The sequence below is a fragment of the Sarcophilus harrisii genome, chromosome 5 (genome assembly GCF_902635505.1).
Source record: "Sarcophilus harrisii chromosome 5, mSarHar1.11, whole genome shotgun sequence".
NCBI lineage: Eukaryota > Metazoa > Chordata > Mammalia > Dasyuromorphia > Dasyuridae > Sarcophilus > Sarcophilus harrisii.
The window spans coordinates 14705646-14771016 of record NC_045430.1 but is presented as its reverse complement, the minus strand read 5'-3'; the positions used below and the strand labels follow the sequence as shown (position 1 = coordinate 14771016).

At 41.1% G+C, this 65371-nt stretch overlaps 1 protein-coding gene across 1 annotated transcript; it reads left to right on the top strand.

Moving 5' to 3' along the window:
• The first annotated feature begins 36011 nt into the window (after nt 1-36011).
• Nucleotides 36012-63327, top strand: NCF4 (neutrophil cytosolic factor 4). The gene is made up of 10 exons (XM_031937959.1): nt 36012-36349; nt 42656-42740; nt 43871-44024; nt 44830-44900; nt 52816-52943; nt 56535-56592; nt 58013-58111; nt 59671-59804; nt 61430-61495; nt 62951-63327. Exons 1-10 carry the CDS (start codon nt 36318-36320, stop codon nt 63144-63146), a joined length of 1023 nt encoding a protein of 340 aa, XP_031793819.1. The 5' UTR covers nt 36012-36317; the 3' UTR covers nt 63147-63327.
• Nucleotides 63328-65371: the final 2044 nt, after the last annotated feature.

Here is a 65371-nt window from a genome sequence, read left to right as displayed (position 1 = left end):
TGATAGATCATTCTGGTATCTTTGCCCAGAAAACCCCAAATGGGATCACCAAAAGTCACAACAACAAAAACAGTATGAAACCTGAAAGTCTGTGAGCAGTCTGGGGATGAGGAGTGGTAGGGGATTTGTCTGAGTACAAATTCTCAAGCCTTTTGAGGAGTCACACATAGATTACCCAATGGTTTTCTGGGGTTGTCTGGGTGTGGATCCCTGGAAGTTGAACTAAAAGTGTAAATTTGTAACTGAGTATGACTTAAGCTAGGATACTAGGGTAGATATGCATAGTTGATCATCCACATGCTGAGATGGAGCATGCCTAAGTTGTAGTCCTTCCTCAGTCTGAGATGGTTCTATTTTTTTTTTTTTTGGTTTCCTTTTTTTTTTTTATTTAATAGACTTTTATTTACAGGATATATACATGGGTAACTTTACAGCATTAACAATTGCCAAACCTCTTGTTCAATTTTTCCCTCTTACCCCCCACCCCTCCCTAGATGGCAGGATGACCAGTAGATGTTAAATATATTAAATATAACTAGATACACAATAAGTATACATTAAAACATTATTTTGCTTACAAAAGAATCAGACTCTGAATTATTGTACAATTAGCTTGTGAAGGAAATCAAAATGCATGTTGCATAAATATAGGGATTGGAATTTAATGTAATGGTTTTAATTCATCTCCAGAGTTCTTTTTCTGGCACAGCTAGTTCAGTTCATTACTGCTCCATTAGAAATGATTTGGTTGATCTCGTTGCTGAGGATGGCCTGGTCCATCAGAACTGGTCATCATCTAGTATTGTTGAAGTATATAATTGATCTCCTGGTCCTGCTCATTTCATAGCATCAATTCATGTAAGTCTCTCAGGCCTTTCTGAAATATCCTTTGGTCATTTCTTACAGAACAATAATATTCCATAATATTCATATACCACAATTTATTCAGCCATTCTCCAACTGATGGGCATCCTTCGTTTCAGTTTCTAGTCCTACAAAGGGGCTACACAACAATCGTGCACATACAGGTCCCTTTCCTTCTTTATGATCTCTTTGGGATATAATCCAGTAGTAACACTGCTGGATCAAAGGTACACAGTTTGATAACTTTTGACATAGTTCCAAACTCTCTCAAAATGGTTGGATTCGTTCCAACTCCACCAACAATGCATCAATGTCCAGTTTTTCCCGCATCCCCTCCAACAATTCATTATTTTTCCTGTCTCTTAGCCAATCGACAGGTGTGTGAGTATCTTAGAGTTGTCTTAATTTGCATTTCTCTGATTAATAATGACTTGGGCATCTTTTCATATGACTAGAAATAGTTTCAATTTCTTCATCTGAATTGTCTATTCATATCCTTTGACCATTTTAATTGGAGAATGGCGATTTTTTATAAATTAGGTTAATTCTCTATATATTTTGAAATGAGGCCTTTATCAGAACCTTTGACTGTAAAATATTTTCCCATTTATTGCTTCCCTTCTAATCTTGTCTCATTAGTTTTGTTTGTACAAAACTTTTAGTTTGTATAATCGAAATTTTCTATTTTGTGATCAGTAATGATCTCTAGTTCTCTTGGTCATAAAGACCTTCCTTCCACAGGTCGGAGGTAAACTATCCTATGTTCCTCTAATTTATTTTTCATTCTTTATGCCTAGGTCATGAACCCATTTTGACCTTATCTTGGTGTACGGCGTTAAGTATGGATCAATGCCTAGTTTCTGCCACATTAGTTTCCAATTTTCCCAGCAATTTTTATCAAACAGTAAGTTCTTATCCCAAAAGCTGGGATCTTTGGGTTTGTCAAAGACTAGGTTGCTATATTTGTTGACTGTTTTATCCCTTGAACCTAATCTATTCCACTGATCAACTAATCTATTCCTTAGCCAATACCAAATAGTTTTGGTAACTGCTGCTCTATAATATAATTTTAGATCTGGTACAGCTAAGCCACCTGAGATGGTTCTATTATCTGGCAACCAAGATGGCACAATCTCTGGCAGATATTCTGACAATCCCAGTCCTAAACCTTTTAAAATCTCTGCATGAGAAAGAACTATTTGGTGTGCCAATGGACCCAAAGCCAGAATCTGAAGCTGGGTTGCACTAACTGTGCATGATTCCTGTTATTATTTATTTGTCATAGTTCCCCACTAGATTATAAACCCAGTTAGGGCAAGGGCTATGTCTTATCCAATCATACAGTTAATAAATATCTGAGGTGGACTTTGAACTCAGGTCTTCTTAATTCTTGGCCTGATGCACTATTATTCACTGTGCCACCTAGCTGCTTACCTTCATTCTAATCCCTTGCCATCTTGTGTGATTTGATTACTTTTTTTTGGTCTATACTCTACTCTTTTGATCTAGTACCTTTTGGCTCTCTTTCCTCTCTATGTAGTAGCATTCTTGCCCCTGAAGTTATTGATCTTATTTAAAAGGCAGTCCACTCCATCAATTGTGATGGATGTGGCTCTTTTCAACAATGAGATGATTCAAGACAATTCCAACAGACATGTGATGGAGTCATCTGCACCCCAGAGAAAGGACTGTGGGGGCTAAATTTGGATCACAACATAGTATTTTCACCTTTTTATTATTGTTTGCTTGCCTTTTGTTTTCTTTCTCATTTTTTTTTCCTTTTTGATCTGGTTTTTCTTGTGCAGTATGATAATTGTGGAAATAAATATAGAAGAATAGCATGTTTAACACATTTTGTATTACTTGCTATCTAGGGAATGGGATGGAGGGAAGGGAGGGGAAAAAAATTTGGAAGAAAAGGTTTTGCAAGGATGAAAGTTAAAAATTACCTTTGCATATATTTTGAAAATTAAAAGTTATTTTAAAAAACTGTAAACAACAAAAAATAAAATCAAAAATAAAGAAAAAATAAAATAGGGGCAACTAGATGAATACTTCCTAGTTGTGTGACTCCAGGCAAGTCACTTAACCCCATTTACCTCAGCAAAAAAATAAATAAATAAATAAAAGGCAGTTCATGGCTTGCCATTCTCTGAGGAGACTTTAATTTTAAACCTGGGTTCTTAATGCGTGGCTCAAGGGGGAATCAGGAGCTCTGACTCCAGGGAAAGGGATTTCAGATCTTGGTTAGCTGAGCTGGGGGCTGGAAAGGAGGATGATTTTCCAGGCCCCCTAAATCATGCCTTGCAGTCAGCCAGCCACTCAGCTGGAGCTCTAGGCCAGCCCTGTCTGCACTAAACCCAGACAGATGGCTTTTCTCTTCTAGTGCCTGGGTCCCCCCTCTCCAAGAAAGCCCTTTCTCCAGGTTGGCTCTGAGGGAAGTTCCAGTCAGTATATGAAAATAAATTGCATTATGTAATTCAATCAGAGGTAACCCTCATGGTTTTAGGAGGGGGAGGCTTGGCTGAGCTATTGCTGGACTGAGCTATTGCTGGACTGAGCTATTGCTCTGTGCTTTGCTGTAAGAAACAGGAGAGATGCTGAGGGAAGCCCTTAGCACAGGGCTGCTAGAGCCAGCATGGGCTTCTGTCCTCCCTTGTAGGGGATTTTAGCAGGGAGAGGGATATTAATGTCTCTCTCACGTTGCCACCGTTTAAGTGCTTGGGGGCTGTCTTTTGTCGCTCTGTTCTCAGGGCCAGTCTTCTTTTCTCCTTTAGCTGACTGGGTGATCTCATACACATCATCTCTCATCTCTGGGCCTTTCAATTAGGGAACTTTAAGTGAGGAAGTTGTGTTTAGAAATGATAATGATATTGATTAGAAAATTGTTAGATAATCTCTGTGGTCTTTGACAGTTTCTGTTCCAGGTCCTCTCCCAGCTCTGACATAAAGTCTCTATTCTAATACCCATCCCAGCTGTAACATTCTGTTCTAAGGCCCCTCTGAGCTCTAACATCACCTGTTTTAAGGCCCCCTCCTCATCTCTAACATTCCCTCTTCTAAGTTCCCTCCCAGCTCTGACACCCCTGTTCTTAGGCCCCTCCCAGCCCTGACATCCCCTATTCTAAACTCCCTCCCAGTCCTGACATCCCCTGTTCTAAGATCCCTCCCAGCTCTACATTCTCTGTTCCAAAATCCCTCTCTGTTCTGATATTCCCTGTTCTAAGGTTCCTTCCAGCTTTATTTTATCACAGGATGACAAGGGCAAGTGTTCTTTAATATGACCTCTGTGATGATATAGCTTTTAATATACTTTTAATGTCTAAGATGTATATTATTATAATTATTGATGCTATCAGGAAATGTTTTTTGAGCACTTACTATGTTCAAGGCATTTTAGCAGATTAAAAAAAAGAGGCCTGGTCCCTGTGCTTGAAAGCCTTATGTTCTATATATATGGGACAATGCAACAACAACAATTCAGAGTTTTCTATATAAATGTCAACATTTATATAACATCTACTATATGCCAGGTACTATGCTAAGTTCTTTACAAATATCCCATTTGATCTTCACAACAACTGTCTAAGTTGATGCTACTGTTATCCCCCATTTTACAGATGAGGAAACTAAGGTATACAGAAGTTGCCACTTGTCCATAGTCACACAGGAAGGGAGGTCTAATTAGATCTCAGATCTTTTGATTTCAGGCCAGGTACTCCAACCACAGAGCTATCAAAATACTATGTACTTTTTAAATTTTATTGTATGTATTTAATATTTTCCTCAGTTACACTCAAAACAATTTTTATTACCTTTGTTTTAAAGATTTTTGAGTTCTAGTTTCTCTCCTTCATTCCCACTCACAATTAAGAAACTACCATGTGCTTCTTTTGTTCACTTATTACATTCTAACTTGTACCCCATTGATATATAGTGGCCATAGAATTGACTCTTCCGCCTGAAAGATCTGAGTTCAAATCTTTCCTGACACACAGATTGTATAACATGAACAAGTCACTTAAGTTACTAGTATTCCAGACCACTTTTTATGACTAAGTTTCAGAGACGATGGCCAGCCTGCATTAATAGAGAGTTTTGTCATAGGGGACATCTCTTATCAATGACATCCCAAGTCCAGCCTCCAGCCCCAAAGTTGGGTTTTTCTGTATCCACATCCTGCCTATAGAGTTTTTGAGCCATGAAGCCATTGTCTGTCCCATCCCTCTGTCCCCCGTGTAAGGACTTTCCATAAGAATGAACAATCCGTCAAATTAGATCCCACTTTCAACAGACATGTGGAAAGCTGGAGGTGTGTATGTTTTGTCAGGCAAGGTTGATACAGCATTTGGTTTCACTGAAATGCTCTTTATTTTAAAATTGTTTTGATAAAAGAAGGCTTTCCGAGCATGAGATGTAAAAAAACCCAAGATGTCAATAAAATGACAAAAAAGATAAAAGAAATAGCAACGTAGTACAAATGTTTGCTGAGTGAGATAGTAATAATATTATTTCCTTTCGTGTTGTACTTTGTGAAGAAAAATGTAGTTATTATCATGTAATATTTGTATACTAATCTTTCAACATAAATAGGTCAGATATTATTGTCCCTATTTTATAGATGAGATGACTGAGGTTCAGAGAGAGGGAGTGATTTGCCCGAGGTCACACATTGTCGTGGCTGTTGGCCATTGTCATCCTTCATGTTCAAAGAAGACCAAAATGACCTCACTATGTTGGGGTTAATGTAGAGTGTGTCTATCTGTGGCTGATCAGATCAATAAGAAAGAGCTTAGAAGGCTCCGCCACAGGTCAGGCACAAATAACCTGTAAACACATCTAGTGAATCGATCATGTATAACAGCTATGTCCCCCAGTGTCTTATTCCCCTTCTAAACTTGAAGCTCCACAAGGAGAGAGAGTTATTTTTCCAAATGTCATCTTTCCCTTATTACCCAGCAAAATGCTCTGCCCAAAGTAGGTGCTTAATAAATGCTTGTTGTATTGTATTTAGTGGAGCTTTGATTTTAATGTGAGACTTGAGGTGAAGTGTGAAGGATGGTGATGTAGACAAAGCAGAGAGAACAGGTGGAGTGAGATAATTATTTTGTTCACTCGTTACATTCTAACTTGTACCTCCGTGAGATATAGTGGCCATAGAATTGACTCTTGAGCCTGAAAGACGGAGTGAGATAGTCTAGGCAGAGAGAATATTGGGAATCAAGGCACATGGGAGGAAAGCATGGGGGTTGTTGATTCTGGAGTCAGAGAACCTGGATTCACTCCCCCCTCACTCCTCACTTGACCTTGGGCAAGTGACTTCCCCTGACTGGACTTCAGGTTCCTTATCTGTAAACATCTGAGATGGAATTTGAATCCAGATCTTTCTGACTCGAAGTCAAACACTCGATTCACTATTCTCCACTGCCTCTTATGGTTTGGACGGGCAAGGGCATGGCTACACCCGGCTCCCCACTGAAGTCCATCTGATACACTTTCTCGGAGCCTCCAAAGTTTAATTTAGCTTAACTCTTGGCTGCAATCAACAGCTGATAAATTTAGTTGGGGGAATCAAGGAACCTATAAGATTAATAGTTCCTTAAAAGAAGTTTCAAGATGGGGATGGGGAGGGAGAGCAAAAGACAGAGCAGAGTTTGAAAGCTACCTTGAAAGGAGATGCAAATCTGTCAGAGAGGGGCTTTTTAAAGCATCTCCTGGGAAGGAGAAATGGTGGGATGGTGGGAGAGAATAATGCTGATCCAAAGAAGAAAACGACTATTGACAGTTTCATGCGCTCCAAGCTAATCCCGTTCCCATTCTCAAACATCGCTCTCCCACCCCGACACAGAGACTCCCATTTGGCTATCCTTTTGTCTCAGTAAAATTCGTCCTCCTCACCCTGGGCAAATATCAAAGACTTGGGAACCCCTGCTGCCTGCTCCAAGCCCCTGTCCCCATTTTTCTGTGTCCTCCCTTGCCTTGCCTAGACTGCAGTCAGCTAATATTACTCTGCATTACAGAATCTCAAAGCTGGACGAGATCTCAGAGATCATTGGGTCCAAACTGTATCTTAACAGGAATCTCCTCTGTAGTATCCCCACAGGTGACCATACAACGTCCACTTGGAAGAGCTCCAGTGACAGGAAACACAGTACTTGTTTTGCTGTTGCTCTAAAAGTTCCAAAGCTTTTTTCTTTATCCAGAACCTAAATCTGCCTCTTTACGCCTTTCCACCCAAAGTTCCTAGGTCTGTCCACTGGACCAGGAAGAGCAAGCCCTAATGGTAGCTCTTTAAGACCTCTAGTAAAAAAGAGAGCCATATTTATATGAGGTTTTAAGATTTACAATGTAATCCATGTTCACTATTTCATTTGCTCCTTCCAACAACCCCAAGAGGGAGGAATCTTGGCCTCTCTCCCCTCCATTTTACTGCTCAGGTGAATGATCTCATTTAGGGGCACTGAAAATTAAATAAACTCGGACATCTCCTAACTTCCAGATCTTTTCATTGGTACCCACTGGCTCTTTAATAAAGTGGGTCCGGATAAGGTAGAGACCACAGCCCGGCTACGAAGCAGCCCTGACCGAGGACCTTTTTTGAGAACACCAATAATACATTATAACCAGTCCCCCTCCCCTTGGTAAAGTTGGGAAACTGCTGTAACTCTGTAACTCAGCTGTCAGGATGCCAAGCACCCATTTATAACACTGTTGCTGTGGCACTAACTGCCCTCCGCATCGTCATTTCTCCTAACATCGTGTTTCCATGGAACCAGTTAACATTAGACAGGATGTGCCTATATTAAACGGAGAGATTACATTTATTTTTAAAAAATGAAACTAGGCTGAATTCATGTGACTAAATGAGCGCTCGCCTCACGAGTAGTCCCCGTCTCCACTTGCACGCTTATGCCAATGATGGTACCATTTGCTGGACTTCTCTTTGGGAACTTCCTTCAGAGATCGTGACACAATCTCAGAAATCTTTGTGGAATGATAGAATGTAAAAGTTAGTAGAGATCTTGTTTCCCTCCTTTAAAGATGAGGAAACTGAAACCCAGGGGAGCATTCCTTGGTTCCTCTCCCTGCTTGGTGGCAAGTCCCTCTCCTAACTCTTGAACCTATTTCGCAAATAATTCCTGTACATTTTTATGTGGGCAGATTATTGTTCTCTCCTGGTATAGAGTATAAGCAGCTCGAGGGCTGAGACTCTCATATTTTGTCTTCCAGTCCCCAGTGCCTCTGTTGTTCATTCTGTTTTTGTCCCCTCCCTTTTTAAATTAGATCATTTATTTAGAGTTGGAAGAGATCTAAAAATCCAAACTCCTCTTTTTGCCGAAAAGGAAGCTGAAACACAACAAATGTTGATTTTTTTGCTTGACAACTCAGTCAGAAGTTAGTGAAAGAACAGAATAAGACTATCTGATTAGCTTGCTAGTCACCAAGAGACTGAAGTCAGTGAGTGAATGGGACATAGGACAGGACCCCTTTCTCCTTTTTTTCTTTAAAGTAAGTTTTTATTGATATCTTTTTTTTACATCAATATCTTCTTCCACTATCCTCTTTCTCCCTCCCTGAGAAGTATCTCATATAACAAAGAAGATTTTTTTAAAGAAAAAAAAGCCAGAGAAAAGGGAAAAAAATAAACATCAACTGATCAATACATTAAAAAGCCTGCAAATTTGCCACATTTGTGGGCCTCCCACCTTTGTAAAAAGGGGTAGGGGCAGAGGTGTCATTTCATATCTTCTTTGGAACCAGGCTTGTTCTTTATAATTTTGTAACTCTCTCTCTCTCTCTCTCTCTCTCTCTCTCTCTCTCTCTCTCTCTCTCTCTCTCTGTCTCTCTGCCTTTGTTTCTCTCTGTGTGTTTCTGTTTCTCTCTGTCTGTCTATCTCTGTCTCTGTCTCTCTGTCTCTATCTCTCTTCCATCCCTCTTTTTCTGTGTATGATTGTTTAATACAGGACCATTTTCAAGGGAATGGGGGGAAAGGGGGGCAAAAGTCCAGAGTTGGGGTACTGAGACAAAACCTGTGAAGAGCCCCCAACAAAGGGATCTACCATTGCTTCTGCTATTTCTCAGGAGGTCGGGAAACTTACCTTCTCCCTCTTAGGATCAAATTTTCAGCAGTCAAAATGCTATTTTTCAACTGAACTATCATTAGCAAAAGACTTTTTCTGACTTGTAGATTATGCATACTATATAATCAGATGCTGGGTGGACAGTGGCTATAGAACTCCTCAAATACATTAAATTTGTTTGCCATATTTGATTGCTTTAAAAACATATGGGGAAAAACACACATAGGGAATCATTCATAAATAAACTGAAGAGAGGGGATTGGGTACTAGATGCACAGTTTGGGAGACCTGGATTTGAATCCTACTTCAGATACTGTGTGACCCTCAGAAAGTCATTTAATTTCTCTGTGTTTCAGTTTCCTTTTCCACAAAATGAGGAGTTTGGATTTTTAGATCTCTTCCAACTCTAAATAAATGATCTAATTTAAAAAAAAGGGGGGGGACAAAAAACAGAATGAACACAGCCATAAATATCCATAACTGTATGTGGGACAAATTCAGCTGGGGAAGGGAAAGGAATGGCAAGATCTTGGAGGATTCATTTACACAGGAATTGAGCCCCAGAGAGGTTACATTGCTTCCCCAGGGTTACAAAGCTAGTAATAGTAATAATAAAAACTTACAATAATATTGTCTCTGAGATTTAAAATTCCCTTTTTGAGGCTAGCCTTGTGAGATAAGGAACACAAGAATTATTATCTCCATCTTACAAATTAGAGTTGGAAAGGAATTAGGATTTGTTGTATTGTAGACTTAACTCCATGCAGCTCAGCATCCTCACTATACACCTGGGGAAACTGAGGCACAGAAAGAAGTGACTTTCTCAAGATCAGACAGGATAGTAGAACCAAGATTTGAAGCTAGGAGCTCTTATTCTAGTGGTCTTTCCTTGATATATTGCTGGAAAATTTGCCCAGCCACTTCATTTTTATGTGAAACACACATGGGCCAAGGGACTGAAGAGCCCATCCTCTCCCTCTTCTGTAAGGGTGCCCTCTTAGCTCTGGACCTGAACAAACAGATGATGTTAAATCCTGTCAGAATTTTACCTTTAATGAGAGGGATCCAGAAATTTTCTCTCCTATTCTTAGTTTCTTTACACTCCTACCTAAGAGCTCTAAGAGAAAATTATTGAAAGCTTCCATTTGATTGAAGTCTCAACTCTTCCAGAAAGGACACTTAAAGCTTCCATTTGGCTGAAGTTTAGGCCTTTCCAGAAGGGACACCTAGAAAGATCACCTCTAAACCAAGACAAGAATTTAGTTCCTCAAAACAAAAGAAATGCTCAGCACAAAAGCTCACATTAACCAAAACTTAAAATAGGATATAGTAACATAACTACTGTGAGACTCTTCCAGGACTTAAAATATCAGAATATGAAGCAGTTTGCAGAACTGCTAAATAGCCATTTTATATCCCCATTGGTTTTGTTGTGCCGCCTTCAACTTCAAGACACTTAGCTAACCAGACAGGGTGGGGGAACTCATCTCTTAGAAGTTAGATTTTTCCTTTGAGAAGAGTGTAGTTGTAGAATCTGCTTCCTGTTTTTTCAGCCTAGGAGCATCCAAACTCTTGAATGTCTGAGGCTTTTTCCAAGGCTGCAAAATATCCATCTTGGGATTGCCATTCAGGTGATTTTAATCAGGAAAGAACATAAGGAAGGAAAAACATCTAGGGCGCTGAGGTTCAATCTAAGACTCACCTAAGCCAATGCTTATTTTAGCTGTCATGTATTTTCAGTCGACATGTTATTGGATTGGGGAAAAGGATGGTCTTTCCTCCAATGACTCATGGGAAATCCAGGGGGAGATTCCAGGTTTTCAACACTATCTGTAGATGAGAAGAGAGAGCATAGAACCCATTTTTCCTTTTGAAAACTGAGAGCCTTTTTCCTGCCATCAATAGGGTTTGAATCCCCATCTCTGGGCTAGATCAGAGCTTTACATGGATACAATAAAAATTGAAGAATTTAAGTGCTTAGATCTCTGGTCCTAAGAACAAGGATCCTAGGAGCACACAAATGAGGCTTTGCCCTTCCTCCACTCCTATCCCTAAGTGCTTCCCCTGAAGTCCAGTCTCTGGCTGGATCCCTACTGTCTGCTTTCTTACACCCCCAATGGCAACTGCCTGCCTGCCTGGACTTCTGCCTGTTCTCTGGTGCCAGACTCCCTGACAACACCATGTTCCTCAGGCCTGCCAGAAAGATGTCTGTCTGTTTCCTACTATCAGAACTTTCTGATGCCAACTGTCCACTTGTCTTGACCTCTTCCTGTGGCTAATTGCTTAGACTTTACTTGATGACTTCTCCATCCCCGTGGTGCAGTCGGGTCATCAGATGCCAGTCGTCCCTTGGTCTGATGTACCACACCACTGGCTGAAGCTGACTAAAACATCGCTCCAGGGTGAGAAACCTTGAAAACTGGCAAATTTTTGGTAGCCATCTCAGCCCAGGAGTGCAGCATTGGCCAATTTGCACGAGCAATTGGCCTCTGTAAGGTCTCTCAGGATCAGTCGGTGTCTTCCACAATTCAGGTAGATAATCTCCCTCTGGCCCCCAGTTCAATTCAATTAAGCTCAACTCAAACACCAGGAGCCTCATTTTGGGAAATGGAACCCAAAAGAGATGGAAAAACTTGTACAAGTTCACCTAGAAGATTAGTCTCCTAACTCGGGCCTGTTGACTCCCAACTGAGTGCTGTCTCTGCTATATTATACTACCTGGCTTATTTATTGGAAAGTAAATCTCCCAAGAAAACTACCTTATTTTGGCTAGTTCTAGTTATTATTAGCACTAAGAGGGAGTTTGAAGGCCTGGAATTAGTCTCCACACCTCTATCCAGCTAGAACACAAACCTTCATGTTACACCTTCCAATTCCAGCCCCCTCATCTGTTGTCTTGCCCTGTTGGACATGAGCGGAGAGATTGTCTTCCTTGGTTAGGTTTGAATTTCTGGAGCTGAGCATGGTGTCTGGAAATATAGTAAATGCTGAATAAATGCTTGTTCATTCATTCATTCACCTCCTCTCCCCCACAGATTTACTGGTATTGCCTGGAGTCCCTGTAGCTTGTTATGTTGTTGTTGAGTGTTTCAGTCATTTGGGATTTTCTTGGTGAGGATATTAGAGTGGTTTGCCATTTCTTATCTCCAGCTCATTTTCCAGATGAGGAAACCGAGGCAAACCTCATTAAGTGACTTTCCCAAGTTCACACAGCTAGGAAATGTCTGAGACTGGATTTGAATTCAGGTCTTCTGGGCTCTGGTCCCAGTGTTCTATCCACTGAATCACTTAGCTTGCTAAACTTTCCCCTACTCCTGAATATACTCGATCTCTGGGAAAGGTAAGCAATCATTAAGCCCTTTATGAGTTGGTTTTTCGGGACCTTGTGAACACCACGGGTTAGCTGAGGAGAAACTGAGTGAGGGAGCTGGAGTAGGAAAGAGAGGGAGAAATGCTAGGGTCCTCACTGAGCCGTCTCAGATGCTGGGCCTAGTCAGGGCAGTGGTGAAATAAACAATGGCTCTCCTGACATTCTCTTTCTACCTGCCCACCCTCCATCTCAATATCCTTTGCTACGATCTTTCTCCTACCCCCTAATTGCAGGTATATTCCAAGTCTCTGTCCTGGGCCCTGTTTGCTCCTTTTTTCATGTGGAAACTTCATTAGGTGTCTTGGATTTAATTATCAGCATTATGCAGATGACTCCCCAAAGTACGGAAGTCTCTCTGGAGCTCTAGGCTCACATTATCCCAGCTCATTGGATTTTCATAAACTCTAATGTTCAAAACAGAACTCATTCTCTTTCCCCTCAAACCAACCCCTCTTCCAAATGTTCTTATTTTGGTTGAGAACAATTCTAGCCTCCTACTCTAATCAGTGTCATCCCCAAGTGCTTACTCTCCCTCACCCCTCATGGCCAATCAGTTGTCAAACAGGATCCCTTCTCTGTCCACAAGACCCCCCACCTTCATTCAGGTCCTTATATTATCTCTGATTATTGGACTATTCCAGTTGTCTTCCTGTCTCATTTCTCCACATTACAGATCCATCCTAGGCTCAGCTACCAAAATGATTTTCCTAACAGCACAGGATGACAACTGTTCTTCTCAACTAAAATCCCACTGTCTACAGAAAGCCTTCCCCAGCCCCTCTTAATTCCAGTGCCTTCCCTCTGTTAATTATTTCACTTTTATATTGAGTTTACCTTGCTTTGTATATATCTGTTTGCATGTTGTCTCCTTCATTAGACTGTAAGCTCCTTGAGGGCAGGAACTCTTTGGCATTTTTTTTGGTATCCCCAACACTTAGTACAATGCCTGGCACATAGATTAATGAATTAATAAATAATAAATGTTTATTTAAGCATTAATAAATGTTTATTGAATATAGCTGTATATAGTTGTTTGCTTTTTGTCGTCTCCCCTATTAGATTGTAAGCTCCTGGAGGGAGGGAATATCTTTTGCCTTTTTTTGTATCCCTGGCAGTTAATTCAATGCCTGCACATAGTAGATTAATAGATGTTCATTGAATTTAATTGTATATAGTTGTTTGCTTTTTGGCTCCCCAATTAGATTATAAACTCCTGAAGGGCAGAGAACTGACTGTCTTTGCCTCTTTTTTGTATCCCCAGCACTTAACATGGAGTGGGTACGTAAATAAATTTATTGAATCCTCTTGTTGAATAAGTTTCTCCCTCCTGTTTCTAGGAGCAAATTTAACTCTATTTGAAGGCGTCTACAAGTTATAAGCTGGCTCCAAGTTATCTTTCCGACCTAATTGCATGTTACTTTCCTTCATACAGTTTGCCTTCCAACCAAACTAGCTTTCTTGTTATTATTCACAGTTTTCCCACCTCTCTATTTTTGCCCAGCTCCCCTTGCCTGAGATGTTCTCTCTCTTCACATCTGCCTCATAGACCCCCCCTGTTTTTTCCAAAGCTTTGTTCAAATACCACCTTCTACATGAAACCTTTTCTGATCCTTCCAAATGCTGGTCCCCCTATTCCTGTTCCCATTTCCTCCTCTTCCATCCCATTACAATGGGAATATACATACACACTATGCTATCCTCATAGGATGTAATGTCCTTGAGGGTAGAGGCTATTTCACTTTTGCATTATACCTTGTGTGCCTCTGATCATTATTATCTATGTGCTCTTAGGCAAATCATTTTGAAAATCAAGCCTTTTCCTCAGTAAAATGGGGGGCTTGGACTAGTCTCCGAGACTCCTTCCAGATGTTGATCCTTCTATTGTCCCCATGTGACCTTACTCCAAGATACATAAGTGTATAAAAATGCTTTTGGTTGCTTGATTGATCCCAGGCATCTGGATTTTATGGATTTCTCTTCATCACTAGCAACAGTTTAGCAGTCAAAAAGTGAACAAGAAAACAAAATTATGGGATCATATTAAAATTTTAAAATGTATATATTTAAATGGTATCCTAAGGGACTGGAAAAATCTGAACTACAAATAGATTGAAAAGACAGTGAGAAGATATAAAAAGTAGACAAGTATGGCTTGAAATTAGGATGTGACCTAAGAGACATCAAAGTCAAGGTCACATACGATGTAGAAAGGAGGTTTAAGAGCAAAAGATGGCAGATGGATAGCCCAAATGCTTACAGAGGGTAAAAGACTTAAAGGATGTCTGCCATGTTGGTGAGTGGATTCTTCATGGGGGATTGATGGAAGGATAGGCCCAAGAGTGACATGGGGGGAGGAGAAATCATGAATGAGTTGTGATGTGTAGCAATTTGGGGGGTAGAAATGGGGGACGATGCTCATATTAGTGATATCATAGATCCATTCCTTGGGGATTGAGGGGATGAACAATCCCCCACCAGGGGAAGGTTGCTTATTCTATTTTGATATTTACAATTTGCCAGTTGGAAATATCATTTCTTTCCTCAGTTTTCTGAGTGTACTTTATCATAGAGCTTGAGCTTAGAAGGGTCTTCCACTCTCATCATTTACAGATGAAGAAACTGAGGTTTAGAGTGAGATGCTCAAGGTTATAGAACTAGTAACTGACAACCTATAAATTCTCTCCACTCCCCCATGTGCTTGAGAGTCTTTTTCCCAGAGCCCAATCGTAATAATAGTTCAGGTTTCTGGGACACATTATGGCTTAGAACTCATTTTCAACCTTGGGAGGTTGAGGGACTGACAATTATTATCTCCATTTTACAGATGGGAAAACTAGACAAGGACAAATGAAATAATTCACGGTCAAACGGCTGTTAAATGTAAGACACAGGATTCAAGCCCAGTTTTTTAGACTCTGATTTAAGTGGTCTTTCCAGACCACTGGGCACACTGATGGCCATCCTTCCCTTAACGTCCCTCTTGGCTGATGTCTTCCACCTTGGATCCCTCAAATGTCCTGCTTTTCTGATATGGTAGGAAAAAAAGTGAGATTGATGCCAGAGAATTTGAATCCGGTGTCTGCTACTTACTTAGGCATGTCACTTAGCACTCTCGGCTTCAGCTCTCCTCTAAAAATAAAGAGGTTGGACTAAATGACCTCAAAGGTCCTTTTCAACTTTATCTACGAGCCCATTTTGAGCCCCAGTCTATACCACAGGGAAGGAGGATTAGACTTCATTTCCCAGTAGATTTCCTTCAGTTCTAAATCCTGAAATCCTCTGAGGATGATACCTTTCCTGACGGGGTGACTGCCAAATGAACATCCCTTCCCCCCTAAAAAAAAACCCAATATAGGACCTTTCATTTGGAAACCAGTGGGAAAGCCTGGCTGACCTCTTTTCTCCATCTCTGTCCCATGTGATCTGACCCTCCCATCTGCCTTGGGTCTTTGCCTAATGATCCACATGCCCTCTGGGACTCTCATCTGGGATGGTCACCAATGTGGGAAGCCCAGGAAGCAATGGCAGAGGGGACTGCCCCCAGTGATATTGAAAAGACAGAAGGCAAATTATATTAAAATCAGTGCCACACAATATAGGTTGTTCTCCGGGCCAGCACCATCTTCCCCTCCCCCATCTTACTTTTTTCTTTTTAAAAATAGACCTACTCTCAAGGAAGTATCAGGCCATCTGGGTCCCAGGCATGACGTGTTTGTGTGACATTGGATAAGTTATTCAAAGTTTCTGGACCAGTCAATTGAGGCGAACAGAATCAATATTGTGATCCATCGAGGTCTTTCTAGGATGCTTTATTGCAGTGTGGAGGGATAAACCTTAGTTTTTCAAAGGCTTGGATCCAAGAGTGGGCAGTTCCTTCACAATTGTCAGGGCTTCCCAGGCCATCTTGGATGTGGGGCCAGTCTTGCTGAATTCTTGTGGAGAGCTCCATCACCAGGTCCATCATGGGAAATGGGGGAAGGGAGGAAACTCAGTCACAATAACCCTGGAAGACTCTCTACTAAGTTGGAGAGAGGTTAAGGTCTGTGGTAGTGAAGGAAGCTCTCACAAAAGAGAGAGTATTAAAGTGCTTATTGTAATCACCAACATCTCCATTGGCCCCACTTTCACCAGCTCTCCCTCTGATACCATCACTATCACCTCTGTCATCATCATAGTCATCCTCACTACCATAGTCATCATCACTATTACCACCCTCCCCTTTTATAGAGAAAGAAATTGAGTCTCAGAGAGATTATTATATGCCCTGCCTAGAGTCATAAAACTAGTAATAACAGCCAAAATTTATATGGAATTTTAAAATTTGCAAAAGACTTCACAAATACAGTCACATTTGATTCTCATAACAACCTTGGGAGGTAGATACTATGAGTATTCTCATTTTTACAGATAAGAAAACTGAGGCAGACAGAAGTTAAGGGACTTTCCCAGAATCCCCCAGCTAGTACATGTCCGAAGCAGTTTTCGAATTTAGATGTTCCTAGCCAATCTTTCTAATGTGTCCCCTGGCTGCCTAATAAGTGTGTGAAGGTGTATTTGAATGTATAACTTTTTAACATTAAGAGCAGCCCCTTATTCACTACCCCATTGGTTCTTAGCCTATCTTAGAAGCCTAAATTTTCAGAATCAGAGACATTATAGTCCTATATTAGTATATATTTCCTGTTGAGACCTCAGTTTTCTAATCTTGAGTATTATGTTCAGTTGCAAGCTCCTTCAAAGACCAGCTGACAAGACTATTCTAACAGGAAGTCTTTTCTGGCCCTTCCAGCTGCTAGAGCATTCTTAAAGAAATCTTGAATCTCTTTGCCCCCCTTTTTCTCTCCCTCTCTCTTTTCCCCATAACTCTTTTCCTCTTCCTCCATCCCCCATCTCTTTCTCTCCCTCACTCTCACACATACACAAATCCCTTTTGACAGAATATAAATTCAACTATTTCATTTCTATCTTCAAATCTCCAGTACCTACCTTGGCTCCTGGCACATAGTAGGTACACATAACAGTAGCTGCTTGTTGAGTGGGTAGTTGTGGGCATCATATTCTGGTCAGGGCATTTGCAAATAAGAGGCAGAAGATAGCATCAGGATCGTAGGTAATGGGAGACTAGGCTATAGAAAGGGTCAGTAGAAGAAACTTAGGAAACGAGATTTGGAGATGTGGATCACAGGATCAGAAATTGAAAGGTTGAGGAGACCTCAGCACCACCTAATTCAAGCCTTCATGTTACAGATGAGGAAACTGAGACTCAGAGAGATTGAATGATTTGCCAGAGTCACCTACGGTCACTGTCTTCAAGCATTAGAAGCATTGCTATGTGAAGAGATTTGTTTTTGTTCTACTTAACCCCAGAGGAGAGAATTAGGAAAAATGAGGAGAAATTGCAATCATTCAATGAATAAACATTTATTAATCACCTACTATGTTCCAGGCATTGGTGGAAGAAAGACAAAATCCAAAAATAGTCCCTACCCTCATTCCAGAAGGGAAGACAATATGTATGTATGTAGACATATACAAACTACTACAAAAGGCTTCTTAAAATGAGTGCTGTTGAGAAGTGTGATGAGTATCACTGGAAAGTAGTGAGGTCTTCATCACTGGAGCTCTGCAAGTGGAAGCTAAATAGAGACTTTTGGGGGATGATGCAGAGGGGATTATTTTTGAGTTGGGAGATGGGGTTGAATTGCATAACTTCTAAGGTTCCTTTCTGCTCGGTCGGGCATGTCTGTGGTTCTAGGAAATGGTTGTGTCAGTGCTCAAAGTCTTTCCAAGACTGAAAGAAGCAATTTTCAGACCTTGCTGTGACTCACAAATACTTCATCCTGTATATATCCACCAGCTATCTCATTCTTATTGGATGTACCAGACTTAATGAGTTCTGTTCCTACTGTGGCTTGTCTCTTAGATGAATAACCTGGAGGAATCAAAGGAGGCAGTGAGGAGTCCCCTTGGACTCAGTCTTGAGTGGCTTCATATTGTGTCTCCATGTAAGATCAGTCCAATGTAGAAATGCATTAGAGAAGTAACTGAATGACTTGGGAAGGAGGAGATATCAGGTTCAGGACCACTCCCCCTCCATCACCTTCCACAGATAGCCCTTGAACCACAAAAGCTTAACATCCTTAGGAATCACCTAGCCTATTCTCCTTTATTTTACAGACAAGGAAACAGACTCAGGCATGGAAAGTAACTTGTCCAAAGTCACATAACAAGTGTGATAGAGCTGGATTAGAACTCATCTCTTGAACTGCAATACTCTTTCTACCTTACTACCAAATTATATTTCCTCTAGTCCCTAATACTATTGTTGCACACAGTAGGCTTTCAATAAATGCTAGTTGAATGAATGAATGGACTCACCATGATGGGAGACATCAGAAGAGTATAGACTTTATAACAAGGATTCTTAACTGTGTGTACACAGTAGGCTTTCAATAAATGCTAGTTGAATGAATGAATGGACTCACCATGATGGCAGAAATCAGAAGATTATAGATTTTATAACAGGGATTCTTAACTGTGTGCATACAGTAGGCTTTCAATAAATGCTTGTTGAATGAATGAATGGACTCATTGTGTTGGAAGAGAACAGAAGAATAGGGGTTCTTAAATCGTGTGTGTGTGTGTGTGTGTGTGTGTGTGATGGTCCCCTTTGACAGTCAGTCTGGTGAAGTCTCTGGATCCCTTCTCAGGAAAATATTTGTAAATTAATAATAATGAAATTATTAATAATTAATTAATTAATAATAATAATGAAATAATGAAATACTGGATTGTAAAGGGAAAGAATTATGTTGGAGTATAGTTATCAATGAGAAGGTAGGTGGCGCCATAGATTGCATCAAGCACCAGACTTGAAGTCAAGAAGACTCATCCTTCTGAGTTCAAATCCAACTTCAGACGCTTACTAGCTGTGTGACCCACAGTGAGTTATTTAACCTTGTTTGCCTCAGTTTTCTCACCTGTAAAATGAGCTGGAGAAGGCAGTAACTTTGTCAAGAAAACCCCAAATGAGTTTTAATGGGATCATGAAAACCAGACATGACTGAACAAGTGGTTATCAATATATTAAAAGTTCCAAGATCTTTTCAAACCGATCCACCAATCACCGAGGGATCCATGGACTCCATATGAACAATTCTTATTTTTGATCTTGAAGGGATCTTGAAGCTCATTCAGCGTGAGCCCCTTTATCTAAAGAAGAAGAAACTCAGAAGCTGAGAAATTACTGTGATTTGGAAAAGCTTCAGAAGAAGAAGACCTGGGTTCAAATCCTCCCTCTGAAATTCCCTGTGTGACTTCCTTCTTGGGCCTCAGTTTCCTTGTCTGTTAAAGAAGAGGCTGAGATGGTCCTTTCTAGACTAAATCAACGAGCCTATACTTAAGGTCACATGAGCTAATTAAAGGTAGAGGCTGATACTAGAATCCTGCTTCTCCCACCCTAAAGCCAGTGTTCTTTCCATAGCCCAAGGTTGAGCTTGGAAGAGTGGATTCTGTCGAATGTCTTTTAGTTGTAGGATCTTCACTTACTCCAACAATAATTCTTTAACAAGTATCTGCTGTGTGCTCAGGCCTTTGCTAGGTATTGTGGGAAAGAAGAAAAGGGAAAAAGAGAGTTCTCTGCCCTCAAGGGGCTTTCTTGCAGGCTCAATCTTAGCTCACTTCCTTTCTTTTTCCATCCCTTTTGTCCTCCAAAAGTGCCTGACACTCGGGAGGTTTGGCCAAGGAGAGAGATTTATGACCTAGTTAATTGGCTCAAAGCAGTTCTCCTCGTAAATTAGGATTCAAGATGACACATGTGGGCCACGGTATGGGAATGTGGTGCTAGGGCTTTCCTGGGAACCTTGATTCTGTTCAACCTGGAACACAGCTTTCCAGCCCTGGCTGTAGAGTCCAAAAGAGGGGGCCAACTTTAATGGTGTTTGGGGGCTTAAACCTGGAGTTCTCCCCAACTCGGTGAAGTAGATATTTTAAAAAATACTTATCCGGGTAGCTAGGGGGCTCAGTGGATAGAGCACCAGCCCTGAAGTCAGGAGGATCAGAGTTCAAATCTGACTTCAGACACTTAGCTGTTTGACCCTAGGAAAGTCACTTACCCCCAATTGCCTCAGCCAAAATAGATAAAATACTTCCATATTTCTCAGATGAAAAGCCGAAGGCTCCCATAGGGCAAGGAGGTTTGCTCAAGGACATATAGGTAGGAAGTAGAAAAATTGGAACCCAAATCTAGATTTATGGCTCTAAACCTGGTGCCGTTTCCACAACATAGCATGGCTACTGTGGAGGAGTGTATCTATCCGGTACCAACTTTATTCGGGGCACCGTGGAAGATTCAAGGGCAAAGATGGCCCTCGCTTGTTCCCACATTCTTGGCAACGGCTCTTGCCTACTGGGAGAGAGCTTTCTAAGACTAAGTGTCCCTGGCTTCCTTCAACACTCTTCTGCAGGAGGTCTCTGCCAGCCCCCCATCTTCTGGTGTCCCTTTCTAAGGTTCCCTTGTATCTCCTCTGTATTTCTGGCATATACCAGTTTATGTACAGAATGTCTTCCCCTTTAGAATGTAAGCTCCATGAAGGCAGGGCTGCGGTACCTAGTACAGTACCTGACACATGAGGAATAAGGGATAGAGACTGAAACTGTGATTTTATTGGTATGGGGGACTCCCAGATGAGAAAACATCCTCTCCCAGTGCAGGTTGGCACCTTTCCAGAGCTTTACTTAGGAAATTGAAAGGTTATTATTAAAATAATGCTCAGTGATTGACTCCCATCTTTGCCTTTCCTGGAAGATAAGATGCAATAATAATAGACACAATGCAGTAGATGCCTAACAAATATATTTTTTAATAATACTAACAGTATATATAGAGTTCCTACTATGTGTCAGGCACCAGATAACACAAAGTTCCTACTATGTGCCAGGCACCAGATAAGTGCTTTATAATTATTATTTTATTTGATCCTCACAACAATTCTAATTGACTGTTTATTGACTGATTGGCTTTCAAGTTTGCAAAGTGTTTCCATATATTATCTCATTTGCTCTCACAACAATTTTCAAAGGCAAGTGCTATTATTATTACCATCTTACAGATGGAGAAACTAAGGCAGAAAGAGATGGACATCCTTAAAGGTATTATTATCCACGTTTTATAGATGAAGAAATTGAGGCAAAGAGAGGTTGACATCCTTAGAGATAAGCATTATTTTCCTTATTTTACAGATGAAGAACTTGAGGCAGAGAGAGGTTGACATCCTTAAGAAATAGATAGTCTCCTCATTTTACAGATGAGGAAATTGAGGCAGAGAGTGGTTAAGTGATTTGTTCAGGGTCACATAGCCAGGGAATGCCTAAGGAAATTATCCATTGTGCCACGTGGAATCACAGGATTCCCACAGAGTTAGGGTTGGGAGGGACCCTTAGCAGATATATAATAAAACTCTCATTTTATAGCTGAGGAACCTGAGACACAGAGAACTGGTTTGCCTCTGGTCATACTACCTGGGCATACCCAGGGTGGGACTTGAACCCATGTCTTTCTGCCATCTAACACTCTCTCCACTTTGTATGCCATAAAGGCCACTTACCAATTCCTAACAGACTGCTAAGGAATAACAACAGCTAGTTTTAATATGGGGCTTTTAGGTTTATAAAATATTTAAAATATATTAACTCACTTAATCCTTACAGCAACCCTACAAGGGAGGCTCTATTATTATTGCCATTTTACAGATGAGAAAATTGAGGCAGATAGAAGCAACATGGCCTCCCTAGGATCACACACCCAATATGCATCCCAAAGTGGATCAGAACTCGATGATTCCCAAGCCAAGAGCTCTATCCCCTGCGGTGCCCCGTAGCTGTTAAAATATTCCAGGAGAGGGGAAAGGCAGTGCTATTGGAGCTCAGAGGAATGAGGGAGGGAAGGAAGGGTAAAGGGAGATGTCAAGGTAGGCTCCCTGGAGGAAGAGGCTATCTCGACTTCAGACTGAGAGATTGGAAGGGGAGGCCAGGGTCTGGAGAGGTTTGGGGAAGGGGCAGAGAGGGAGAAGGAGGAAGAAGAAGGAAAGGAGGAGGAATAGGAGGAGGATGTGAGTCCTTAGGCTGGCACAGCAACCACTCAAAGAGCATCTGGCCTCAAATTACACAGGATCAGAGTTCTGGGCATAAAATTAGAAGCAGTGTTTTGTGTACAAGGCACCAGGGGAAAAAATGTCACATTCAGCAGAACTGCAGGAGGAGAGAAGTACAGAGAGAGGGAGAGAAGGAAGGGAAAATGGGCCAGAGTAGGCAGGAGTGGGCAGCCCATCCTCTCACTGGGCCAGGTCCTAAAATGGCTCGAAAGCGAGAGGGGAACATGGACATGAGTCTGGGGACCTGGGCTGAGCAGCTGAGGAGAGGGGTGGGAAATAGGGTACACGTTGCGGGCCAAGACTTGGGCCGGTCCCATGGGGTGGGCCCTGAGGCTGGTTTCTTCTCCTACCTCCCCTCTCTAACAAGAGTCTTCACCTTTTTTGTCATGGCTCTCTCTGGCAGTCCAGCGGAGCCTGTGGACCCCTTCTAAGCATCATGGGTGCAAATTCACATCATCAAATAAGGTTAAAATACAAAGGAAATCAATTATCTTGAAATATAATTATCAAAACATTTAAAAATCAAACTCACAGCCCCCAGATTGACAATCATGAGGAGATGCCTCATTTAAAATGAGCACAGACTCTCCCTTCCACCCTAGTCTATCAATACCAAGTTTAGCGGGGACATGAAAACACTCAGCCATTTACCCACCCACCATCTTGGTCTGGTCCTCTGATTTCAGGGATATAAGAACTAGCTCCTAGTGAGGAAAACATCCCTCTCCCTCTCACAGAAGGCACTTGTCCTTCAATTTATCATCTTAGAGAGCTTCTGGGGTCACCAAGAATTACCTGACCCCTTTGTTAACAGATAAAGAAACTGAGGCTTAGGGAGGTTATCCTAGGTAATGGAATAAGAAATGACTTGTCCAGGGTCACCAGCTGGCACATATCAGAAGCAAGACTTAGACCTATTTTTCCTGATTCTGAGACCAGTTCTCTAACCACTATTTGGCCCTACCTTTCACCATCACCACTATTTCTTGTCACTCATCTGTAATACACCAGTCAGTCCCACGTACAACAATCCCATATATCCACACGTAGTAAGTACAAGCCTCCCATACCCACCCACCTGCCATAACCGCAACATATATGCACACGCTGTTTGGAAAGACAGCTCTTCCATGCACGCACATGCAATCTCATTTACACATATGTCTACGTGCTTATATAAATTCATTTTCTCACATGCAGTTTCATAGAGCAAGATCCCTTTCCCCACCTGCACAATGCTCAAGATAAATCCTCTCTTTCTTGCTCTCTCTCGGCCAATATCGAACCAGAATAGAGATTTGGCCCCAATCAATAAGGTCATTGAAATCCTCATGGTCCCAAAGCCATCTAAGCTGTGTGAGCAGTTTTTGAGCACTAGGGTGGGGAAACTAAATCAATTTTGACCTAATTAAGGGACTATGTGGTTTCTGGTACTTCCTACCTGTAAAAATGAGTGAGTGTGAGTGTGGATTAAATTGCCTGAGTTGACTTATTACTCTAGTTCCAAGTTCCTCCTCTGTAAAGGGAGGAGTTGAAAAAAAACAACTTCTGAAATCCCTTCTTACTCTAAATCTATGGCTCTAAAGGATCATTCCCCTTTGGGTCTCAGTTTCCTCATCTGTAAAATGGAGAGTGTTGGATTAGAGAGATTCTAAGACTCTTTCCTATCTAGACCTAAGATCTTGTGATCCCATGATATCTGGGCCTTAGTTCCTCATCCATAAAATCAGGAGATTGGACTAGATGGCCCCTGGGATCTCTCCAGTTCTAGGGCCATGAATAGTTTAACAAGTTTCTGCCTTTTTTCTCCTTTCCTGTATACAGGACAAACAGTCCTCAACCAAATTGTAAAATAATTTTACAGAGCCCAGCAAAAGTCTTTTGTTTAATATATTGGATTACCTGCCATCTAGGGGAGGGAGGAAGGAGAAAGGGGGGGAAGGGAATTTGGAACACAAGGTTTTGTAAGAGTCAATGTTGAAAAATTATCCATGAATATGTTTTGAAAATAAAAAGCTGTAATAAAAAAAAAAGTCTTTGCTTATTCACACCATGGTCTAAGAAATGTAAATTTTAATCATTGGATCGTAAATTTGAAACCTTAGAAGCCATGTAACTCATTTTACAGGTGGGAAAACTATGGTCCAGGCAGTGCGATCATTTTTTAGTCCTCAGTAACCTCCAATTCCAATTCTCTCACTTTATAGATAAGTAAACTGAGACCCAGGGAGGTCAAGGAACTTAGAATCATCAGTCTAGAGTTGGTATCTCCCACCAATATTTACAGATATGGAAACAGAAGACACACATATAGTAAGTGGTAGCCTGGTAGTCAATAAGTATTTAATCAGTGCTCATTGTGCACCAGGGACTGTGCAAAGTGCTGGGATACAGATTAAAAGCAAAAAGGCAGTCTCTGCCTTCAAGGAGCTTCTACTCTAATAAAGGAACCCAACACTCCCCAAAACCCCTGAAAATCTGAGAGAAAGGTACCCGTATTTGGAGACTCAGAAGCAGAGATGGGAGAAGAATGAAGGCTGGTCAGCCCGGGCCCTTTTAACATAGAGGACCGATGGTCAAAGAAAGTGACAGTGGTGAAGTTCCTTGTTCCAGGGTAAAAAGGACCAGATATGGGAGGGATTTGAATTCAGGTCCTGTGTCTTCAAGACTGCCATTCTGTTCTCTGCACCATGACTCCTGGCTTTGCTCTTTATTGTGGGAATTCAGCTGCTCCTTGTTTTCTAGATGTCAGCTTCCCCCCCCCATCCAGTATAAATGAGGGGGTTGCACGCTCTCTAATTAATTAGTTAAAGTTATTCATCAAATATTTATTGGATGCCAATACCATGAGAATACTTTGTGGAAGAGAATTCTTATGATTAGATCAGAAAGCTGTATCTCTTTGGAGAGAGAGAGAGAGAGAGAGAGAGAGAGAGAGAGAGAGAGAGAGAGAGAAAGGAAAGAGAGAGACAGAGACAGAGACAGAGACAGAGACAGAGAGAGAGAGAGAGAGAGAGAGAGAGAGACAGAGAGAGAGACAGAGAGAGAGACAGAGAGAGAGAGAGAGAGACAGAGAGAGACAGAGAGACTGAGAAAGAGAGAGAGACAGAGAAAGAGAGACAGAGAGACAGAGAGAGAGACAGAGAGAAGAGAGAGAGAGAGAGCGCCTTACTGTTCAGAAGTAATGTTACTTCTTTGAATGGAGGTAGTTAAGTGTGTGTGTGTGGGGGTGGTGGTGGCAAGAACAGAATCATAAATACTATCTCCCTCCTACTCTCCCCCCATATAATGCTTCACATAGGATTGGTACCACCAAGTCCCTATCCAAAAGCAGCGTGGTTACCAGGTTAATCTTAGTCAGAACTACCCCTGGAATGGTCTTGCTCTTTGCTCCTTGAGTTTTGATATTTAGCTGTATGGAAAAACCCAGATCCTGATTTGCTGAGAAACCATGTTATTGAGACCCAGTTCTCCCATCCTTCACCTAAAATGGCACAAACTCTGTTCTCTCACCAGAAGTAATTATGGAATGAATGTAGCTGAAGAGAAAGTGATGCAGTGATTTAATGAGTGTACAAGGATGACTCAGATAATGCAAAACCTCCACATCCAATAAAATAACCTTTCATTCACCAGGAGGTTAGTCTACCAAAATCAGATAGAGAAGGCCCAGATATGCTCCACAGTACTTCCAATGTACCTCCATTACCCACCATCTTGATTCTTTCCAAAGTAGGCTTTGTAGCCTCTCTTTGTGAGGAGATGCTATCAGAAGTGCTTTACTCATGGGGCAGTTCTCAATATACTTGTCTTCCTGATGGCAGATCTCTCTCTCTCTCTCTCTCTCTCTCTCTCTCTCTCTCTCTCTCTCTCTCTGTGTGTGTATATATATATATATATATATATATATATATATATATATATTAAAGATATAAAAGTAGACTATAATAAAATTTAGGAAAGTAGACCAGGAAGTTGAAGGACAATGACCTTGACATATTTTCTTAATTTTTTTTATTATTGTTTAAATTCATGTGTTGACTATTCAAAGTTAATCAAAGTGTTAAATTAAATCTATTTATTGGTCCTAACATATCTGGTGCTAAATGGAAATCTGTCATAGCAGGAAACTATCTGACTTAAAGTTAGAAATTCCTTATAATGCTCTTTTGCCTCTTATTGGGATCTTTTAATTCCCCCAAAACCCATTTCAGGGGACTTTGCCAAACAAAAAAATGGACCCCACGATCTGTATGAAAACTAAGGCCTTGGAACCCATTTTATTTTAGTTTCTCACTGGATCTTTATCTTTCAAAGACAAAACAAAACAAACTACCTCAACCTTCTCTGCTCTCTTTTCTTATGGTATTCCTACAGTTATATATAGTTGGAACTTCTGCCAATATCTCAAACTCAGCATTTCCCAAATAAGACCCCTCATATCTCTCTCTCTTTGTCTCTCTCTGTCTCTCTCTCTCTGTCACACACACACACACACTCACAGAGAACAGAGAGAAAAAGAAAGAGAAAGAGAAAAAGAGAAAGACAGAGAGACAGAGGAGAAAGGAGAAAAATGTAGGGTAGAGTGACTGCATTATTCAAAGGAGTGGGAATAAAAAAGAACCCAATGCACAATATAAATCAGATATGAAATGTGTGTTTTAATGCTTTTATTGTTAACTTTTTCATTTTTAAAAAGGTTTATTTTTATTTTTCATTTTATAAGCATTTCTAACTAATCTGTCATTCCCACTACCTACCAATGAGCAAATTTTTTAAAAATTTAAAATTAAAAAAAAAATTAAAAAGAAATCTTCATCCATACAATGGGGCTTTCACAATCATACTACTAGGTCCCTTATATCACACTGATAGGGACCTAGTAGTATGATTGTGAAAGCCCCTTCCTGCCCCAGGAGTGAAGGATCTTTTCAAAAGGAAGATGATGCAGAGTAGAATGGAAAAGAGTCCAGTATCCCCATTGTATGGCTGAAGATTTTAAAAACATTTTTAAAACACACATTTCATATCTGATTTATATTGTGCATTGGGTACTTTTTTTTATTCCCACGCCTACATTTTGGGGAATCCCTATATTGCTCATTTTGCCTCTTAACTAGCGTCATGCTAAAAGTTTGAGAATGGAGAACTTCATCCCCCTCGTTTCCTGTTTACCTTGGATAAAACTTGGTTTCTAAGACACAATAGAGAGCCAGCCCTCTAGTCCCAGCTCTTCAAGGCTGGATTTGTCATCAGTTCCCATGAGCTTCCACATACCACTGTATCCTCTAATGATGAGCTCCTTGGGGCCTTTTTCTCTGTCTTCTTTCTTATAGTCCTAAAGACATCCCCTTTCTGGGCTCTGTCACCCAGCAGTAGGAAGCTCACTTGGGAAAGAACCAAATATCTGAGCCCAGGCCAAATTTGCCGGCTACATCAACAGTGCTCAAATACCCTCCTGGACGTACGCTGTGTCCTGGCTCCCAAGCAGTACAGGAGCTGGCTGTGGACCCCGCAAGACCCCCAGGGACACATAGATCAGCATCCTTTGAGCTTCGAGCAGACAGGGCCCCCGGAGGTGTGGCAGGGAGGGCCACATACGGAATTCCAAGGAAAGATGGCAGCTGCAGCGGAGCGTGGGGGAGTCCTAGACCATTGCAGGCCAGTTGTGCCGAGGGTTTCTTCTGGATTAATCCCCTCTCCCCTTCCCTCCTCCCTCATACTCAGAACCCAAACACTCTCACCAGCCAGGCCAGTGTGCCTTGGGTACACCTGCCCAGAAGGCAGTAGGACAGCTGTGGCTTAAATAGCGCCCAGCTCTGTGTTTACTTCCAGTGCTCCTTTCTCCTGCATGGCCTCAGATGACCCTTTCCCTCCATACTCCTGTTATGATCCTGGGTTATTATAACCGTCCACTCCTCTCTGGTCCTTAGTCCAAGCTGAACTCCAGATTTTTTTTGCTAACACCATCATCTCACATGGGCTGGGCTGACAGAAGGAGATCAATAAATCCCAACTTGCCGCCTGACCTGACTATTGAGAGCAGGGCTCTCTTTGCCAGGAGGATAATTGGAAAGCGTACCACTTCCCATCCAACTTTGGGTCCTTATCGCCTCTCGCTTGAACAATTGTATGTATTCATTGCTTCTCCCGTTCTTTCCGGCCACCCCTCCACATAGCCAACAAAACCATGTTCTCATGGCACAAAGCTAACTTTACTCCTTAGCTCAAGAAATTTCAGTGGCTCCCTATTACTTCTAGAAGAAAATATAAGGTTTTTGTCTAGAAAAAATGCCCTTAAAACCCTTCATAGTCTGGCTTCAGCTACTTATTTCCTATTATTCCCTGTTGCATCCTCTAAAATGGATTATTTGCTGTTCCCTGAATTTGGCATTCTACCTCTCACTTCCCTTGCCTTTGCATGGGCTATACTCCATGGCTGGAATATATTCCTTTCTCATTCCCTCTTAGGAGCCTTAGTTTTCTTGAAGACTCAGCTCAGGTATCACCTCTGGTGAGAAGCTTCTCCTGATCCCTCTCAGTAGTAGCCTCTCTCCCTTTTCAAATGATTTTATATTTAATTATCTGTGTACATGATGATTTCTCTATAAACTTATTGAAGGCAGGAACTATTTTTTGTTGTTGTTTTCTTTGTGGATTGCATTTACCAAATGTTTCTTGGATTAGACAGGAATTGGGAGTCTGAAGATCTGGTTCTCAGTTCTGGGTCTTTGACTTGTGTCTTTTACATCATTCATTTTCTCAACTTCATTTTCTTAATAGTGAATTAAGGAAGTTAGATTAGTTTTTAAATATCTTTTCTTTTGCTCACCCATCAGTAAAAAGATTTTTAATATTATGTTTGCTTATTTATAAATTGTGCAATTTTATAAAATTACATAATTATACAACCTTACTTTCTTCATCGGTAAAACAGGGATAATAATATCTTTCAAGATTGTGGTGAACATCAAATGCTATAATATTTTAAAGCACTTAGCACAGTGCTTGGTACATAGTAGGCCCTTAATAAATACTTGTTTCCTTCTTTCCTTGATAGAAATTAGAAAATTCAGAAGATAAATGAATTTCATTTATCTTAACAATAATAAAGGAAATAAAGGAATAATAAAAGAAAATAATGAAGGACTAAAGGAAGATAGTGTAGTGAGATGTGTAATACAGATTTCAGTGGGTCCATATCTGCTCATCCTGTTTGGTCTCACCAAAAAATGACATGGGTAGGACAGGATGCTTACTCACTACCCTCAACTAGGAGCCCAAATTTCACCAAGGATTGCCTGCTACAGCCATGAAGTGATATGGGAGAGTGGGCAGATGAGAGTATGGAGTTAATAGGGTAAGGTAGAAATTCTATCTATTTCTGGATCATTGTTATATTATAACCTTCTTAAGGATATGATATCTAAAACAGAAGGAGAAAGGATGAGAGATATAGGATACTATCAACAAAGAGAAGAAATATAGAGGGGAAGTGTTGAATGATAAAAGAATAAGGTAGGATGGGGTTGCACTGGAGCCAATCACCACAACTGGCTCTTCTAGGATTGTACGATTTTATACTTAATATTGTAAAGGTTCTTAGAGGTCAACTTTATTGTTTTACAGATGAGGAAACTGAGGCTGAGAGAATTATAAAAAAATTTTCCCAGGGTCTTAAAGCTAGCAAGTATCTGAGGTGGGGTTTGAAGCAAAATCCAGAGTCTTATCCACAATTCCACTTTTCCTCTAATGACTGGTTAATTTTTGGAGAGGAAGATGAAACACATCTTCCTAGTCTTTGATTTGTTGCCACTTGAGTCCATACCATGCTCGTATACGGCCTTCTCCTTTGGTGATCCCTATTCCTTCTACTCTAATGATTCAGAAATTCTGTGACTCAGTACTCAAACTATTTCTAACTTACATGCCTTGATGGAACTTAGTCTCTATAGAAGAAAGCAAGGTTAATCTAATGATCACATGGGAAAACCCATCTCATGATTTCATGCCCATGCTACATTTAAGTGAATGACTCAGCACAGCAAGGTCCATCCAACCAACCACCTTAAGCAGATTTACTCAACTTCTTATCAAGTTAGGGGTTAGTTTTGTGCTGAGAATGAGAGACTAGATAGATATTTTTTCATGTTAACATACTCTGCCCCCTCCTGGCCAACGTAATCTTGAGATAATTGGTTGTTCTGGCTTTTTAAGACAAGAACTGGAGAAGACTTACATCAAAAGCCCCTTCCCTTACATTTTCAGATGAGAAGTCCAGGACCCAGAGAGATTAAGGGATATGCTCAAAGTCTTAGAATTTTACATAGTTCTTTACATAGTACATAGTAAGAACTGGGGTTTGAATTTATCACCTTGGATTTCAAATCTGATGCTTTTTCTAATACTTTGTACTTCATAAGTGTGAGAGAGAAATGACATGGGTCCAGGTTTGGTCAATAAATTGTGAAGGAACTTGGAAATCTCACCTAGTCTCAGTGGGGTTAATTTACTCATTCATTTATTCAGTATGGATTTATTAAGTATCTATGATGTACCTGACACTGTGATAGGCAATGGGGATAAAAAAGATCAAAATAAAATTGTCCCTTTCCTCAAGGTCCTTAAAATTCTATTGAAGTAAGACAACATAAATGAATGAAGATCAGAAAATACAAAATGTATACAGCCTCTATGACTTAGAAATCAGTGAATCAATAAGTATTTATTAAGGATTTTCCAATGTCAGTCACTGTGCTATTCACACATCTCAAAGAAATAAAATAGAAAGTCCCATATACACCAAAATATTTGTAGCAGCATTTGGTTTGTAGTAGCAAAGAACTGGAAATAAAATATATGTTCATGAATGGAGAAATGACCGTGTAAATTGTGATACATGAATGTAATAGAATATAACTGTGCCACAAAAAAATTGCATATGATGAATATAGAGAAATACGAGAAGACTTATATGGACCGATGCAAAGGAAAAAAAGTCAGAACCAGGGAATCAATAGACACATTGACCAAAACAATATAAATGAAAGAAAAAAAAATCAAAAATGAATGGTACAATTATAATGACCAAAAAAGGATATGACATTACATCTCGATCTTTTCTTTGCAGAAGTGAGGAATGATGAGTGTAAAATATTGTATATAATTTTGGATAATGGGTAACTTTCTAGGGAGAGTAGGAATGGGATATACTGGAATGTAAAGGTGATAAAAATAAAAGATATTGATAAAATTATGGATAATAAATGATTGCATATATCATTTCTCTATATGGAGAGAAATTTGTTATATGACTACAAAGGGAGAAATGATTTCTGCAATGACATTTTATTTATATCATTATTTTGTTTATACAAAAACAAAATATCATCTATTATTGAGAAAGACAGAAAGAAAGAGAGGAAAAGAGAGAGAGAGAGAGAGAGAGAGAGAGACTCTCCCTTTCATTTCCACTAAGAAAATGCTTTGGACATACACACTTGTTCAGTCTAACCTCTAATAAGAGGTTAGGTTTCCTTTTTCTCATGTTCTTTGTATCATTACATTCCACACCCCATTGCCCAAGGACAATTTACTTAGATCTTAGGTTTTGACTTATAAATAGAGCTACTCATTGTATAATATGAATCAGCAATGGAACAGGTATTTCTTCCCCACAAATGAAAGTAATATTAAATACAAATTACTCACAAACCTGTATTAACAGAAAGATGTATAATTGTATTTGGTAAAATGTAGGATTACAGCTCTTCTCTTTTGGGTGGTGGATTTATAAATCCCATCAGAACACAGAACAACAGGTAGGATTGATGAACAGGCACTGCTTCATGTTATCTCAGCTCTGTACAGCTATCCTACCGAGCCCATGTCTACTGGTCAACTAGGCCAGAATTTGGGCTTCTCTTCTTGTTGATGGTCATCTTCCCTGATGCAAAAACTTGCTCTGCACCAGCCCTCTCCATCTTGAGGAATTGGAATCCCCAGAGCTCTCAAACTTCTGACATTGCCCCACGTCTGGACAGGTCTGTCTCAAGATCACTGCTCAGTCACGTACTTTGGAAAGGAAACTAAAAGAAGAAAAAGCAGCCAAGAGGTTCAAGTTTTGAGTTAGGTTCCCCATTTTTGGCTGTTACTCATCATTAGCCACACACATATCTCATTGAGAGCTTAGGATGAAACCATATCCTCCCCAGCTAGTAGGAGAAATGAAGAGTACCTGAAGATAGATCACCCCCTTAAAAGATCCAGATCCAAAAGATCCATTGGCCCAGAGGCCAATAAGGAGATGGTCTGTTATTTCAGTTTGAGTCCTTCGGTTCTGAGGCACACATGGGCAGAAGCAGTCAGGAGCATAGTGATCTCTGAAGCACCTGCGCTCAACTTCATTCATGAAGTGCCTACCCTTTGTAAGACTCAAGAGATACGAATGTATCGCAGTTTAAGAGCTGACTAGCATCTTTCAGTCAGGTGAGCAGTTATGGACCCTTGGAAAGCAAAATTTGAGTCTTCCTACCCTGAAGTTGTTTTTTAAAAAAAAGCGACAAGAGATGGGTATGAGGAGAACCTTATGAGATGAACCAGAAAACAACAAAGGGGCAATAGGCGAAAGGAGAGGGAGTTGGGCTTGGCAGCCAGCAGGGTCAAGATATTGGGATATCTTAGGTCATCTTGGAGCAGAAGACTCAGGAAGTTCCAAAAGATTTAATCTTTCTTCAATTTTCCTAACCAGCATTGTTTATTAAAAGGGACTACAAACATTTATTTTTTTACAGAAAAGTTATTCTTTTCTTTTTTATATTCCAATCCCTCATTTTATTTTTTACTGTAAATCCAATATAGGTATATGTTTTATACAATTATCTTGTTGCCCAAGAAGACTCAAAAGGGAAAAAAATGAAAAGAAAATAAATTCAAGCAAACAACAACAAAAGAAGTGACAATGCTATGTTGTGATCTATACTCAGTTCCCGTAGTCCTCTCTCTGGATGCAGATGGTTCTCATCATCCCAAGATTATTGGAACTGGCCTGATTCAAGTGACTACAAACATATTCTACTTGTTCTTTTGCCCCAGTGGTTCTTGCAGTCCATTTCCCCATTTTTTTTTTAGCTATGATTCTGCTAAAACTGGCTATTTAAAAAACGCTTCAAATTTAAATTATTATAGCGAGTCAAAAATCTGCCAAAATATTAGGAATTTGCTTATATTGTGGTTCTGAGATTTTGTGAATAAATTCCTAACTTCTTGTTTAATATAATTTGAAAAAACCACCAGAAAAGGGGAGGGACCAGCATATTGCTCAAATGTTAAAAACCCCCAACTCCAAAATTTTAATAGGGATGTGGCTGATTAAGGCCCCCAGTTGGAGGAGAGAGGAGAAAATAGTGGCCTCCAGCTCTACTGTACCAGTCACAGCAACAGCAAAACCCAACAAGGAGTCATTGTTGTATAAAAACAGAATGGGAGGGGTCCCAGAATACTCACATCCACCTGGGGGCTGGGGTGAAGAAGAATGTAATTTATAAGCAACCAACAGGCATTTATTAAGTATCTGCTACATACCAGGCACCACGATAAAAGAGAACAATCAAATTAAGAAATTTATTAAGCACCTACTATGTGCTTAGCTCTATGCTACTATATATATATATATATATATATATATATATATATATACTATATTCTATCTGTATATCTATCTATCTATTTACCTACTATATATACTATATTATGCCTACTATGCTAAGTTCTCCTTGGGGAGATAGATACAAAATAGGATACAAAATAGGTGCGAACAAGTTGGGACAGCAGATACGAGTGCCAGAAGCTGGGGGCTTGAGAAAGACTTCATGTAGAGAAGAGAATCTTAATCTGGAGTCCATGCATCCCCCAAGGGAACCCATGAATTTGCAATGGAAAAAAATACATCTTTCATTCAATCAAACTGGTTTCCTTTTTAATCCTATGCATTTTACTGGATGCATTTACAAACATGATTCTGGGGAAGACGGTGGACTTTGCAATGGAACTGCCAAAGCATAAATGAAATGCTAAAATGCTTTGGATGATGGAGCACTTGAGTTGAACCCTGAAGGAGGGTATAAATTAATGAGAGACATCAATGTATAAAATCCTCCCAGTGTGGAAATCGCCTCCATCGACCCTTCAGGGCATCTAGGAGAGGGGAAGATGTCACCGTTAAAAGTACTGTAACTGTGATGGTCTGATACTTGTACTCAATCTCCAGCCCTTGGACTTGGGCATGGAGGTCAGGGGGATCAGCTAAGTTTCTTAGGCCAACATTCAGGTCCATCTCTCACATTTTCTCTAGGTGTGTTCTTGACCAAATCTGAGAAGTGTGGGATGGAGCCATTCTACAGTCACATACTACATGACTATTGACATTTCTCCCACCCTCCTTTCAAACTTCCTTTTTCCTGTCTATGGTCTCACCATCCTTCTAATCAAACAAGTTCACACCCATTGAGTCATCCTTAACTCTTTCTTCTCCCTATATTAGGGGTTCCTAATTTGGAATTCTTCAACTTTAAAGAAAAATGTAGATAATTGTATTATTATAAAATTGGTTTTCTTCATAATTTCATGCACTTGCTGCAAAAATATGATTTAAACCTCTGTAATTCAGGTAAGCATTAGCTTACCTACATTAGCTCTCACCTACACAATTGTAATTGTCTCCTAATTATCTGCTTCCCTCTTCTAGCCTTTCACCTCTCCAATCCATCCTCCAAGCTGCTGCCATATTGATATTCTGAAAACAAACACCTTCTCATGTCCCTCTCTATCCCTGACCCCAAAATCCCCCCAAATGGCTCCCAATTACCACTAACATAAAAAAAATAAACATCTCTCTGAGTGAACTTTCAACCCTATTCCTCCTAGAGCTCCATCTCCATCTCTATATCCATGATCACATGCAATGAAGTGATTAGGAACTGGGTATATAAATCAATGAAAGGTAAGAAAAATCCCATGAGATGTGAAGAAGCTTGGAGGTAAAGGTAAAGGGTATGATGGATTATCACATCCTATTTCCCCCATCTAGTTCTTTGCATCGACCTGCCCTTTCGAGAGCTTCCTTCCTTTTCCTCCCAGGCTGAGTGCATCAGCTCTTCTAAGCCCACCCATGGGAGGCCAATGGGGTAGGAGCTCTGGATGCCTGGGGTTTAGGGGAGGGCCAATAAAACCTGGGCTTGCCTCACTCTGTGCCTGATGCAAGTTCTTGCTTCCAACACAGGCCAGGAAATAACTTCTGGGGAAAGAGTCCTGGTACCAAGAGGCCGATCCAGTCCTGGTTCAGTCACCCGAATGCTGTGTAATTTTGGATAAATGTTTCTTGGCTTCAGTTTTGTTGAATGTGAAATGAGGCAGTTGGACTAAACCATCTTTCTAGGCCGTCCCTTATGGCACAAATAATTTATGAATCTGACTGACTGCCTGTGCAAATGCATCTGTAGTCACACTTCCTCAATTGTGGGGGGAAGGGAAGGGGGAGGTGAGGGTTTGAGGAAACCAACTTTAAAGAGGCAGGAAGGTCCCCAAAGAGCTTTAAGGCTTCTGGGATTGATAGAAAAGGTGTTGGTGCAGCTTGGACGCAAAGAAGTGTTGATCAGAAGGAATTTCCCATATTTCCTAGGGCTTTGGACATCCTGGGGATCCCCAGGCAGAACTACCCGGCCCTGGGGAATCCCAGAGATCACACAGACCCAGAAGACAACTAGAGGAAAGTGAAAGGTTGGGCTCCAACTGACAGCCTGAGTCGCCCAGGCCTTGTGGACCTCCAGCTTCTTTCCCTGACCATCCAAAGCCATGTCGCTGCCCAGACAGCTCCGAGAAGAGAGGTGAGTGGACAAACACCTCTAGTAGAACCTCTGGCCTTGTCCTTTGAGTAGGAGTCTCCCTCCGTGCCCTGAAGGTCTTTTATAGTAAGCTTCTTCTCACTCTGGTGAGGGGAATTGGTGGCAAAACTAGGAAAGAACAGGTTGAGTCAGAGCCCTTCTGGTGAATAAGGGATTCTGGTCGGTTTTCTTTAAAGATAGAAACTACCTCCTGATGCACTGATCACAGAGTTAGAAGTAGAGATTGACTTCTCTGAACTTTTTATTTGAGGAAACTGAGGCTTAAAGCAGGAAGTCCATGATCATGTAGCCTGGAACAGGCAGACTCAGGGCTGCAATGTCAAAAGCTGGTCACTTTCTGAGTCAGACTCTCAGAATTAAGGGATGGTTCCCTTTCCTCCCCAAAGCTCTGTGACAATGGATAGTAATAATAGAGATAATATTGGCTCTGGCTATTGGTGGCAGAACATTAAACACTATAATTATCTCAGCAGTATTTGCTGATCTAATCTAATGACATCTAAATGTCATTAAACAAGGTGATGAGGCAATAATAAGAAAAATTAGCCAAGGCAGCTAGGTGGTGCTATAGTGGATAGAGCACCGGCCCTGGATAGAGCATTGGCCTTAGTTCAGGAGGAACAAAGTTCAAATCTAGCCTCAGATACTTCATGCTTACTAGCTGTGTGACCTTGGACAAATCAATTTAACCCTGATTACTCTTCCTCCACCACCAAACAAAAAAAAAAAAAAAAAAAAAAGAGAGAGAGAAAGAAAAATTAGCTGTTTGATCCACAGGTACAATAGAAGGCAGACCATTAAATGTATCAGAACAATAGCAGGATTGAAATTTCTTCCATGACTATTTTTACCTGAAATCCATTAAAAAACTTGGAAATTACTGATATTTAATAATAGTTGAGATTTATACTTTAAGGTTTGCAAAATGTTATTTAAATTAATGTATTTATGTTTTGAAGCAAAACAATGAAAAAAATCTTTTCCATACAGTCAGCACAACTCAAAAAGGGTATTTTATATGAAAGTGACTCTCCATTTTATAAAGTTTGCCTTTTTAAAGTTCTAAATTCTACATGTTCCTTTTGAAACTGTCCTGCTAGTTGTTCTTTCTGAATTTATTTTTTATTCTCTTAAAAAAAAAAAATCTTACAGTGACCCTCTTTTTTTCCCTATCAGAACTGCTAATCCTCACTTTCCTTCCTAATTAAGAGCTCAGAGAAAGAAAGGAAAAATCTGCTTGTAATAAATAAACATAATCAAACAAGATGAATCTAAAAATGTGACCCTGTACCTTGGGTCCATCCCCACTCTATTAGATGGGTAATATTTTTTGTAATAAGCCTTCTAGAGCCATGTTGGCTCATTGTTTTCATCACACTTTTTTCTCATCCCATCTAGCCCTCAAAATGAAAAAAATTCTATCTCCCCAGAACCTTTATATTTTCTCAATAACCTTCAAAGACATTGTAATTCTAAAGAGATACCTGTTTCTCTTCTCCTGATTAGAATGTTAGCTCTACATTATAATAGCTCTTTCTAATTCACTCAAATACATCTATCTTTCTAGATTCCTCTGAACACTTATGTTTGTATTTCAAAATTCCTCATCAGTTCTCATCTTTTTATCAAAAAATGCTTCAAATTTCTCTAGTCCCTTGATCTTACATTCCCAATAAACTCAGAGGATTATACTCAGCTTTGCAAGATATGCCATTCTTTGTTATAATCCTAAATCTTTTGTCATTTAGAATACTGTATTCCAAGCTCCCCTCTGATTTTTGCAGAAGCTGCCATGTTTTGTGTGATCCTGTAGTTCCTTGATTCTCGAACTGCTTTCCTCTCCCCTCCATACATGCTTGAAATATTTTTTTCTTTGACATGGGAACTCTGGATTTTGGCTCTAACATTCCTGGAAGCTCTTTTCAGGAGATTCTTTCTTTTTCCTTTGCTCCGAGGTGAAATCAGTTTCTTCTGATTCCTTCGTGATTGTCTGGTCTAGTGCAAACTTCAGGATTTTGCTGAAGTGGCTATGGGAAAGTTATCTTCCATTCAGCTGGTTATCTTGTCTGCAAGTCTTCAAAGCACTTTTTGGATGCATTATTTCATTTGAAAATCATATCCATATTGTGAAGAAGGGACTTTGTTTCCCTCCCCTTTTATGGATGAGAAAACTGAGTTGAGATTCAGAATCAGAGAATCTGGCTTTGAATCTTTCCTCTTCCCCATTCTACACTTGAAGCAAATCATTTCTCCTCTCTGGGCCTTAGTTTCCTTACCTGAAAAAAAGACTATATGACTGCAATGTCTTTCAGTTCTAAATCTGTGACTTAGGATTTATACAGCAAGGGTGATATTCCCATCTGTTCTGTGAGAACACACACAGACTCGTGTCTATCAAGCACACATTTCCAAAGCTGTGGGGGCTCTTTTGGGTACTGGAAAGAAGACAGGGTGACTCCTTCTATGGGGCTTATAGTCTACTTGAGGGAAAGCAAATAAGACATTCACACTTGGAATGAAATAATTGCTGAGCTGCTCAATAGTGGCTACAAGTACTAGGAGAAGATTGGAGGAGGGGGAGTTCCCCGCAGGCTAGAGGAGTTGGCTTCCTTTTAAGCAGCCAGATTCATTGCTCTTTGGGAATATCCCTCCTTTCTAGGCCCCTCTTCCCTCTTGATTTGTCTGGTATGGAAAGAGCTCTAAATAATGAACACATCAGGGTCCATGACTTATTGCCTGTGTGATTTTGGGCAAGTCATCGCAACTCTCTGAGCTGCCACTTTTTCAACCATTCTATAAGAAAGTAACCTCTAAGGACCCTTCAATGTCACAAGTCTAGGAGGCTGGTATTCTCATTGGACAAGAAAACCATATTTGAGTAAATGAATGCATGGATTTATTAAGTGCTTCCTATGTTTTGAGTACTCTGCTAAGAACTGGATAGACAAAAAGCAGGGCAGTTCTTGCCCTCGAGGAGCTTACATTCTAGTAAGAAGAAAAGCATAAAGGAAAGCGGTGGCTAGGGAGGCCAGAGATGGAGAGTGGGGCCATGGGAGCATAGATTCTCATGCACACTTGCACACAGGCTTTGGGAATCGAAGTTCATGTGGTCAAAGAAGCATAACATATACTTTTTCAAAGAAGTGAACCTTTGTTTTCTACCGGGTGACCGTGGGAGCTGTCCAGGTCAGGGAACTACTTTGCTCTTGTGGGAAGACAGACCTGTCTTTCAAATAATAATTGTAATATTGTAGGAGAGTAGCTGCTTCCTGCAGTTAGGAGAGATGCAGCTCTGGATGGAGTTCTGACACTGAACAGCTTGGTGACCCCAGGGGGCTGGCTTACCCACTCTGACTCTCATGAAATCAGAGACTAGGAGGGAGTTCAGGGGCCACCCAGCATGCCCTGGTCACCTCTTCTCCACAATGGGTTTTCTTAATGAAGAGAAGCAGTGGAGTTGATGGAGAGCTGGTTTTGGCCTGAGGACGACCCCGGTTCAAGACCAACTTCTAATACATACTTTTAATGTCTGCTTGGGCAAGCCACTTACCCTATGAGTTTTCTTAAATATAAAGTGAGGAGATGAGATCTGACTGGCTCCACTATTCCTTCCAAGCCTAGATCTCTGGTCCTAGGACTGTGGGCAAATCATTGGACTTCTCAGAGTTCTAGGCAACTCTTAGGACCCAAAATGACATAGCAGGAGCTGATCTGCCTTGGTAAAGGGATTTCCTAGATGGGAGAAACCCCCCTCCCTCACCCCTTCCTTTACTAATGAAAGCAGAGATTTGGACCAAGAATCTTCCTCCTCTTCCCCCCTCCTTCTCATCTTTTTCTGTCCTCCTCTTTCTCTTCTTGCTCCTCTTCTTCTTTCTTTTTTCTCCCTCTCTTCCTCCTTTTTCCTGCTCTTCCTCCTCCTTTTCTCTTCCTCCTCTAATTTTTCCTTCCTCTCCTCCTTCTCCTTCTCCCCCTCTTCCTTCTCTTACTTTTCCTCTTCTTCCTCCTCCTCTACCTCTTCCTCCTTTTCCTCCTTCTTTCCTCCTCTTCTTCCTCTTTCTCCTTTTCCTTCTCTTCCTCCTTTCTTCTCTTCTTTTCCCTCCTTCTTTCTCCTCCTTCCTTCTTTCTCCTCCCTCCTCTTTCTTCTCCCCCTTCTTTATCCTCTTTCTTCTCTTCTTCCTCCTTCTCCTCCTCCTTTCACATTTTTTCAGAGTACTTTCTTCATGATCACCTTGCCATTTAAGGGCTTCTGCACATCACCTCCTACCTACATCTACACTTTTTCCCCATCACTGCCATTCACGTATTTTCCCTCCCAGACTGACTTGCTGCTTCCCAGACTTGGCATTCCACTTCCCTCTTCCACACCTTTGCCAGATCAAGCCCCGTTCCTAGGGTGCCCTTCCTTCTTCCCTCCACCTCTTAGTCCCAGTCTTTCCTTTGAGTTCAGGCAATTTTTCTCCATTCCAATTTCTTTGGTTCTCAGTTATTACTGTTCTGTCTCTCCTCAGACAATCCTAGAACATTTTATAAGACACCCCCCTCTTTCATTGAATATTTTATTTTGAACTTCTCTATGTGTAAATGTTAGAGTTCCTCAGTAGAATGTAAGCTTTTAATGAATAGGACTGGCTTTGTTTTTGTCTCTTTCTCCCTGGCGCTTTCCATATGTTAGTCTGTGCTAAAAACTGTGAAATAGAAATATACTCCACAAAGCAGGTAGTATAGATATTGTCCCCATTATATAGACATGGAAACTGAGGTGCATTGTCTCCATCAGGGTCGCAAAGCCAGTATATGTCAAAGCTGGATCAAACCCAGGTCCTCTCCTTACTCCAAGCAAAAAGCTCTTTGTACTTAGGAGATTGTTGTCGTTTGTCCTTTGTTCTCTGCGAGGACCGTGACATCAGGAAGGGGATGCCATGGCATGCAAGTAAATTGGATTTAAATGAGGGAGGGCTGTGCACCATCACCTGCCTCACTTTCTGCTTCAGAACCATCTGAGTCTAATGGCCAGATATAGATCAGAAGACCGCCCTGAATGCAATAGATTATGATCTTGGTCTTTTTAAGCTAAAAGCTCTCGGTTTGACCGTGAGATACAGCGTTCCAGGGAATCCCTCTTCATCCAGAAACAGAGCACCCCAAAGGTGCAGGGATTTGAAATTTAATTCCCGTGCAATGAACATCGATCTTTATAATGACAATTCTCGTGCTGTGCAAGATTCCGAAAGGCCGCCTAAATCAGAAAGAAAAATTCAATTAAATTCAATGGAATTTCGTATTAAAGAATTATTATTCATGCAATTGAATTTTTAGCCAGAATATTCAATTAACCACAATATGACCTTTCTGGACTTTGGTTTCTATAATCAGAGGAAGCTGGATTAGATGCTCTCTAAGGTCCCTTCCATTTCTGACATTTCATTTTCTAAACTGCTTTCCAGCTCTGACCATCCCTGTTTAAAGTCTCCTCCCAGCTCTGACCTCCCCTGTTCTAAGCTCCCTCCCAGCCCTGACATCCCCTGTTCTAAGACCCCTCTCAGCTCTGACATTCCCTATTCTAAAGCCCCTTCCCTCTGACCTTTCTGTTCCAACATTCTCTGTTAGAAAAGCTCCCCCAACAGTAATAGTCCATAATTCTAATAAAATATAGATTCAGATGAGCATCATTCCCTTGATTACTTCTGGCTCCTAACGTAGCCAACTGTGCACCTGTTGTTATCTGCCTGTTGTTGCCTTTATCCTTGTATCCCCCAAAACATCTGCACACAGTAGGTACCTAGAAAATGCTTCCTGAATGGATGCAGGTCTCTGTATGTTTATGGGTCCTCTGAGGATCCCTGTTGTGATGACTTGATGAGCTTTTTCTTTCTTTTTTTATATGAAAGCTTTTTTATTTTCAAAACATACGCTTGGATAATTTTTCACCCTTGACCCTTGCAAAACCTTGTGTTCCAATTTCCCCCCTTTCCCAACCCCCTCCCCTGGATGGCAAGTAATCCAATATATATTAAACATGGTAAAATATATATGTTAAATCCAATATATGCATATGTATTTATACAATTATCTTGCTGCACAAGAAAAATCAAATCAAAAAAGAAAAAATGAGAAAGAAAATAATAATACAAGCGAACAACAATAAAAAGAGTGAAAATAAAAAGAGTGTGGTCCAGACTCAGTTCCCATCATCCTCTCTGGGAACAGACGGCTCTCTCCATCACAAGTCCATTGGAGCTGGCCTGAATCATGAGCCACGTCGATGACCTTTCCCTCTTGCTTTCTCAGTGACTTCGACCAGCTCCCAGATGATGTGCCTATATCAGCCAACATCGCTGACATCGAGGAGAAGAGGGGCTTCACCAGCCACTTTGTAAGAGAGACCTTTGAACTCCTGGCCCAGAGCATCCAGCCTGCTCTGGGCAGGGCCGGGGGTGGGGAATGGGGACTAGCTCCTGGGTCACCTGTGGCCCTCTGCCTTCAGAGCTCGTAAAGAGGCATGGAATATGCTCCTTTTGCCAATGACCCCAGCTCACACCCAGCTCTCCCTTCAGACCCTCACCTTCCCAGCCCCTCTGCATCCTGGAGATGAAGGAAGCTCCTCGGATGCGATGTCCGATAATGGCCCCATGTTATCCTCTCCTTGGACACCATAGATTAAAGAAAGGCTAAGAGTAGGGGCTGGCTCTTCTATCCTTGTTTTGCAAAAGAGGAACTGAATCTCAGAGAAGGGCGGTCATTTTCCTAAGGTCACACAGCAAATGGCCAAAGAATTCGAATCCACGACCCCCGGCTCTAAATCCAGCACTCCACATTGCCATGAGCGACAGAGCCACGTGTTAGAAGGAACCTAAACCTTAGATAGCTCAGACCTACGGGGCCAAATTACCTTAGATAGCTCAGACCTACGGGGCCAAATTACTAGAAGGGTTCAGATGCAGTGACAGGATTATGGGCAAAGATGGGCGTTAATGAACCAATTAGCGAGCTCTGTGCCTGGCGCTGGGCGGACAAGGGTAGCAGGTGCCTTGGGCCTAACAAAGGACCCGCCACGAGTATCCAGAATACATATATAACTGTATAAATGTAAATATATAAATATGTAAATGTAAGATGATTTGCGGTGGGGGAGGCCAGTGTGAAACATTTAATGTAAAAGGCGGAACTTGGACAAGGAAACCAGAGGTGCCGAAAAATGAAGCGGAGGGGGAAGGACGTTCCAGGCCTGGGCCAGGGTGTGGTGGGAAATTCCGTGCTCTGTGTAACGGACACAATTAAGGGCCATTTGGTCGGGGCCTTACACCCCCTCCCGCAGCATCACAGAATTGGCCCATCCAAGTGAGAACCGTGTGACCCTGGCAAAGAGCTCACGCTCTCTGGGCCTCCGCTTTTTTAACCGTAAAATGAAGAGGTCGACCTCGATTTCTCTGAGTTCTCCTTGCTCGGGCCCTCGGACCCTCTTTCAGCTTCCTCTGTGACCTCTGAAGCTTTGTCTTCCCTCAGGTGTTTGTCATTGAGGTGAAGACGAAAGGGGGAGCCAAGTACCTCATTTACCGCCGATATCGCCAGTTCTATGCCCTACATCTTCAACTGGAGGAGAGGTTTGGGCCCGAGAGCAAGACGGCCCCCTTTGCCTGCACCCTCCCCACGCTGCCAGGTAGGCTCCGCCCCCTTTGGTTATACTCTCTCTCCCGGGCAGAGGAGCTTGTCTGGGCCTATTTGTCTGCAAAACCAGTGGCTTACAGTCGGATTGTATGTTCTGTGACTCTGAATCGTAGACTGTTTTCTTTTTCTTTTCTTTTCTTTTTTTTTTTTTTTGATGCTATTGAGGGGCAGCTAGATTGGGCAGTGGATGGAGTGCCGCCCCTGAGTTCAAATCCTGCCTCAGACACTTAACGCTTCCTGGCTGTGTGACGGAGCTAGTCACTTAACCCCAAGGGCCTCCGCAAATAAAAATGCCATTGAATCTGTTTTTAAATGTCTAATAGTTCCGACCCCTCGGCCCACACAAAGCAGCACGCTCTTCAGTAATCAGAAATGTGGTTGGCCCTGCCCGTGTTCCGCGGTCCTCACCGTGGTCCACCCCCTTTTCACCAAGTCTCCCAGAGTGGCCATTGGTGACCCCCGATCGGTTAGAGCTCTGAAGTCCTTCTTTCACCTCGTCTTGGTCTGGGCCTGCGTTTCTTAATCTTGTTTCACTCGCGATCATTTTTCGCTGGTGACATTTATTAATTCTTGTTGTTTTTTATTATTATTTTTTAATTATTTCGAAATTTATGCTTATTTATTTTTATTATTTATTATTTATTTTTATTGTTTAAGTATATAAAATAGGTGTGCTAATCAAACCTTTACCGATAGCAAACCATACTTTCCCAGCCCCATGTTCAGTTCCGCGACCCCCGAAGGGGGGACAATCTAGCACAGTTTCTGACGGGCGGCTCGCTGCTCTCTCTCTCCAGCCAAGGTTTACGTCGGCGTGAAGCAGGAGATCGCCGAAAGCCGAATCCCCGCGCTCAACTACTATATGAAGGTACTTCTGAGCTCTGAGAGCGGCGAAAACCGGATCCCTCCGGGCCGCTAACCTCTCCCCCTGGCCCGGGGATGAAGAAGTCTCCATTTTAAACCTTAGGCCCCTGTCTGTCCCATCCCCTCAGTGAGGGCTCCAGAACCTCTCTGGAGACCCTCGGCGTGGATTCTCAAGCAGGGGGGATGGAGAGCAGAGAGTCTTGCTTTTCTCTATCAGGGATGCTCATCTGCATTCACTTGAGGGAGTAGTGGAGGGAATGCTTCTCTCTCTCTCTCTCTCTCTCTCTCTCTCTCTCTCTCTCTCTCTCTCTCTCTCTCTCTCTCTCCCTCCTCCCTTCTCTGTCTGTCTCTGTCTTCCCCCCCTCACTAACTCTGTCTCTTTGCCTCTCTGTGTCTCTCTCTGTCTTTGTCTTTCTCTCTTTCTCTCCTTCCCTCCCTCATTCCCTCCTTCCTTCCTTTCCTCTATCTCTATCTCTGTCTCCCTTTCCCCTTCCTCTCTCTGTGTCTCTCTGTCTCTGTGTGTATGTCTCTGTCTCTGTTTGCCTGTATCTGTCTCTGTCTGTAGGTCTCTCTCTCTCTTTCTCTTTTTCTCTCTGTCTGTGGTCTGTCTCTCGCTTCCCCCTTCCTCTCTCTGCGTCTCTCTGTCTCTGTGTCTCTTTGCATCTCTCTCTGTCTCTCTGTCTCTGTCTTTGTCTCTCTCTCTCTCTCTTTCCCATCTCAATAAATATTTGTGAAATACTCACTAGATGCCAGGCTCTGTGCCAAGTGCTGAGGATACAAAAAGAGGCAAAAGACAATCTCTGTCCTCAAGGAGCTTATAACAGGGGACACAATGTATAAACAAATATATGCAAAGCAAGCTGCATAATGAATAAACAGAAAATAATTAACAGAAGAAAGACACTGGGACTAAGCCGGATTAGGAAAGAATGCTTTCACCTCTGATGCCTGCTCTGCTGAGTATCTAAGAGGATAGAGCCCTGGTCCTGAATGAGAAAGATCTGAGTTCAAATCCAGCCTTAGACACTCACTAGCTGTGGGACCCTAGGCAAATGACTTAACCTGTTTGCCTCAGTTTTGTAATCTGTAAAATGGGGATAACAACAGCACCTATCTCTCAGGGTTGCTGACAAATGAGATTGTAGTACATTTAGCACAATTCTTGGTACTTTTATTTTTATTTTAATTATTTTATATATTTATTTATTATTTAATATTTTATTATTATATTGATATATTTATTTGCAAATTTATTTATTGTAGCACATTTAGCACAATGCTTGGTACTTTTATTTTCATTTTAATTATTTTATATATTTATTTATTATTTAATATTTTATTATTATATTGATATATTTATTTGCAAATTTATTTATTGTAGCACATTTAGCATAATGCTTGGTACTTTTATTATTATTTTCATTATTTTATATATTTATTTAATTTTATTATTATTATTATTATATTGATAAGTTTATTTATTGTAGCACATTTAGCACTATGCTTGGTACTTTTATTACTATTTTGTTACTTTATTTATTTAATATTTTATTATTAATATTATATATAATAGATTATATTATTATTATTATTTGCAACTGAGACAGTTATTCACTTCTATCTCAATTTCCTCAACTGTAAAGTGAGGATAATAATAGTCCTAATCTCCCAGAACCATTGGGAGATAATATCTGTAAAGTACCTGGCATATATTAAGTGTTTAATAAATGCTTCCTTCCTTTCTTTCTTTCTTTCTTTCTTTCTTTCTTTCTTTCTTTCTTTCTTTCTTTCTTTCTTTCTTTCTTTCTTTCTTTCTTTCTTTCTTACCTAAGTGATTTTAGACAAGTCATTTCTCAGACTACTTTATAAAATGAGAGAGCTGGGTTATAGAGCCTCTAGGTCCCCTCCCGATTCAGAATCTCTAATCCTAAATCTTTTCCTCTTTCTGGGTCTGCTTCCTTTTTTTGTGAAACGAGGGGTTTGGACAAGCCATCCCCTATGCCAGAGTCAGCATTATTCCCACTGCATTGTTCTCAGGAAGTGATAATGAGAAAAAGATTGGGCGATGTGTGATCTTCAGTAATTGCTTAGTCTCTCTGATGTATGATATTTCCTATTTGCTTGGACTACTTACTTGCTTCAATTCAACAAGCTGTGTTCAAGGTCTTGTGCTAGATCCTGGAGATTAAAAAGCTCCATACCCATAGGCCTTTGCCCTCAAGTTGATGTTTTATGGGGGAGAAGGAAGTATAGGTTATGGATAGTTAATCTGGGAGGAAATGCTATTAACTAGTACGATCATCAGAGGCTGCCTGTAGGAGGTGGCCCTGGCTGGAACCCTGAATGAGACTGAGGAGTTTAATGGGAGGAAGGAAAAAGAGATTGCGTGGCAGCCATCGGGGAACAGCTTCAGCATTAGCCTGAAGGTAGGAGATGCTAAGTTTATGAGATTGCACACAAAAACCAGGTGTCCTAGCATGCATAAAGCACATGAGGGGGAGTAATATGGACTGAACGGGCTTTAACTAACTACAGCAACAGTCATTTAAACCTCTGAAGAGCATTGCAAAGTTCACAAAGTGTTTCCCTTATTGGCAACTATCCTCCAGAGTAGGGACTATTATTAGCTCCCTTTTACAGATGAGGAAATGGAGGCAGACAATGGGTAACTTTCTCATGGTTATAAAGCTAATAGTCAGAATCTGAATGCAGATCTTGACTCCAAGTCCAAAACTATCCCATTGCACCACCTAGTAAATGATAAGCAGAGGATGTTCATGTGTAATCCTAAAGTCCAAAGGGAGCCCCTTAAGGTTCTTGAAGAGGAGAGTGACTTACATTTTAGGAAAATCACTTTGACCACTGTGTGGAAGATGAATTGGAGTGTGGAAATCAATGAGGAAGCTATTGCAGTGGTCCAGGCTAGAAGTGATGAGAGCCTGAGCTGGAACGATCACCATGTAAATGAAGAGAAGGGGACAGATTAGAAGAGATATTGTGATTCTAGAGCTAGGCAGCTAGCTAGCTGGCAGAATAGATTTAAAGGCAGATAGACCCGGGTTCATATTTTGCCTCAGATACCAGTTGTGTGACCCTGGATACTTTGCATAATCTCAGTTTCCTTATCTGTAAAATGGGGAGATAGTAGCACTCAGTTTCCTTATCTGTAAAATGGGGAGATAGTGACACTAATTTCTCCAGGTTGCTGAGAGGATGAGCCGAAATGTCATGTCACATACTCTGCCGACTACAATGTGCTCAGTTCTCTTTAGATAGTAAATGCTAGTTCATTATTAGGACTGCCAATCCTTGGCAGCTAATAAGGCACGTCAGGGTGAGGAAAAGGGCAGAGTCAGAGATGACTTTGGGGTGATATACCTGGCTGCCTGGGAGAACAGTTGCGAAGAAGAGAAGGTCTAAAGGGGAAGTTTTCTTCACAGTGACCTCTGGAGGAACACAGGCAATCTGTTTTTTCTTTTCTTTTCATTGAATTTCATTTAAAAAATACAATGGACATTATATCACTTAGTTTTTCTTTCAGTCCCAATCTGAAGGACTTGTTAGTGTAAGGCCATAAACGAGAAATGGTTGGGAATCAGTTGGAAATCAGTCACTCAAGGATGTGGGCTGGAGAAGGAGAATTTTGGGGGTCCTATCCTGGCGTGTACGCCAACTTTGGAGGCAAAAATGACACAAGGGAAGGGGATATATGGACAACTTTGAGGAAGACCTGAAAATGGCCAGAGAAGAAAGAAAGGCAGACTTTAGGGACCTTCTCAACTCTTATCAATGAAGATGGCGGCGCCGTATTAGGAGTTTTGACAATTAAGGCAAATGTGATTGAGGGTCGGGGGTCAGGCTACCCTGCAATGAGGAACCAGAGTAGGATCTCATATCTAAATTTAAAAGGAACCTCAGAGACCTCTGATCCATCTCCCTTGATTTATAGAGGAAGAAAGTGAGGGCCGTGAAAAATAAAGTGATTTTTCAAAATCCCTCAGCTATTAAATGTCAGAAACATAAATCTTCCTGGCACTACCATCAATGGTGTTTCCACAGTACCGGCTTTTTGTCTATATAACAGCCCAGAGCTTGAGCATACATGTTTTCTCAGTCCCACACCAGCTAAACGCAGAGACTCATCGTGAGATTGGCCATGGATTGGGGGTGAGGGGCTGAACATTTCAACCACGATAGCTCTGGAGACCAACCATTGATAAGTGTTAGGCAGGCTGTGATCAGAGCCACCAGAGGGGACAGATTTTTATCCCTCAAATCACAGATCCTAGAAAATTTAAGTAAAAATTCCCTCTAATAAGCCACCATCATGTTCTCTTATTTGGCCACATAGATGTGATTTTCTGGTTTCCCGTCCCAGGGTCATGCTGATTAGCCCAGTTTGAAGCCTGTGGAAATAATGAAAAAGAAGGAAACCACTAAGAGATCCAAAGAGACTCTGATCTGCCGTAAGCCTGAAGGAGGAAGCCCCAGCGCCCACTCCCTCAGTGCCATAATGAGAAGGTTTTCTGATGATTCGCTCAGAGACCATTCTCCTCCATCAGGAGGGGCTGATGGGAGCAGTCCTTCTCTCATCTCCAGTTTTCTCCCCTAGTAACAGTGGGGAAGGTAGCCTTCTATTTCTGATTCTATACAATTAGTGCCAGAAATAATCACCTGCCTGCCCAGTGTTTGGCCATTTGTCTACTTCCAGCCACCTCCCAAATATTGGTTGAGCGTCTGTGACCCACTAGTCCTTGCTCCGGCTCCAATTTCAGGCCCCAAAATAAATAGAGATGAGGATGACTCATTCATAAAGACATTAATATCATGGAATGGTAGAGCCTGGACAGTGCAGGGGAGGGGAGGATGTGAGGTTGAATCCTTGAAGTCATGTCTCTCCTCTGGTTCTTAGTTTTCCCATCTGTAAAATGGGAGGGCCAGACTGACTGACCTTATGTGTCCTTTCTCGTTCTGGACCTATGATCCTAGATAAGAGGGAAGGGGTTTTGGCCAAAGCCCCACAATTAGTGAATCACAATTTGTCATCTAGCATTTATTAAGGACCTACTGTGTGCTGGGAATTGTATTACATGCTGGAGATACAAAGAAAAGCTCTTAAGCTCACGGTATAGTGGGGAAAACATGCCAACAACTATGTGCAAACAAGATGTAGACAGGATAAATGGGAGATAATCAGGAGTGGGAAGGCATCAAAATCGCAGTCTGCTGGGATGAAAAACCAAGAAAAATCACTCTTTCTCTGTCTCTGTCTCCATCTCTCTCTGTCTCTATCTGTCTGTCTGTCTCTCTTTTCTTTCCTCCTCCTCCTCCTTGTCCTCCTCCTCCTCTCTCTCTTTCTTTCTCTCTCTCTCTCTCTCTGTCTACCTGTCTGTCTGTCTCCCTCTCTCTCTCTCTATATTTTTTTTCTCTCTCTCTCTGTCTTTCTGTCCTTCTCTCTCTCTCTGTCTTTCTGTCTCTCTCTTCCTCTCTCTCTCCTCTCTCCTCTCTCTTCTCTTCTCTTCCTTCTCAACAAAAGGTTATAGATTTAAAGCTAGGAAGAACTTTAGAGGTATCTAGATCAAATTTCTCACTTTTCAGAAGTGGAAACTGAGGAGCAGAGAGGCAAAGGCACTTACCCATCACCTAGTTTCATAGTCAGAATTTGAATTCAGATCCCACAACTCCAAACTGAATGCACTTTCCACTATATCGCTCTCTCGCCACCCCGCCTTAGCACCTTACCCCACTGGCACCCCATGATTCCAGCCCTGACCTTCTCTGGGGAGGGAATTTTGGTGGGATAAACCAGGGATCCAGGGAGGCCTGGAGCTGTTCGCCATTCCCCAGTCCCAAAGGAGGGAGAGCATGAGCTTCAACAGTGATAGCTTTGCTGCTCCAGCAGGGGTCACCGTAACAACAGCAAATACAACGCAAATCTGCATAAAGCTGTGAAATACTAATTTGTAATTAAAATGCATGAATCCAAATATTATAGCTTAGAGCTTAAGGCACCAAATGTTTAAATCTTCTATTAGCAGCTTCCTTGCATATTGAGTTGTATTGTCTGTATGCGCTTGGGACAATCACTATGGGATACAGTGGAGAGAATGCTGGAGTGGTTGGCCATTTCCTTCTCCAACTCATTTTACAGATGAAGAAACTGAGGCAAACAGGGTGAAGGGGCTTGCCCAGGGTCATGCAACTAGTAAGTATCCGAAGCCAGATTTGAACTCACGAAGATAGGTCCTCCTGATTCTAAGCCCAGTGCTCCATGCACTAGCTCCTTCTCTATTATTCTCTCCTTTTTACAGCTGAAGGAATTAAGGCAGGCAGGAATCAAGTGACTTATTCAGGGTCACCCAGCTGATCAGCAAGTAAGCCGGGAACTCTATCCAATGAGCCATGCAGCAGGGAGTGCTTGTGGAAGACCTCATATGGAAGAGAAATCAGGATGTGTTAGGGGAGAGACTCCCCTCCCTGTAAATCAAAAGCTTCAGTATCCCAGCGGCCCTTTGTCTGCCCCCAATTCCACTGATGTCACCCCCATTTAGAATTTGGTTCTGTACTGGGTACTGGGTACAACACTCCAGATGTAATCTTAAATTTCTTTTTCAGCTGACAAACATCCTTCCTGTCCCTTATCGGGAAAAACAAAAGAAAAACAAAACCCTTGTAATAAATACACATTATCAAGCAAGATGGAGGTTCACACTTTGGCCTTGTCCAAATGGACGCGTTTCATTCTGTGCCTTGAGTCCATTCTCTTCTGGAAGACAGTAGGGAGCCTCTGGAGTCATGTCTGGTCATTGGACAGCAGCGTCCTTAAGACTCTGAGAGTTGTTTGTATTTGCGGGGCAGCTGTTATAGACTCCAGATGTGTTTATGGCCAACCCCTCCTTAGCTCTGAGCCCTGCACGTCTTAATTGAGAGGGGGACCATGTTGGGAGCATCTAGGTGGCGCCATGCGGGATAGAGTGCTGGGTCTGGGGTCAGGAACATCATCTTCCCAAGTTCAAATCCAGCCTCAGCTACTTATTGGCTGTGTGACCCTATGCATGTGAGTGTGTGTATACACACACACACACAAACACACACACACACACACACACAAGACGGGGTATTGGAGTCGCAAATACCTCTTTCACATATTGTGTCTTAGAGAAATCATTTAATCTCATCGTACTCTAGGGGTGTGCTGGTAAATGTTTAGCAATCAGATCCCCTCCTGCCCCCTAAATATACTTTTTACCTTTAAACTTTTAAGTTTAATATTGTCTTAATAACACTTCGTACATTATTTACTTAAGTACAGATAATCAACAAAATAATAAACCAAACCCTGATCTGTAACACTGTTAGTGGACTTAGAAGGAATAAAATCCCCCTCTGAAAATTTAATGCCCAATTCTCCTGAGCCAAAATGAGCTGTTCCTACCATCCTCCTGTACAATTCCTTGTCTAAGGCTAGACATTTCCTAACAATTGCAAAACTTCATCTATAGAGGAGATTTCTTCACTGGAGAACCCCAGTCACCTGGATCATTCCCGTCCCCCAAATAAAGTCTCTGCAGGAGACTGACCTTTCCTTTTTAGAGATAAGAAAACTAAAGCCCAGAGAGGGGAAAAGCCAGAATTCAGATTTAGATTTTGACTCCCAATGAAATGTTTTCCCCTATAAATATGGACCCCTTTTGTCCCTAGTGTGATTTTATTCCTCATTTCAAAGCAGACTCCCCTCATTTCCTCTAGGATCCACCATCAGTCCCATATCATATCAGTCCCATTCTCTCATACTGAGGGGAAGAAGGATCGGAGTGAGGACGAGAGAGACCTTTCAAGAAGATTGTTTAGGGGCTGGTCTCTTAGTCTGCAAGTTGATTTCTTTCTGCTTCCCATGACACCCCATTTTTCTTTTCCAGAAACTTCTCAGCCTGCCTCCTTGGGTACTGATGGATGAAGACGTTCGCATCTTCTTCTACCAGTCCTCCTACGACTCTGAGCAAATCCCACAGGCTTTAAGGCGACTCCGGCCTCGGACCCGGAAAATGTAAGGGGCAAAGCCCACCTTCCAGCCCCTTATAGGGACTGGGTCTCTGAAGGGGTGAAAGGGACCCTTGGTGCTGAACTCTACAGGGTTCAGTCTATCTCCAGAAGCCTCTAGTTATAGCCTCACTCTCCTGGGGAAGCTCTTGCCCCTGTTCTTGTTCTGCCTTCATTCTCCAAGACGAATTTTGTGGATGGTACCAGGTGAAGTCTATCCTATTTATATCATCTCTCTTTTGGAGAAAGGTCTTGGTCTTATTCCATGCTATGGAGAATACACAGTGTGGAAATTTATCTCTTTAATAATAATAATAGTTGTAGTTATTATTCATACAGTTATTATTTATGTATAAATAATAAATATTATTATTTATAAATATATAATATATATTATTTATAAAGTATAAATCACCTTACAAATATTTTTTCATTGGATCTTCACAACAATTCCGGGAGATAGTTTAATATCATCATTCTATTTTAGAGATGAGGAAGCTGAGAAAGCTAAAATAAGTGACTTGTCTAGAGTCATACAATTTGTGTCTGAGTTGGGATTTGAATTAGGTCTTAACTCTTGGTCAAGAAGACTTAATCCATTGTGGCCCCCAGCTCCCTCACTGATGCAAAGTAGTAATTTATTTCTAATTGTAGTCTCTATGGAAGCGCTGAGAAGTTAAGGGACTTGTCCAGAGTCACACATCCACTGTATGTGGAAGATGTGAGATGGCATTTTGCTGATTTAAAGGCCATTTTTCTAAAATATTTTGATCTCAAGACTCCTTGATATACTTCAAAATTATTGAGGACCTCCAAGAGCTTTTGTTGACATGAGCAATAGATATTGCTATTTACTGTTAGGAATTAAAAATGATACAATTTAAAAACATTTATTGCTTCATATAAAATAATAAAAAATCTATTACATGTTACCATAACATTTAAAATTAAAAATAACTATATCTTTTTTTTTTTTTTGGCTGAGGCAATTGGGGTTAAGTGACTTGCCCAGGGTCACACAGCTAAGACGTGTTAAGTGTCTAAGGTCAGATTTGAACTCAGGTCCTCCTGGCTTCAGAGCCCACTAGATGCCCCAAAATAACTATATCTTTAAAAAAAAAAAAAAAGTAATAAGCCAAATGGCATTGTTTTATATCTTTCTGAAAATCTCTTTAATATCTAACTTAATAGAAAATAACAGGGTTCTCATATCTGCTTCTGCATTCAATTTAAGTTGTTTTGATCAAAGTATATGAAGAAAATCAGTCCTCATACAAATACAAGTTTGGAAGAAAAAGAAGTATTTTTCATTCAACAAATGACTTGGTCTTTGTAGTATCATAAAACTGGTGTTGATCACGAGGACTTCCTGAAAGGGTCTTGGACACCCTCAGGGGTCTGTGGTCCACACTAGACTGTGGTAATCTTTAATTAATGCCTTAGCATGGAGTAATTAATGGAGGCATTGTGATCGGAGGAAAGGAGCGGGGTTACATTGCTGACCTCCACTATAGCCAGGAAACATCTGGAGGAGAATGTTCAGTTCTGGAGAGCAGGTTTTAGGAAGTAAACTGACAACCAAGCCCAGATGCAGAAAAGCGTGACAAAAATTGTGAGAGGAAGTGAAAATGCTTCCATCTGAGAGGAGAGAGAAGGGAATATTTATTCTGGAAAGAGAAAGTTTGAGGATCCAGGAGATGAAATCCTGGATTATGCGAAGGTTGTCCCAGAAGAGATAGTAGGTTTCTCCTGTTTGCCCCTGGGGAGCCATAGTTTCAGAGGCAGATTCAGGCTTGACCACAGACAAAAAAAAAAAATATAAATCCTAAATCCTTTTTAACGATCTGTGCTATCCCAAATGAAACAGCCTGAGTTAGGGGACCATAGAAGCATGTGATTTAGAACAGAATGGGGCTTAGGGAAGGGTCTAGTCCAATTCCCTCATTTTATAGATGAAACACCGAGGCTGACTGACTTTTATAGCATTATATAGGAACAAGTTCTGCATCACTGAGGGTCTTCAGGAGGCGAGAGGATGTCCATATGTTGGAGACTTTACAAGAGGATTTCTGCTGCAATAAGGGCAGGGAGAGGAGGTCCCAGGTCAATGTCGCAGCAGATGAGAAGCCCAAACCTCCAGAAATGGCAACTACTGGGGCTTGTGGTGCAGTGAAGAGTCCTGCAATTGGACTGTGAGGACATTGGGTAGTCTGGTCTTGCCACTTACTGCCTATGTGGTTTTGAGAAAGTCATTATTCTCAAACTTAGTTTTCTCATCTGTAAAATGGAAGGGTTGGAATGGCCGATAGCCAAAGTCCCCCTCAATTCTAGATCTTACTTTTCTATTAATCTGCTTGAAAATTTTAGGCATCAGTCTTCCTCTTCCCTCTCACCACCCATTACTCCTTGTTCTGCCTTGTGAAAAAAAAAAAGGAATGAGCATTTATTAAGCACCTATTATATGCCCGGCAGTGTTTTACAATTATTATCTCATTTGATTTTCACAACCATCCTGGGAGGCAGGTGCAGTTATTGGCCCTCATTTTTACAGATGAGGGAAATGAGGCAGATAATTGACTTTCCCAGAGTCACACAGCTAAGAAGTGTCTGAGATTTAGTAAATGGCAAGTTTTCCTGACTCTGGACCCAATGCTAAATACCTTGCATCCAACAAAATAAGTCTAATTCCTTTTCACAATGACATCTCTTCAAAAATTAAAGACAGTGGGCCATCATGTCCACTCACTGACTTCTGCAGGTTAAAAATCTCCCATTTGTTCAATCAGTTCTCATACGACATGATTTCCAATCAGTCTTTCAATCAGCAGAGATTTATTAAGTGACTACTGCATGCTAGGCAATATGTTAAGCACTGAGGGTACAAAGACAAAAGTATCTGCCCTCAAGGAACTTGCATTCTAAGCAGGGGATTCTATGTACATATATAGGTGCATACATGTGTACATAATACATGTATATAAGGCTATGTGTTTGCACATATATGTCAACCAACACGTATTTGTGAAAACCTCACTATATCCCTCACTATGCTAAGACAAAAATGAAACAGTGATTGCCCTCAATGGCCTTACATTCTATAGCTGAAGACAATATATACATTAATAGGTATACAATTAGTGATTTTTTTGTATGGGGCCTCTCATAGCACTCTCTCTAGCTGACTTCCCACTTGCCAACATTTTCCCTAAAGTGTGATGCTCACATTTAAGCTCTGAATCCAACCAACCCTACAGATGGAGGTTTTGGCCACTGGTAACAGGTACTGGAACTACCTGGTACTGGTCCCATTCTCAAGTCACAAGGGAGAGACCAGTCATTGATCTTCCAGTTTCTGCTTCCTTTCCAGGTTCCATGCAGGGAGTCAGTCCAGCCCTGCTGTTTTTTAGTCAAACAATAATCATTTATTAAGCATGGGGTACTGGTTAGGGATCTTAAAAAAAAAAATCAATAACCCTAAAAGACAGTCTCTGTTCTCAGGGAACTCCCACTCAAATAGGACCAAAAGGAACATTTTTGGGGGGGAGGAGGAGCTCTGTGAGCTTGTCCCTCATATAGAGCCCCTCTTTTCTCTTTGCAGCAAGAACATCTCTCCTCAAGCTCCGGGTTTTGACCGTCTGGGCGCTCCATGTGCTGAGGTATGTGTTCCCTCAGGTCTTCATACTTTCACCTAGAAAGCATCCACCATGGAGAGCGACTTCTCAGCCCCTCAGTCCCTCCAAGGACATTTTTAATTGGCTGCCACCTGTGCTCTGGTACTATGCTAGGTTCTAGGTGTGGGAATGTGGGTCTGTTAGTGTAGGGGCTTGGGGACTATATATTGGAAAGATGCATATTATATAAGAAGAATTGACTGTAGAGTCAACTAAGCCGAGTTTGAAATCTGCCTCCGACACTAGCAGTGTAATAGTGACTCATTCTCTCAGAGCCTCAGCTGACCCATTTGTACGATAGAAAACTAACTCAAAGAGTTGTTATTCATTATAGATGACATTTCTATGGCCATTTAAGATGTGCAAAGCTCTTTGCCTTCAATAACTTATTTGATTCTCTCAATTCAGCAAACTGCTTTACTGGAAAATGAGGGGGTTGGTCTCCATGGTCCCTGAAGTCCAATGGTCTTACGAAGCCTCTTTCTTCCTTGGTCAAATGAGGGGGTTGGACCAGATGGCCTCTGGGGTCCCTTCCAGCTGTAGAGATATGAAGCTTATTGTCCATTGTTTGCCAGGGATTATTGTAGAGAAGATCAAATGAGATAATGTGCTTATGTGGCACAGTGACTACAGCAGGAGGTGTGGAGTCAGGAAAACCTGAATTTAAATCTGGCCTCAGACACTTCATGTGTGACCCTATAACCCTAGTTTGCTTCAGTTTACTCATCTGTAAAATGAGCTGGAGAAGGAAATGGCAAACCACTTTAGTGTTTTTGCGAAGAAAACTCCAAACGGGGTCACAGATAGTCTAGGATTTGACTGAGCAATAAATAACGTTCTTAAAGCGCTACTGAATTTATTAAGCAAGTGCTTAATAAATTGGGCAGATAGCATGTAGAATTATAGCTCTAGTGCTGAGATCACCTAGTCCAACCTTCTAATTTCACAAATGAGGAAACTGAGGCACAGAGATTGAATGCCTAGAATAGGCTCACAATTAGTAAGTAGGTGGTCAAAGCAGGATTTGAACTCACTCCTCCATGTTCAGTTCACATTCCCCTATACCATGATGTCTGTTTTTGTTACAGCAGAGCCATCTAGTTCACTAGCATCACTGCAACCTCTTCAGAATTCTAGACTCCAAAGAACCAGAATAGTCTTAGAGACCAATTGAAATCACATGATCAAAGGATAGATTCTCACTTATACAGTACTGAATCCAAGTTCAATAACTAAATCTCTTAAATCATTATTACCCAGAATTTGTTTTTTTTTTTTTTTAAATCTCACAATGTATATTTTCCTCAGAAATGTTTTTTTCCCCTTCCTCTACTTTCCCAAGGATTGTAAAGATTTGGAAATAAATCTTCATACATTCATTCCAGCTACCTTTATGTTTTCTCAGGCTTTGTTTGACTTTACTGGAAACAGCAAACTGGAGCTGACATTCAAGGCTAAAGACATGATTTTCCTGCTGAGCCGAGTCAACAAGGACTGGCTGGAGGTAAGATGACTTTGAGAATGAGCTGAGGAAAAGAAAATGAATGGAGATGGTAAAGTAACTCAGAACCGTATTCCATGAGGATACCTTGAGATCCTTGAGGAGCCTGATTATTGATTGACTGACTGACATTTAACTCCTTAGGAGCAGAGATTGTTCTACCTTTTGTTATAGTTGTAAACAACCAGTAAACATTTGCTGAGTGGCTGGTTGATCTTCAAAGATTTGAAAAATCATTATGTGGATCTTTAGATTAGATTATTAGATATTATATTAGAGAGATTAGTTTATTATGAGAGATCTCAGGAGAACTTTGTTTATATTTTTAATTACCTTACCACGAATGTGTTCTTTCCTGCTAATAAAATGTAAATTCTTTGAGAGCAGCAACTATTCTATTTGTCTTTATATTCTAATAATTGCCTACCTCAGAACCTTGTATGTAAGATTGCTTAAGCAAGATGTGGAGTTTGGGAACACTCTGGTGTACGGCGCACACACACACACACACACACACACACACATCTGAAATTTAATTAATCAACCAGATAATATTTGTTGAAAAATGCTTAGCACAGTGCCTGATAATAGTAGATACTATAAAAATGCTTCTTCCCTCCATCCTTCTCTCTCCCAATCAATCAATCAATCAATCAATAAGCACTTATTATACCCACTCTGTTAGACACTGTCCTTGGTGCTGAAGAAATAACGACAAGGAATATCTTTATTCTTAAGAAGTTTGCTTTCTAATAGAGCTGAGAGGGGGATGAAACAATGTGAACTACCCTATGAAAATAATTTTAAAATTGTTTTTATATAATTGTTTTAATAAAAAACTCTATGAAAAAATTTTAAGTAAAACTTTTCTGTGTCTAATATATTTCAAGTAAAAGTATATGATGTAAATGCCTTGTAAATCTTATGATCTATATAAATGTTAGCTTAGAAAAAAATCTGAGGCAAGATTTCTTGACCTTGAACTTGCCTGGAGGAAGCTAGAAAGTAAAGTAGATAGAATTTTGGATCTGAAGTTAAGAAGCTCTGAATTCAAATCTGGCCAAAGTCATATGGGTAATAAATCACAGATTCATACATCTTGAGATGAAAGAGACCTCCAAGGTCACGTAGTTCAACCATCTCATTTTAAAGATGAAGAAATTGAGGTCCAGATAAATGAAATGATTTGCTCAAAGACATTACAGGCATTAAATGGCAAGGGTAAAATCTGAAACTGGGCCCAGTGGGTCCAAATCTTTCTTCTTTCCACTTTATCATGATGACTGACTATTGAGAGGGTTAATTTAGGCTGGTAGGGATCAGAGTAAGGATAAAGCAAGCAATAATTGTAATAGCATTTTAAAGGATTTTTTTTTTTGCAGAATACTGAGGTAGGGATATGTTAGCCTTCTTTTTTTTATATATATAGAAGAGAAGACCGAGCCTCTCAGAGGTCAGATAATTTGGCCTTATTAAGTGCCTGAGTCTAAACTTCAACTCAGTTACTTTGACCAGACTGCCATGTTGCCTTTCAAGGGTCTATGCTCTCTTCATCTTTCCAGGGCACTACTCATGGCGCCACAGGGATCTTCCCAGTCTCCTTTGTGAAGATCATCAAGGACCTCCCAGAAGAAGAAGATGGCCTCACAAATTGGCTTCGATGCTACTATTATGAAGACACAGTGAGCACCATCAGGTACTGAGGCTCAGAAACTAGGGTCTGCAGGCTTCTCTTCCTGTGGCCTCCTCCTAGCTCTCAGGGGGGCTTTTTCCTCCCTCTCATTTCACCTGGGCCCTGAGAAAACAGGATACTGAATTCTTCAAGAAGGGAGGTAGATTCTGAATCCAATTCTTCCTGTGCAACAAGAGAACTGTTTGGTTCTGCACATATATATTGTATCTAGGATATACTGTGACATATTTAACATGTATAGGACTGCTTGCCATCTGGGGGAGAGGGTGAAGGGAGGGAAAAAGTTGGAGCAGAAGTGAGTGCAAGGGATAATGTTGTAAAAAATTACCCAGGCATATGTTTTGTCAATAAAAAGTTACAATAAAAAAAAATAAAAAGAAGGGAGGTAGAGAGTCCTGGAGATGTAGCCACAGGTAAGGGAAGTGAGCATTAAAGGAAGAAAGATGACCATGTTCAGTAACTGGGTCAGGGAGGGTCTGGGAGTGGCCATGGAGAGGAAGGATCTTGCCAGTAGGAAAGAACATTGGGCTAAGTGCTGAGGGAACCAAGGCAAAAATTCCCAACAAGCCAGTCATCTTTAAGGAGCTTGCATGGCATCTGAGGAAGACTCCTAGCTAGAAGCCAAAGGGATTTGATAGAAGGGATAGAAGCAAGGTAATTTGGGGCTAAGATATCAGCATAGGAGGTAGAAGGTGGTGTTTGAAGTGAACCTTGAACACTAACCATTAGGAAGTTTTTCCTTGCACCAAGCTTGAGTTTTCCTCTTTACAATCAAGACAAAAATAAGAAATATTGATTATGTAAGCATATTGATTTTCTTGCTCTGTACCAAGTACTTGAGATCCAAATAAAGAAGTGAGACAGTGGGTAGAGCACCAGCCCTGAAGTCAGGAGGATCTGAGTTCAATTCTGGTCTCATGTGTGACCCTGGACAAGTCACTTAACCCCAATTGCCTCAGCAAAAAAAAAAAAAAAAAAAAAAAGTGAGACTGTCCCTGTTCCCAAAGAGCCAGCCACTAATAGCAGATGTGATGGCAGCAGGGAATACAATATATTTGCAGAGCAGTCAATGCAGGATACTAAAAATCTTCCATAGAATATAGTCTTTCCCACTTGGTTATTCTATACGACAATGTCATGGATAACCCCTCCATGGCCTACTTCTCTTGTTTGTCTCATCTGGTCCCTCAATAATCTTGCCTTGGGATATCCACTCAATGTTCTGGAGGCCTTCCTCAGTCTCTCCTGACATCGAGTGGGTATTAGCGGCTCTACAATTCTCACACAAAATAATTAAACATTTGTTTAATGGGGCAAGCTGAGGAAATCAGTAATGAATGGGCTCTGGAAGTGTATCATCAGAACTCAACTTTGAGTTCCAAGAAGCAGAGGGTGAGCAGGCATTGGATATAGTCTGTATAGAGTCATGGAGGAGGAAGATGAAATGTTGTGTACAGAGAACAGATTAATTCTGCCCATTATTCTTTGTTGTGTCACTTGGGTCAAAGGGACCAAAGCTACCCCTCTTCCATGTTTGATAGAATATAGCAAAGGAGGGGCTGGATGAGCATCTGTCCTTCCCAAGCTTGTGCGGACAAATCTTTTATTTTTCTTTGTCACCTTCTTAGGGATATTGCGATAGAAGAAGACCTTAGGAACACTCCATTATATAAAGACCTGATGGAACTAATGAGGTGAGGAGACCCCTGAAAGGGCAAAAGTAATGCTCTCAAGACATCTCAGTAACTTGAGGTTCAGGGGATGGGAGAGGGCAGCGATCCAGGCTGGTCCTTTAGATTAAAGTTCCTAAAGATTGAGGAAGTGGAATGTCGTGGGTTCTGCTTTCTTTGAATAGAATAAGTTCCTGTTCTTTAATTAAAATCCATCCCAAGTAATGGGCAAGTCTTCCCTGGTGAGAAGCTGAGACCCATCTAGAAGGGAAATCAAACTCTGTGTGATGGCAGCAAGATGCCAACTGACTGCTTTTTTGTTCTCCAAATGAGGGTTTGGGGAGGTGCTGATTCAGTGGGGGAAATCCTATGTTCATATTCTTTAAAATATCAGTCAGATGTTTCATAGGAAACATCTGGATAGTGAAGCAAAAGTTCTAAAATGGTAGTCAGAAGACCTGGTTCCACTAGTGACCACTTATATGACAGTGGGCAAATCTCTTCTGCAGGCCTCAGTTTCCCCATCTACCAAATAATAAAGTTAGAATCAATCAACACTTATTAATATTATATTTCATGCATAATAATATATATTATATAAACATATATAATATAAATATATATTTGCATATGTTTATGACATTAATACAATATCTCATAATATATTTGTTATTTATTAGTATGTATGCAGAAGAAATTTACAGGCCTCAGTTTCCCCATCTACCAAAAAATAAAGTTAGAATCAGTCAGTACTTATCAACATTATACTTACTGTATAATAATATAGTATAATGTATTTATTAGTGTATGTTTATTATGTTAATACAATATATCATAACATATTTGTTATTAGTATGAATTTATTATATTAATATACTATATTATATGTCAATAGAATTATAATATATTTATTATGTATTAACACACTATATAATATTTATTATATCAATACAACATATAATGTATTTGTTGTTTATTACATATTAATACATTGTATTATTTTTTCATTATATGACAATACAATGCATTATAATACATTTATCATTTTTTCAAGTTGTTTCTTGAACATTTGTTGATATAATTATATTATATTATATTATTATATTGCCATGTCTTAATTTATTATCCATCAAGTAAGCACAAAAAGAGTCTCCCTCAAGGAACTTACAATCTAATGGGGGTTAAATTAGCTGAACAAAGTGGTAGAGTAGAAAGAATCCCGGGTTTGGAGCCAGAGGATTCAAATCTTAGTACTGTGTGAGTTGAGCAAATCCCTTTGCCCCAGGAACTCAGTTTCCTCTTCTGTAAATGAATGGATTGGACTAGATAACTTCGAAGATCTCCTTTTACTCTAGAGATGTAAGGATCAACAAAGCAAAGCTTGTGCCCGCACGTGGGTCGCCATGTTCTTCCCCATGTTTCTCTTCTGGAGGCTTTCTGGAGCCCCCCTAAGCCTCCTGCCCTTGCTTTCCCCGCCAGGCGAGAGTTTCAGCGCAGCGACATTGCTCTGAATTACCGGGACAGCCAGGGGGACCTGGTGCGGCTGCTGTCTGACCAGGACGTGGAGCTGATGGTGAAGCAGGCCTGGGCCCAGCCCTCTCAGAAGCGGCTCTTCCCCTGGAAGCTCCATATCACGCAGCAGGACAATCTCCACGTCTACAACACAGCCCCCTGAGAAGCCGTCGCTGTTGGGACTGGGCAGGGATGGGGCGGGAAGGCGGCGGATGATTCTTTTCCCCAGACTGGACCTGATGACGCCCAGCCGGCCTCTTGTGCCAGGTGTTCCGTTCTCCCCCTAACTTCCCCAGCCTGAATGAAATAAACAGCTGAGAGTCTGCAGCCTCAGCCCCACAGCCGCCCAGTGGTGCAGTGAGATCTGGTTTGGAGTTCCAATCCAGAGAGAAACCTTTCGGCTTCCCTTAGACCAGAGAGTAGCAGAGCTGGGAAGTCTGGATTCTACCTCCCATGCTTCGTCCCCGTGTGATTTGGGGCAAATTAACTCCCTTCTCTAAGCCCCAGTTTCTCTAAAATGAGGGGAATGGACTGGATTGCTTCTGAGGTGGCTTCCAGCCCTAAATCTACAATCTCCCTGTCCTATTCTCTGCTCTAAGAGACTTTAAACAAATGGGAGGAAAAAGGAGATTAGGCTAAGTGGACATCGAAGGGGATCCTAATGTGGTTACAAGGTCACCGCCCTCTGAGAAGAGGGGTACAAATGAATTAGCACCTGGACTTTAGAGTTGAGTGTGGGAACTCCTCTTTTAACAACCAGGCAAACTGAGACCCACAGGATTATTGATTTAAAACTAGAAGGAGCCTCATTGGCCAGATAGCCCCCCCCCTCATCCTACAGAGAAGGAAACTGAACCCCAGAAAGATCCTAGGATCCTAGAGCCAGGCCTGGAAGGGGCTTCAGAGGCTGGCTGGGTCAATACCCCATTTTACATAGGAAAAAATGAGAAGGTCAAAGTTCAACAACTTTCCCAAAGTCACATGGGGTAAGGAAGGGAGGTAACATTTGAACTTAGACCTTCTGAATTCCCCCCATGACCTGTTTATCCTCTCCTTTTTACAAGCAGACTCAGAGACTCATAGGCTGATGTCCAAGGTCACATTCAAAAGGAAGTTAGAAACAGCAGAATGGGAAGGAGGAGGTCTGGGCTCTTTTGCTCTAATTAGCTGAGTCTCCAGTTGCTGCTGTGGTCATTTCTGAGCCCTTTCCATCCTTTCAGAGCCTGGTTCCTTTTTTTTTTTTCTTTAAAGAAAAGCAGGTGCTTGCTCTGGGTCCCCTGGTATCTTAGAGGCCCAGCCTGGCTGGGAACTGCTGATGTATGGGCAGCCTTCCATCAGGCAGGCGCTGCTTTCAAGGCTCAGCCCTCTCTGTTGGTTGATTAATCCGTGAAAGCTTTGTTGTTGCCTCCCTCAAGCATCATTTCCCAGAATCCATCAGGGAGTTTTCCAGAGGAAGAGACCAAATGGTTTTACTCTTTTGTTTACAGAGGACAGCTCTAACTTATGGGGGAAAGCTCATATTAGAGACATACAAATAGAGTTCCTCTGGCATGCTCCTTTAAGCTTCGGCTTGGCTCTGGAAGGCTTTTGCTAGTGGATCAAAATTGCTGGGGCCTCTTCCAGACTGGGAAGGTTTTGAGTATAAAGCTGGCAATGGAGCCCGTGTCTCGTCCCAGAAACAGTCTTGCTAAGAGCTGGGAGGTTCGTTGCCAGAAAGTTGGCCATCAAGGGATAGATTTTTAATTTCAGTTTTGTTTTTGAGCACAATAACCCAAGAAATGAACAAAAATGCAAAATGTTCCATAATCCCTTTGGGTTCCTTTCTCTTTCCACCGTGGGTAGAAGTCAGTCCATGTCCATGTCACACAATGAGAACTCCTTTGGCGTCAAAGACTCGAAGTCTCTCTGTCTTATTATCTCAGTGACCAAAGTTAACTTCACCTCTGGGTTTTGTTCTCTTCCTGTGAACAATGAAGGGGTTAGATTAAAGTCTCTTACCTCTTTCTGATTCTGATCCTATGATGCTAACAGACAGAGAGGATTTAGCATTGAACAATTCTTAGTTCTACAAACATGAATTTGATGATTGATACTCTTTGATCCAAACTAACTCAATTTATGTCTCAAGACTATGATGTGATCATGGACCTCACAAAAGGCCAAGAAGAAGCCATCTCATGAGTACTTTCTCACCTCTATAAAATCTTTACAAAAATGGTCTGCACAGAAAACAAGAGTATCTTTAATGAAAACATGAGAAGGAACAGCTGGCTTTTGCAGATAAATTTCCACAGTGGGCAGATCTTTATAATATCCACACGCCTGACTACCCCATTTAAAGTGTGGTCATTTGAGGTAAATCTATTCTTGGGAGATCCTGAGATTTCT

Excerpts from the sequence above, each read along its gene's own strand:
- NCF4 (XM_031937959.1), top strand. The coding sequence starts at position 36,318 with ATGTCGCTGCCCAGACAGCTCCGAGAAGAGAG. Across the intron at positions 56,593-58,012 it reads TGGGCGCTCCATGTGCTGAG|GCTTTGTTTGACTTTACTGG; the intron begins GTATGTGTTCCC and ends ATGTTTTCTCAG. Across the intron at positions 59,805-61,429 it reads GACACAGTGAGCACCATCAG|GGATATTGCGATAGAAGAAG; the intron begins GTACTGAGGCTC and ends TCACCTTCTTAG.